General features: G+C 38.3%; 1 protein-coding gene across 1 annotated transcript; it reads left to right on the forward strand.

The window, feature by feature from the left end:
- Positions 1-5,162: 5,162 nt before the first annotated feature.
- On the forward strand, positions 5,163-35,857 carry LOC121368388 (protein yippee-like 2). The gene is made up of 5 exons (XM_041493085.1): positions 5,163-5,307; positions 21,288-21,669; positions 24,384-24,427; positions 25,537-25,645; positions 28,348-35,857. Exons 2-5 carry the CDS (start codon positions 21,565-21,567, stop codon positions 28,435-28,437), a joined length of 348 nt encoding a protein of 115 aa, XP_041349019.1. The 5' UTR covers positions 5,163-5,307; positions 21,288-21,564; the 3' UTR covers positions 28,438-35,857.
- Positions 35,858-72,089: the final 36,232 nt, after the last annotated feature.

Here is a 72,089-nt window from a genome sequence, read left to right on the forward strand (position 1 = left end):
GGAGCCGGCCAAGGCCGGCTCTTGTGCCTACGACAGGCGTGCGCTACAACAGCTTGTTCTGAATGTGCACGTAAAACCCTATGACCTGACCTGACCTGACCATGTTAGGGCCAAATCAAACGTTTTCTCGGGGTGTACACCTACATGTATTACTCATTAATAGTAGGTGACGACATGCCTTGGTGTATAATAACAATTAGTACATATGTTAAAGAAGGAAGGAAATATTTTATTTAACGACGCACTCAACACATTTTTATTTACGGTTATATGGCGTCAGACATATGGTTAAGGACCACACAGATATTGAGAGAGGAAACCCGCTGTCGCCACTTCACGAGGTACTCTTTTCGATTAGCAGCAAGGGATCTTTTATATGCACCATCCCACAGACAGGATAACACATACCACGGTCTTTGATATACCAGTCGTGGTGCAATGGCTGATATGTTAAAGATGCACTAATGATAAGTACAAATACAGCTACAGTTTTAATAAACTCGTCACTTCGAGATTTAGCTCAGTTGATAGAGTGCTCGCTTGAGGTGCTTGCATCGCAGTATCGAACCACCTCGGTGGATCCATTCAGCGGATTGAGGTTTTTATTCGTTCCAACCAGTGCATCACAACTGGTCAAAGACTGCGGTATGTACTTCCCTGTCTGTAGGAAAGTGTATATAAAAGATCCCTTGCTGCATTAAGAACAATGTTGTGGGTTTCCTCTGATGACCACGAGTCAGAATTACCAAATGTTTGACATCCAGTAACCGATGATTAAGTAATCAATGCGCTTTAGCGGTGTCGTTAAACAAAACAAACTACTGACCGAACTTTTAATTTTTTTTTATCGCTATCAACTGTCTGTTGTCTTTGAAACAACGCAGAGATCTGCCGCCATATTTTAAATATATTTTGAATTACAAAACTGTGGAATATCACCCCACGCTTGAATGGAGAATAACACATCTTTATGTGACCTAGATTGGTGTGTATATAACTAAAGAATATCTAAGAATAGCATTCTACAATAGAAATAAACCGGCCTCGGTGGTGTCTTGGTTAGGCCATCGGACTACAGGCTGGTAGGTACAGAGTTCGCAGCCCGGTACTGGCTCCAACTCGGAGCGGTTGCTAAGTGGGTAGATGTAAGACCACTACACTTTCTTTTCTCTCACTAACCATTAACAACTAACTCACTGTCCTGGACAGACAGCCTAGATACCTGAGGTGTGTGTGCCCAGGACAGCGTGCTTGAACCTAAATTGGATATAAGCATGAAAATAAACTGAAATGAATGATAGAAAGAAATATAATATAAATGATCTGTTCCATAAAATGGTTAAAATAATAGTTTAAATATTCTTGAGAATACCTCTTTAACTAGCTTTCAGCTAATCCCTTTAGTTGAGTAACCTTTTATTGTGAGTGGGAAAATTATTAAACTGCCATTAATAATGGCTCGATAAACTATATACATAACAGTTATATCATTTGCTCATGAAAGTCAACTTATTAACGTGTGTGTGTGTGCGTGTGTGTGTTTGTGTGTGTGTCGGGGTGGGTGGTGGGTGGATACTGAATACTACGCAACACAGATTCACGTGTTGTCATTGATATGATGTATCACTAAAGTCCTATTTGTACTACAGTGACATGTGGCTATTTCAAGCCATATTTGGAAAGGACAGTCACACCCAATATCTGTTTGCTTCTTCTTTTTTTAACTTTTTTTTGTTTTGTTTTTACTCTGTGTGTGTGTTTGTGTGTGTGTGTGTGTGTGTGTGTGTGTGTGTGTGTGGTTGTTTGGTTTTCTTTGGTTTTCTTTTTATGGGGTGGTATTTTTGTGTGCTTTTTTTTTGGGGGGTGAGGGGGGTAGATGGTGGTGCTGCAGTTTACAAACGTACCACTAATGTTAAACAAACATTAATTTCCATTCATTTCATTCGTCTCGGGACGAGATTTAGCCCACTGGGTAGAGTGCTTGCCTCAGGTGCGTGGGTCGTAGAATCGAACCTCCACGGCAACCCACTGGGTTTTTTCCCCCGTCCCAACCAGTGCCCTACGACTACCGTGATATGTTCTGTCCTGTCTGTGGTTAAGTGGGTATACAAGATATATTGTTGCTTATGGGAAAACGAAGAGCACGTATCAGAACTGTCAAATGTTTCAATTCCATCACCGAACAGCCGATGCTTACAAATATCAATGTGCTCTAGTGGTGTCGTTAAACAGAACAAACATTACATTCATTCGCATGCTGGTTCGAGAGGTCTATCGTATGGAGCCTCATGCGTGGCCTACAAAACAGGTTCTTTCAATCTGTTTGACCCACATATACAGGTCTTTGTGCGAGCTTTGGGTATACGCCAACAGGTCAGACTACATCTACCTTCCCCCCCCCCTCCCACCCCACTCCGTTTTCCGTCCCCCCCTTCAGGAATAATAACAGTAAAAAGCTGTTAGACGGCAAACTGATTCATGTCCGTTCAGATCAAACGACGAAACGGTTATTTGAAAAATATCACGGAACGGCACTGTAAAAGAACAACTAGGCTACAAAGGCCTACTGAAAGCAGAAAGTCGAACCACACTCTCACTCAGGGGCAATTGACAAGGGGGTGGGGCAGGAGGTTAATTGGCTGGTGGGGTGGGTGACTTGGCGAACAATACCCTACTACCTGTATCGTCCTTTTTCTCTCTCTCTCTCTGTCTGTCAGTCTGTCTGTTTCTCTCCCACCCCGTCTATCTCTCTCCGTCTCCGTCTATCTCTCCCCGTCTCTCTCTCTCTCTCTCTCTCTCTCTCTCTCTCTCTCTCTCTCTCTCTCTCTCTCTCTCTCTCTCTCTCTCTCTCTCTCTCTCTCTCCCTCCCTCCCCTCTCAGTCATGGGCGTACATAGGATTTTGAAAAGGGGGGTTCCAATACATAGGATTTTGAAAAGGGGGGTTCCAAAATAGATTGCAGAGATATTGGGCATATATTTCTATGTTGAGTAAATATAATAATGTCAGATATCAATGTCAGATATATTAAATTATTTTTTTAAAAAGCGATTTCAGGGGGGGGGGGGGGTCGGTCGAACCCATCGACCCCCCCCCCCCCATGTACGCCTATGTCAGTGTCTCTGTCTGTCTCTGTCTCTGAGTCTCTCTCTCTTCATTTTACTTCGTAACTATTTTTCGTACATGTACAAAATTATTTTTTTGTAAAATCCAGTTTTTTACTTCTACTACAAACATTAGTACAGTACATACAGACACTGGTATTCGACTGGTGTCGTTAAACATCTATTCTATTCTATTCTATTCTATTCTATTCTATTCTATTCTCAGTATTCTGGACAGTCTCTTTAAAATCCAACCCATTTTGTACTACACTCACTTCACTTATTAGGGAGTATTAACTGCAGGGCTATAGCCTACCTTGCGGAAGGGGGAGGTGTCGGACAATGGGGACGTTTTACCACTACCCACAGAAAGTATATAAAAGTACCTTTTTTGTATAAAAATGCAGTCTTTTTATTATAATCATTATCATTATTATTTTATTATTATTATTATTATTATTATTATTATTATTATTATTATTATTATTATATTTGTTTTTATCTACTGTGCACCGAATGTCTTTGTTCTACCACTCCACTTATTTTAGGCTAGGTGCGGCCCTGAATTGATGTAAACTATATAGTAGCTAGACAACAACAAATCCAAACGAAGAAATACAAAAATTTAACATTTATCACGGCCGTAGCTAGCGGGGGAAAAAATCCGGAAAGCATTATAGAAACTTAAAGATAGTTATCTTCTTGACTGTTTAAGAAGTTTTAGACTATTAACTACTCAGTTGCCCCCCCCCCCCCCCCCAACAAAAAATCCTAGCTACGGCCCTGATTTATACAGCTTTTTTTTTTTTATGAAGGTGAGTTTTAGCTGGAGTATCCGGAAGCCGCTCCTTTGAAGAATATACTGTGACAATATCGCCAATGCATTTGTTAAATTATATATATATATCCATGTATATTCCTCCTGAGGAATCATAATGCTGAAACCATGACTTGGGGATGCAGTGTGACGTTCATATACATAGCAATTAGACATTTACAGCTAATTGTTAGTTATTAGACATATTATAGTTAATTATTATATATAGGTAATAAAAATAATAAAGCATAAGCGTAAGAAAATGTCAATGACTGGAGGGGTTGGGGACGCTATATATTAATTTGATGTTTAATTTGATGCTAAAAAGTGTGACACACACACACACACACACACACAAACACACACATACATACACATATACACAAACACATATACACAAACACCCAAACACACACACACATACACACACATACATACACATATACACAAAAACACATACACACACACACACACACACACACACACACACACACATACATATATATATACTTTTCTGAGGAGTCGTTAAACACCCTTTTGTTGTTGTAATTACACCTCATTTAAAGACGGCATCAGGTGCGTGAACCGGACATTGTGCCGTGTGTGGGGGCGTGGGGGTCTAGACTGTGGCGAGCGAAGTTTCTTGAGGGTTCGAGTCATGTTTCCCTGGAAAGTACATATATTTTATAAAATCAAATCAAATATAGAAAAAAACTCGGTTTAAGCAAGGTGGTCGACCCTCCTCCCCACTCACCCCCCTCCCACAAGCGCCTTTGCCAACCAAATATATGTAACTTAAATTAAGAAAAGAGGTTATCTCAGATAATTGGATGCTTTAAATTTGTAATGTATTTTGTGCTACAGTTTGTACTCCTTGTATAACAGACGATTTGATGTGATTGGCAATGTCCTTTTATGACAAGTGGCTGCTTAATGCATGTGGGGGCTTCACCAGCTTCGACGGACATGTGGATGGGTTCGTCCAAATTAATCATGATGCACGACTCTCGACTGTCCTGCGTTTTGATCGCAAAACGGGTCACTTGACCAAAAGGTCAAAGGTAACTGGACACAGAATGAAACAACACGCTGCATGTACCCAGGTACCGTTATCATTAAACATAAAGCACGTATAAATAATACCAGCGATTAGTTTCAACCCACGTGCTTTCTGTTTGTGTTGCTCAGAGACCTTGCAGGTCACGTGATCTGACGTCACTTTATTTCCGCCAGCAGGAAAAAGATAAACATTGGACGGACAGATCGGTAACGAAAGCTACAAAGAGGAACATATTCGCTCATTTTCTAGCAAATTGACGTTGTCATTTTGATATTTTTCTGTCTTCTATATACAAGCTGAGATTCGCATTGTTAACAGTATCAAAAGGTAAGTCGGTTGTTGTGTGTTTTTGTAGAAAGCAAACCGCAAATAATGTGTCTCTGTCATCAGCTGTTCTGTCATGCTGTTAAAGCAAGTGCGTGCAGATCAAAACAAAGCACAATATTGTGAAATTAAATCGAGTATTTTGGTTATTTTCATACAATCTTTGATAATAACTAAATTATGTACCAAGAGGCAAAAAGCAGGAATAGTACAATTTAACATTTAATAACAAATTCGTTAATTTTAAGCCGAGATGTAAACAATGACCTTTGTCAGTTTGTGAAGCGCGCCAGTTTGTACGAGGACATGGTGCGTAAATTAACTGCCAGTTTCGTAAGTAAATCATAATATTATTTTGTGTATAGTTTTACTATATCGCGATAGTGAACGTGTATGATTCTTTCTGCTTTTAATAGCATTTAATTATACCCAGTGGGGTAAATGAATGAGTCTTGTCAGATGAAGTGCCAGGATGTTCGTGATCTATCGTCTGCTTTGATCGATCGACTTGGGTTTTGAAGTTTTGTTCCTTGATGTGGATATCATTGGTTACTGCGCAAATTGTAACCCACATTTACCGGAACAACAAAACCGGCATTTAATATCATATATTTTTAGTGTATGTATCATACAAAATAAATGTTTAGTTCCAGAACGACCGCCAATAGATACAGCTGAGTAGTGACGTAACCAGCCATGTTTTCTTTGTTCATTCACCGTTCTTTGTCCCTTGTCGTCTGCACGTGCACTGAGAGTTCTCCTCGCAGCTGTTTTGACGACGAGTTTTTGTTCCATGTGATTCCTTGAATCTTTAATAACTAACTGTTAACTTGGTGTGACAAATTATTAATGTTCACGCCTCTTCGTCATTATGTGTGTATTTTGTGTGGTGGTTTTGTTGTGGCCATTCAGGTTTTAGTTTTTTGGGGAGAGGGGGTTTTTGGGTTGGGGTTTCTTGTGTTTAATCTTATATTTTATTTTGAAATTGGTACTGTACTTGGTCTATGCTTACATATTATAGAGGATGACCTCAATGATGTAATGTTTAAACACATAGCCATTGGAAGTATGGCTAGGTAAACGCATTCAACACATTTTATTTATGATTATTTGGCATCGGACATATGGTTAAGAACCACACAGTTATTGAGAGAGGAAACCTGCTGTCACCACTTCATGGGCTACTCTTTTCGATTAGTAGCAAGGACTCTTTTATATGCACCATCCCACAGACAGGATAACATATACCACAGCCTTTGATATGGTGCACTGGCTGGAATGAGAAATAGCCTAATGGGCTCACCAAGAGGGATCAAACCTAGACCAACAGCACACCAAGACAAGTGCTGTACCACTGAGTTAAGTGTCGCCCCCTGTTGGTAAACAAAGCAAACTTTATTTTTATTCATTATGCATACCCCCACCCTTAGTACCTAGGATATGACAACTGACATGAGGTAGCTGAAAATTATATACGGGTCCATTTCAAGGAAATAATTGGAGGAATTTGGGTGTGTGTGTCCCAGTCCACCTGGTTTTATTATTAAATCGCCTTTCAACATGGGTGGCAGGGAGGGGGGGGGGGGGGGTATCTGTTATAATAATCTGATGTCACCCTTGATTATAAAATCTTGATACAGTTATAATTATACAAAGCATGTTTGGTTTTGGGTGTTGGGGCTGCGGAACATAGCCCAGTGGTAAAGTGCTCACTTAATATGCAGTCTGGGATTGATCCCCATTGGTGGATCCATTGGAACTATTTCTCATTCCATGTTTTGATATGTGCTGTCCTGTCTGTGGGATGGTTCAAATTTGGATAGTTATAATTATAAAAAGCTTGTTTAACTTTGGGTGTTGGGGTTGCGAGATGCAGCCCAGTGGTAAAGTGCTCACTTGATGCACAGTCGCTTTAGGATCGATCTCCACTTGTGGACACATTGGACTATTTGTTATTCCATGCTGTGGTTTGTGCTGTCCTGTTTGGGAGGGTGCATATAATTTTAAGATCTCTTGCTACTAATGGGAAAATGTGGGTTTCCTAAGACTATATGTAAAAATTATCAGATGTTTGACTGTTAGTCGATGATTAATAAATCATGCTCTAGTGGTGTTAAACAAAACCAAACTTTGGGCGATGAGTGTAGATTGTAAACTAATATGGAAAAGTATTGAATAGGCGTTAGTGTTGTTTCCATCCATAATTAATTTGCTGACATGGAAAATGTTAACTAATTATTTCAGAAATCTAGATCTGTCTGTAGATCATTTGATTCAGCATACATTAATTAACCTGTGTTAAGTGGATGCCAGCCACCTGTTTTTAAACTCCCACAATATACACACACACACACACACATGTAGGCCTTTTTAACACATGGTTTACTTAGACATATACACAACATCCAGTTAAAATACTAGCTTGGCTTTTTTGTTGGGTTTTTTGTTGTTGTTGTTTTTAAACTGGTACATGTAGATCAGACTGGTATGTACTGTCCTGTCAATGGGAAAGTAAATATAAACGATCCTTTGCTGCTAATCAGATAAAAATGTATGGTGTTTCCTTTGAAGACTGTTAGAATTACTGAATGTGTGACATCTAATAATTAATGATTAATTAATTGATAAATATTATCGACTGTAGTGCTATTAAACAAAAACTTTTAAACTTTAAAAATAAATGTTGATGTTTTCTAAAAGAGACAACTGGTGAAGTCATACATGTACCTGTGTATTATGTGTTGAAACAGCGGAGGTACATTGTTTTCACTTTAAAGTCCATAGCACTAGTTGTTACAGTATTCCAGTGATGTGGGTTTTAAGACAGCCTGTTTACAGTTAAGCATGCATCAAAAGGTCATCATACTTGTTAACCTCTCACCACTTTTATTTTTATCTCCTCACGGTGTGTACTTTTCTTTCAAGCTGGCAAAGGCTGTGTCGTGAGTTTCTTGAAGGGTTCCAGTCAGGCTTGTTCTTCCCCCAATGTGGACCGTGGACTAGGATGTGAATCCCTTGTAAAATATCAACACAGACCAGACTACGAAGTTTGTTTACAATCAGTCTGCCTATAATGTCACATGACTGTGTGCAGATCAGCCTGCTTGAGATAGCCCAGATGTGAAATTGTCACCCCACTTTTGACTGCAGGGTTAAAGTGAATAAGGCATGCCATGTTATATATACCAGTAGTCTTAATACATCTGCCCTCAAACTGAATTTAATTCAGTTTTATGGCAGATACATGGGACTAAATGTTGTATTATGAAAGTAGGGAATATTACTTTCCCAGTCTGTTTTTATTACCTACCAGTAAATGCTGTTGATCTTTTCCTACTCCAACCATTGCTACATGTACCTGGACATGTATTTGTCCTTGTTTATTTATTTATTCATTTTTGTTTGTTACCACTAAGCATACTTGTATTATAAGTACTGTATACACACTGCTTTGTGATTGAGGCTCCACAGGGTGTGTAAATACAATATGTATACATGTGGGGTTGTGTCCACAGTGGTCAGAGCTGGACCAGTGTTGTTGATGCCAGTCACTACCATACTTCTATTTAGTTATAATAATAATCAAGGGCAGATCTAAAGGAGGGAACACACGTTCACCCCCAATACAAATTTTAAGTGGCCCATTTTGAAGAATTTGTTTACAATATTCATTGAAAGAAAGAAGTGTTTTATTTAACGACGCACTCAACACATTTTATTTACGGTTATATGGCGTCAGATATGTGGTTAAGGACCATACAGATTCTTTTAGAGGAAACCCGCTGTCGCCACATAGGCTACTCTTTTACGACAGGCAGCAAGGGATCTTTTATTTGCACTTCCCACAGGCAGGATAGCACAAACCATGGCCTTTGTTGAACCAGTTATGGATCACTGGTCGGTGCAAGTGGTTTACACCTACCCATTGAGCCTTGCGGAGCACTCACTCAGGGTTTGGAGTCGGTATCTGGGTTAAAAATAAGATGCCTCGACTGGGATCCGAACCCAGTACCTACCAGCCTGTAGACCGATGGCCTGCCACGATGTCACCGAGGTCGGTCAATATATTCATTGAAGTGCCCTTTTTTCAGGGAGTTGGTTCATGTACCTTTTTGTACTTGGTCCCTTCCTTGCAATATTTCTTGGGTCCACCCTTGATAATAAAGGTGTTATGACTTTCACACAGGTTACTGTAGTGAATTTAAAGAAATGGCTTTTTTCCAGAATCATGTACATTTATATACTGCAAACTGCCATGGTACATGCATAGCACTGTCTGATATTCATTATCCAATGCATGTATGTTGTTAAACAATCTTCTTTTTTTCTTCTTCTTCTTCTTTTTTAAATTGTTAAATATGTTCTACATGCCAAGACAGGTTTATCAGGAGTCTGCATGTAACTGTACCCAGCACTGTACAATGTATAACATTTTCCATGCCCAATTTGTTCTAGTTCAGGGGGAAAAAAAGTAAAGTAAAACATTAAATAAATTTATAAACCTTTTCTGTACCTTTAATATATTGTGGCACTGTCAAAATTAAATTTCAGATTCCAAAACAGAAAATGTTTCATTCATAACAAAAATTTTACTACATATAGGGAACCTTAACATAACACATGATGCTTTCCGCTACCAGCTGCATGAGCTGGGTTTGGTATTGATTTTTATATCTCCCCATATTCAAGGAAAGCACTGGGTAAATCCCAGCCCGTTTTGTCAATGGTTCTTAGAACGTATCCCTGTTTGTTGGCACGTACATACTCCATGATCCAATGTGAATCGGAACTTAACTAAAGTGCTGGGGAATCTATATTTACCATGCATGTGCACACGGAAGACTGGGCACATTTTGTTAGTATTACTGACTGATGTGTATTAATACATAAAACATTAAAGTTTGTTTTGTTTAAGGACACCACTAGAGCATATTGATTTATTGATAATCATCTCTTTGATGTCAAACATTTGGTAACTTTGACATAGTCTATGAGAGGAAACCTGCAACATTTTTCCAGTGTTGTATAGCAAGGGATCTTTTATATGCACCATCCCACAGACAGGATAGCACAATCTTTATAAACATGTACCAGTCAGGATGCACTGACTGGAATAAGAAATAGCCCAAATGGGCTTGCATGACAGGGATCGATCCTAAACCGATCTGCATCATCCATGTGTATTATCACTGGGCTCACTTGACACGGATCGATCCTAGACCAACCTGCATCATCCATGTGTATTATCACTGGGCTCACGTGACAGGGATCGATCCTAGACCGACCTGCATCAGGCAAGTGCTTTACCACTGGGCTACGTCCTGCTCCATTATTATATATAAATGTAAATATACAAGTATACATGCAGATGTCTCGTGTTGTAATTATAGAAGGGGGAATGAATGTTTTATAAAACTGGACATACTGTATAAATTGGACTTGCTAAATATTTAAGCTGTCAGTATAAGCAAGAAAAGGTCAGATTATAAAGCTATATGTTATAGGTGTTTTGTGATAAGTGGATTTTTTTTTTTTTTTTTTTTTTTATTGTATTAAATAAAGTACAGTTAAATATTTAGAAAAACAAAAGGGGGCAGGAGAGGATTATTTGCTAGTAGATTGTGAATACCCCATCCCTATTACTATACTACTCAAAAGAATTTAAGTGTCAAAAATTTATAACCAAATAAGTTTCAGAGTGTATTTGATGATGTAAACTACACCACATTTTTTATTTATTGTTCCATATTTACAAAAACCCACAAATAAACGTCACTGTATACAAGAAAGTCACATGACATGCTGTCAAAGTTGAAGGTTGTCAAACATGGATTTTACACATTAAAACATTCGTTTTATAGTGTGTGAATCCACCCCTGGCATGAATACACTCGACACTTCGTTGCCTCATGCTGTTGATCAGACGTCTGAAGAACTCTTGGGGAATGGCCTGCCACTCTGCCATAAGAATTTGACCTAGATCATGAAGGTTGGCCGGAGGGGCATGGTTATCCCGAACTCTCCTGCCTAATTCGTCCCAGGCGTTCTCTATTGGGGCCAAGTCAGGCGAATATGCTGGCCAATCCATCCTGGCGATACCTTGTTGTCTGAGAAAGTCCGTTACCACCCTGGCACGGTGGGGTCTGGCATTGTCATCCTGCAGAACTGCCCCGCCGCCAATCTGCTGAAGGCTTGGGAGAACCAACGGCCGGATAATCTCATTCAGATAGCGGATTCCATTCAGATTGCCATCCACCACATAGAGGGGGGTCCTGTGGTGGATAGAGATGCCGCCCCACACCATGACGCTGCCACCACCGAACCGGTGACGTTGTCTAACGTTAACGTCAGCGAAGCACTCCCCAGGACGTCTGTAGACACAAACCCGACCGTTGTTGATCTGAAGACTAAACCTGGACTCATCAGTGAACATCACTCGACCCCACTGAACACGTTGCCACCGCAGATGAAGCGTGCACCAGTGACGTTTGGCCGTTCTGTGACGTGGTAGGAGTGGTGGTCGAACAGCCTGGCGACGGCAGCGTAGATTATTGGCTCTCAGACGATTGCGTATGGTTTGATCAGACACTCGAGTTCCAGTCGCAGTCCGCAGATTGTCACGTAATCGGCGTGCAGTGGTTGTGCGTTGACGTAGAGCCATATTGGTGATGTAGCGGTCCTCTCTATTTGTAGTGCTTCGGGGTCTTCCCGAACGTGGACGATTTCTAACAGAATTTGTTGCTTGGTACCGTTGCCACAGTCGGCCAACGACACTCTGACTGACACCAAGTCTCAGAGCAACATTTCTTTGCGTATTGCCATCCTGAAGCCAAGTAATAGCCCTTCCTCGATCTTCGATAGTCAGTTGACGTCGTACCATTGTCGAATTTGGAGTGTGCACCGTACACGAACGCAAGCTCCAATTATACGGAAATTCAGCATTGGGAACATGGAATACACGTGCAAAGCGTGCAAATGAAGCGCTTTGTGAAAAAGCAAGTTATGGGCACTTAGCAGACCTTTCGCTTTCGCCCTAATTTACGTGCAAATGTAAGCATGTTTTCGCCATTAGAACTAGTCGACAGTGTCAATGACAGTGGATTTTAATTCATTTATGGGTTGCTTAGACCCACTTTCGTCAACATGGAACAATACCATGCGTGACATTATGGTGTAGCTAATATAATTGACATTCAGAAAATAATGTCGAAAATATCGTCTGACCCTTAAATTCTTTTGAGTAGTATATATATATATATATATATATATATATATATATACTAAATAGTGCAGAGAACATGTGGAGGGTTAGACTTACTAGCTTTGTGTATAGGTACAGCCATTCAGTTTTACAAAAACAGGGACCTTAGTATAGGTAAACGCATACATGTATATATGTCTAGCTTTAAAAAAAAACAAAATTCTGTTAGTTCTGTTCATGAGAAAACTAAAAAAACTGAACTATCATCATGTAAAGAGCTGTACACCAGAACAAGGAAATGTCATTGTGACATTTCTTCACCACAGTGTTACATTTATGTACAATGTTAATGTAACTGTCATGCCATATAGGTTTATTTACAATGTTAATGTAACTGTTGTCATGCCATATAGAGGACTTGTATTTGGAATTTAATTGTCATTGTCAGATGAATTTCACCAGTAGACAGTGACTGCACTTTTACGTGATCCAGGATATGGCAGGTAATTTATCAAAGGCTGCTGGTCATAATGTCTGGTCCTAGCCACAAAAAAACCTTTGCAGCCAGTGAGAATAAAGAGTGCAGCCAAGATGGGGTTTTTGTTTCACCCTTTAGAAATACTGTGTCACAGTAACATGTGTTACCGGTAGATACTAAAAGGCTGATGATTAATGGTGTTGGGGTCTTGTCAAATCACATTATTTTCCTTTCCTTTTATTTACCGGTGTGTGTGTGTGTATGTATATGTATATATGTATATATATATATATATATATATATATATATATATATATATATATATATATATATATATATATACACGCACGCACGCACACACACACACACACACTTCTGGGATGCTCTGACTACATTAAATGAGACAGCAGGCCATACTTTTTATGGTGAATTATTTTTAATGCTCATGAGTTAGCAAGCTGATGACATTTTGATTTACCAGATGTCATTGTTGAATCACTGGAAGTGGAGTTTGTGTATAACCGTGTGTGAGGTTTTTTGTATCTTGTTAACACATGTAGTGTTGATTTAGTTAATAACAAGTAGTAATTATTATATATATATTCATACATATATGGCTTAAGAAATTGCATCATGGGATGCTGTTCAGAAAATAGGTTAATGTCACAGAGGAAACTTTCCACTGCATGGGCCGTTGACACAACATGTATTAAATAGACAAGTTTTTACTGGTTTATATATGGGCTTTACCACAGACAGGACATGACATATACATGTATAAACTATATACACACAGAGAATTTAATTAAAGGGACATTCCTGAGTTTGCTGCATTGTAAGATGTTTCCGACTAATAAAATATTTCTACGATTAAACTTGCATATTAAATATATTTTCTTGTTTAGAATATCAGTGTCTGTATATTCAATGTGTTTCTGATCATCTTAATATTTGTAAGAAGACCAAACTGGATTTTGTCTTCAAATAATTTTGTACATACAGAAAAAAATATATTTTAGGAAATAAAATGAAATTTAACCTAGTACAAATATTAGAACAATCAGAAACACATTTAATATAAAGCCACTAATATTTTATGCAGGAAAATATATTTCATATGTAATAGCAATCGTTAAAAAAGTCTCTGTTAGTTGATAACATCTTAAAAATTGCAGCACTCAGGAATGTCCCTTTTTAAGTGCACACACAGATTTTTTTTTTTTTTTGTGTTTTTTGTTGTTGACCAAATAGCTGTCTGACAAAATGTTCTTATTCTCATTCAGTCTATATTATTTCAGAAAAATTAATGCTAAATCTGTATAAAAAAAAAAATGAGTCCATTGACTAACAAAAACATCAGAATGTGTGGCAAATGTTGGGTCAAGTGTATTATTATGATACCTGATGCAACAGAAAGTATGTCTGATTATTAAGTCAGTCTATCGGGCTATCTGAATGATAGTTTCAAGTTTGTTTTATACAGCATTACTAATTATATTATCTTTTAGGCTGATGGACAAATTGGGCTTTCTGCCAAACAATTATTTGAGGGTACGTACTAAAATCTAAATAAAACAGACCGTAAGTGCTCACATAAAGTGGTTATGAGTTTGAAATGTTTTGAAACTGGCCGCATTGTTTTCATATGCTTTGACCAGTGTTAAACAGCAGTTCTCTTACTGAAATCTATCTAAAAATTATAAAACTATATCCATTAATTTTCAAGATTTTAGGGTACATAATTTTACCCTCCATACCTCCAGAAACACTACTGCTAATTGAAAGTTTTGTAGACCATGCAGTTAGTTTTTTTGACTGAAACTGGTCTGGTGAACTAGTCGGATGTTCTTTCGTTTATCCAACCCTGTAAAGTGTGAGGAAGGAGACAATACACTTAAAAAACCCAAATGTGATTAGACAAATGAGAAACACTATTGTTAACCATCCATGACAATTCTACAAATGGCATACTTCAGTGTTTCCATATCTGTCAGGTTTTAACTCTGGAATGTATATACATGTAGTGTATATTTGGACATAAGCAGAGAAACATACATCATGGTACAGACTGCCACAACCTCGAGCCAAATTCTATATCCACGGGTAATCAATATATGAACTCCATACAGCTCAGTGAGCATGCTGTAAATAAACAATAAATCTGTGGATGAAACAATAAAGGAATTAAAGCACAACCAGCAAATTATCTCTTAATGAATTTCAGTTGATCTTCATTATTCTTTTCCTCTTCCTTCTCTGTATGCATGCAGGATTAAGACCAGCAATGCAAAACAATGTTGACTTGAGCTGTAATCTATATGACTACAAATCCAAGGGTTCATCTTGGGGCGTATGGTTACCTAATAAGTAATCACTGTCTAAGCTGGCAAATTAAAAATCTTGACCTGAGATGTCTAGTGAGGATCTGTGGTTCACGTCTAATTAAGTACAGTGTACTTGGATTGACATACAGACTGGTGGTTGAAGGTCAGGCAATTGGGAAGGCAGCTAGGATTCATGAGTTGAAGCCTGACTTGCCAGAATGCATTGATTTGTGAACTTCCGTTGGGCTGTATACATGTCTATTGATCATACATGATAGTTAACTATGCATGAGGTGAACCTATGCTAGTCGCATGCTTTGCTATGCTCAACAGTGACAGCGGCAGAAAGACATGGATGCTGAATGTCATTCCAGAACAGATCTTGCACTGGCTGTTGGTAATAATTTAACACACACCGAGTCCATCTAGGTTAACTGTATTGTACTTATGCTAACTACATGTAGCTGCATCAGTAGCTGCATCACACTTTACATAAACAAGTACTGGCTGTCAAACTTGTGTTAAGTCGCCCACCACCAAAGGGAGTATAAAAAGGTGACAATTTAAAACAGGTTGTATTAGAAGATTTGGTAGAATGAAAATTCTGTATTGTACTTATGCTAACCGTATCGCACAAACAAAAAAAGTAAAGTTTGTTTTATTTAACGACGCTACTAGAGCACATTGATTTTTTATCTTATCGGCTATTAAATTGGACGTCAAACATATGGTCATTCTGACACTGTTTTTTTTTTAGAGGAAACGCACTGTCGCCACATAGGCTTCTCTTTTATGACAGGTAGCAAGGGATCTTTTATTTGCGCTTCCCACAGACAGGATAGCACAAACCATATGGCCCTTGTTGAACCAGTTATGGATCACTGGTCGGTGCAAGTGGTTTACCATTGAGTCTTGCGGAGGACTCGCTCGGGGTTTGGAGTTGGTATCTGGATTAAAAATCCCATGCCTCAACTGGGATTCGAACCTAGTACCTACCAGCCTGTAGACCAATGGTCAAACCACAATGCCACCGAGGCCGGTTTTACATAAACAAGTACTGTCAAACCTGTGTTAAGCAGCCACCAAAGGGAGTTTCAAAAGGTGGCAGCTTAAGACAGGTTATATTAGATGATTTGGGAGAATAAAAATGTGGCCTCAAGACACAAGTGGTTGCTTAATACAGGTGGCCAATGGAGCAGGTTTGATTGTAGGAGTCATTGTCAATAATTTTCTGAATGGTTTAAACACATGTGGTTGTAACAGAATGCGCCAAAGAAGTTAAAAGCTGTTTGCATGCTAACTGTTAAATCCTTGTGCTTGTTCACGAGGTATTTTAAAATGTGTTGTAGTGTTATGAAACAAAATTAATAATCTTTCCTTTTAATAGATATTCAGGGCTTAATTACATGGGGATTTTTTTTTTAGTTTAGCCAATTTTTATATATGTTGAGTATTTCCTTCAAAATTGTTCAAAAGTGGCTAATTTAAAGAAAATATTTATTAGTCAAATTTACTCAATTTTGTAACCACTTTGTATAAAAATTAGCAAATGGCTACATGAAATTCGACAATGGACAGAGTTAGCCCTTGATATGATTTATTATGTCAATGTGTTCATTACATGTGTGTTATATGTGTACTGTACATGTCTGTTATATACATGTATGTATTGTATATGTGTGTTATATAAGTACTGTACATGTCTGTTATATACTGTACATATGTGTTATATATGTACTGTACATGCCTGTTATATATATATATATATATATATATATATGTATGTACTGTACATGTGTGTTATATATATACTGTACATGTCTGTTATATATATACTGTACATGTCTGTTATATATGTACTGTACTTGTCTGTTATATATACATACTGTACTTGTCTGTTATATATATATATACAGTCGAACCTGTCTATGGCGGCCACTCGTGGGACATGACAAAAGTGGCCGCCATAGAGAGGTGGCCGCCGTATGCAGGTCATATATAAGTCCGAATTTTTAAAAACAATTATTTTGTTGCAATAGAACTATTAAGGAGCCATATACATGTGCAAAAACGTAATTAAAAACAAGACAAAAAATTATCATCTATATGAAATTTTATTAAGTGAAAAAGAGAATATTTAACAAACAACAGAATAATGGAGCACTGTTCTGCGCATTAAAGTCACTGATTATCCTTTATCCGAAATGTTCAGCAATTTTTCTAGCACTCAATTTGTCTTTCTCTGATTTTTTAATGACCTCTACTCTCTGTTCCAACGTTAACGCGATCGGCTTACTGGGTTTAGGTGACATTTTGAAAATAAATATCAGAAATAAACTGCAGCAGTATTTAATTCCTTCTAGAGTTGACACGTTTAACTCCAGTTGGTTTAGGCTATATACCCTCTTATCAACTGCGTTTAATGACCACCGCCGATGACTAGTACATCGCACCGTTAATCCAGATTAAAAACACTTGTTAATTAACGAACACAGCTAAGCGACCGACGATCTTTAAAGGACCGCTGTTTATCAAGCCAATTGGTTATATCAACAAAAACATCTTACGTTTTTTTATACGATTGACGACATTTCTTTATAACTTGCACTAAACAACAATTGTGGCCGCGATAGCAGGTTCATTTTCGCTTTTTTATGACAAAAGTGTGGCCGCTGGCCGCGTTGAGCAGGTGGTTGCCATATAGAGGTAAAATATATAGTAAAATTCATTGGGGGGACCTCAGGGTGGCCGCCATGGACAGGTGGCCGCCATATGGAGGTGGCCGCGAAGGCAGGTTTGACTGTGTATATATATATATATATATGTACTGTACATGTATGTTATATATGTACTGTACATGTGTATTATATATGTACTGTACATGCATGTAGATCCAAAGACCAAAGCAAAAATTGTTTCTTGTACTTAAAAAAGTATAATAATTAATTAAAGTCTTCAAATTAATTATATGCAAAATGTGATTAAAGTCTTACTGGTGCACAGGTGATTGATTGCTGTTTGTCACACACTCAGTACTGTACAGGTCAAAATGTTAGTGTGATCAGTCATCACATCTGACAGGTGAATAAATAGGTTCACTCAGTATGTGGTTGGGATAATAAGCTGAAGCAGCATTTTTCATTAAATCTTGTATAAACCAATACAATGTATTTGAAGGTCTCAGAGTTCCAGTTTCCTGGTTTTTCATGGGGCTAATTTATTGATCTGAAAATACTTATATATTAATTAAGAGGCCTCTCTTGACAGCATATATTAAAAAATCCCTTACTGGTATGTGGCAACAACAGGCTTTGTTTGATACTCTAGCACTGGCATAGGAAACAAGGGGGCATGTGCCCCCCACTTTTCTTGATCCAGTAGCAGCAGCGATGGTTTATATATATTTATATTTATATATGTGTGCCCCCCACCCACACACACACCACACACACACACTTTTTGGCTTTCCTACGCCACTGCTCTAGACAAGTGTTGCAATAACCATATGTTAGTCTAGACACAAAAAAGCCTAAGTTTTAAATGTGCTTGAGGTGTTAAAAGTTAGTTTATTTTGTTTGACAACATCAGTAAATCACATTTATTTATTAATCATCGGCTACTGGATGTCTAACATTGGTCATTCTCAATTAGTAGCAATTTGGGGATCTTTTATATGTATTTTCCTACAGACAGGACAGCACATATCATGGCCTTTGATGTACCAGCCATGATGCACTGGTTGAGGCGTTAAAAAACCCTCAATCAGAGAGTGGGTCCACTGAGGTGATTTGATCCTATAACACAAGCACCTTAAGTGAGCACTCTACCAACTGAGCTAGATTCCACCCGAGCAAATGTGTCATTAAATATTCCTTTCCTTTGATTCTAATATAGACATATAGATACAGTATTCAGAATGTGCAAAGTTTCTGTTTCTATATCCAAATATTTTAATGTGAACACTTAATGGTCAAACTACTTCAGTTGTCAGCTTATCTAAACCATAAAACAGTTCCTTGAATGTGTACATGCTAAGCTGTTTACAGTAGGTGGTTTCACTTGCTAAACCAGTAGAAACCGATTAATACATACCGGTATATATATACATAATACACTTACACAGAGACACAGGTTTTCTTTGTTAACATTTCAACTCCAGGGATTATATCGGCCACCTTTTTTTCTGGTGGGTTTTCGACTTAATTTACTCCTTAAATTTCCCATATGTACAGCAATGTATCAATAGTTGTACACTATTTCTAGATATCCTAATTGCCAGGTACCATTAGAACAGGTAACAACATTTGGGTCCCAGGGGTTCAGAGGTTTAGTGTATTTCACATGCCTTAATAAACATATAATTATGTTGTGTACAAGACCTGAATGCCACTGTAATATTTTCCAATGGCTGGGTTAGCATGTGTGTCACTAGACTATATATGACGTACTGTGAGACTTCCTGGTGCGGTGATGCATAATTTAGTAGTTTAGTAGGTATTTGCCTGAATACGTATTTATCTGAGTACATGCGATAGGTCGCAGGATTGATCCCATTCCCTCGACTCCAGATTTTCGATTTTAACTCACAAGAAACATTTCAGTGTATGTCAACTGGTTTGATATTCCAGTCCTCTGAGAGTTAAAAAACTGTGACCCATTTATCGGTTACGCAGAAATCAGGTCAGGTCAGGTCAGAGAGTTTAATGTGCACATTCAGAGCAAGCTGTTGTAGCGCACACCTATCCTGGGCGCAGGTGTCAGCCTTAGCCAGTTCCTCTGTCCAGGACAAGAAAGGGTTGGGGTGGGTGAAGGGGGGACCGCCTGCACTGTCAGGTGCAAGGGAGCACCTGCAGTCCGACCGTGATCGGTAACAGGCGGAGGGATGATTTGTGATGCAGAAATAAATCCATTTCCTTTTTGTGTAACCCATTATATCCAAGTAAATGGTGTTCCAAATTTTGCGCAAACAAAAAATTGTTTAAGCAAAAATTAGATTTGCGTGAGCAATGCTCGCAATTTTCAGAGGCCTGTACTTAAATATTCTTAAAGTGGTAACTTGAGTACATACAAGCAGGTTTAACAGGTTTGACTGCATGTACATGCATACAGACACAAACTACATGTATACAGGGGCCGCCGGGGCATAGCGCTCGCTTGATGCACGGTCGATTTGAGATCAATTCCCGTCGGTGGGCCCATTGGGTTATTTCTCGTTCCAGCCAGTACACCACGACTGGTATATTAAAGGCTGTGGTATGTGTTATCCTGTCTGTGGGATGGTGCATATCAAAGATCCCTTGCTACTAATGGAAAAATGTAGCGGATTTCCTCTCTTAAGACTGTCAGAATTACCAAATGTTTGACATCCAATAGCCGATGATTAGTAAATCAATGTGCTCTAATGATGTCTTTAAATCATGGTGCACTGGCTGCAACGAGAAATAGAGCTGTGACAGAGGCAGTGTGTCATATACTGATATCGGAATCGTTTTTAATAATGGTAATGTAGTATTAATTTAACTTTGAATGAATGAATGTTTGACACCCCAGCACAAAGAACTATATACCTGTATGCACTGACATGTTTTTACTGAATTGGACCTTACATTTACATTCATTAACATTAAATGCAAAATTGAGACAGATTTTGTGTTCTACTTGTAGGATTATGTGACAGACAGATTTTATTTGTTCTACTTGTAGGATTATGTGACAGACAGATTTTATTTGTTCTACTTGTAGGATTATGTGACAGACAGATTTGTTTTTTTTTACTTGTAGGATTATGTGACAGATTTGTTTTGTTCTACTTGTAGGATTATTTTGACAGATGTCCAGATTTTATTTGTTCTACTTATAGGATTATGTTGACATGTCCAGATTTTATTTGTTCTACTTGTAGGATTATGTTGATACACAGATCTGTTTTGTTCTATTTGTAGGATTATGTTGACACAGATTTGTTTTGTTCTACTTGTAGGATTATGTTGACAGACAGGTTGTGTCTTATCCCGGGATGGTGTTCTGATGTTGCAGTGTGCTGACTGTTCCTCTGGAGAAGACAGACCGGACACTGGCTGGACAGGATCTTCAGCATCAACACCAATACAGCTTGTTCTGCAACCACTAGCACCCTCCTCTCTCTGTCTCTGGCTGGACACAAGTGCAACGTCATTCCACTGAAAAAAGCTTGGGGGTTTAGCTTTTTTTTAACGCCTGCCTCGACCTATCAAGTTTGATGTCTGATAGCAGTAACGATGGTGAAAACATTTCAGGCGTATTTGCCGCCCAAATGTCACCGCACATATAGCTGTGTGCACTGCAGGGCACATCTCGCAAACCATGACGAATTGATATCTAAGGTGAGTTAATTTTAAGCAATACATACAATACATGTAATACGTAAAGTTTTAAAGAAGCTTGCTTTGAGCAGGAGAAATATTTTAAAGAGTAATAAGTTTAAACCATAATTTTGTTATTAAAATGTATGTATAAATTATAGTTGTACAGATTCAGTTATCATGTGGTTTAGAAGTTGTTTGAAAAATGGAACGGTCAACATATTTAGAACGTATGCATTGAAATACTGTGATATATGGTCTTTAAGCATGACAGAATTTTTTTTAAAATTCTATTGTAATAATGAAAAGTGGTATTTTTTTTACGATTTAAATAAAATTCATTGATTGTCCTTTAAATCAGGTTCATTGAATCAATAGAAAGTTTAAAGTTTGTTTGTTTAATGACACCACTAGAATTCATTGATTTATTAATCATCGGCTATTGGATGTCAAACATTCCGTAATTTTGACATAGTCATAGAGAGGAAATCTGCTGCATTTTTCCATTAGTGGCAAGGGATCTTTTATGTGAACCATCCCATAGACAGGATAGCACATACCATGGCCTTAGATAACCAGTCGTGATGCACTGGCTGGAACAAGAAATGGGGCCCACTGACTTGAATCAGTAGATGCATGATCTGCAGTAAAATGATTAATTTCACAACTGTTATATCATACACCAACATTGCCTCGGTAATGTGAATTCAAGCAATCTCTAGTGTGAGCCTTATTTTACTAGAATGAGATTCACATCAGTTACTCCTATGAAGTGCCCGCATTATATGTACAATACACCATGTAAGATTGAATGGAATCACTTGCAGAAGTCTATGTACATGTAGTTTCATTTTCCAGTTTAATCCATTTTCCATATCGTGGGTAATTAAATCTCAGGTATATGTTAACCAGTCCTGGGGAAAGTGTGTATAGAAGATCCCTGCTGCTTAATTGAGAAAGAAATGTGGACTCCCATCTCTCACACTTTAGACCATATGTTGCATGTTGTATGTTATAATGCTTTCATGTCAGTGGTGATTAGCAAAGATCTTTCTGCCAAGTGGTTTAACATACATTCGCTTTCCTTTTCATCTTAGCATTAATATATATCAGTGTTAAACTAACTTAAAGCTAAAATATCTTCAATACAGATCATAATAATTATATTTCTTAATGTGACATGCCATTCTTCTTTAGCTCCTTAGCTAAAGTTCCAGCTCATAAAAAATGTATTATTCACTATTTCATCACTCAAAACGAACAACATTTTCCTGAGAGTTGATAGTGAAAATATAGATGTACTGTGTTGTGTTTGTAATGTGCATTACTAAATGGTGTTATAAGAAAGGGAAGCTAGTTTGCAGGTTTAATATATACATGTATGTGATATTTTGTTTTATCCCATAACTTACCCATGATATCCATGTCATAAATTAACCCATGTGATAATTTAGTGTATTAACCTGGTTAATAATGCTATGCAAATTTGCAAGGTCTCTAGGTAATGTATTGCTGTAGATGGGTCATTTGCTTACAAGCCAACATTAAGACCTGTATATACCTGCATGAGCGTAATGTTTTCAAAGATTTAGTTAAAATGCGTGATGTCAAACTAATCTGTGCTAATCATGATGACATCATATTACTGATGGTGGCGACTTTAGTTCTGTGATTTACTAAAAATTTAATTGAAATGTTATTTTAGAAGTGTTATAGGATAAATAGTATTCGATACTCGTGTTTAATATGTAAAATATCAACCTCATCTAGTTAATCGGTATTTGTCTCAGCAGAGCCTCGACAAATATCGTTAACATAGACTCGGTTGATATTTTCCATATTAAAAAATACTTGTGACGAATCCTCTATACATAACCTGTGTCCAGAAGCAATATTATTTCATATCTAATCACCGGCCTTGGTGGCGTCGTGGTTAGGCCATCGGTCTACAGGCTGGTAGGTACTGGGTTCGGATCCCAGTCGAGGCATGGGATTTTTAATCCATATACCGACTCCAAATCCTGAGTGAGTGCTCTGCAAGGCTCAATGGTTAGGTGTAAACCACTTGCACCAACCAGTGATCCATAACTGGTTCAACAAAGGCCATGGTTTGTGCTATCCTGCCTGTGGGAAGTGCAAATAAAAGATCCCTTTCTGCTAATCGGAAAGAGTAGCCCATGTAGTGGCGACAGCGGGTTTCCTCCCAGAATCTGTGTGGTCCTTAACCATATGTCCGACGCCATATAACCGTAAATAAAAATGTGTTGAATGCGTCGTTAAATAAAACATTTCTTTCTTTCATATCTAATCATAAAGGTATTTCTGATGAGTACCTGTAGTGATTGCAGGATAAAGTGGAACAGTAATCATATTGGTTTAATCAGATACGCTATATGTGTTAATGATAAATGCTTACTGTAAACCAGAAACAAAATGTGTACATATAAATTAAGTTCACTTTGTTCTCACCCATCCTCAAGTTGTAAATTTTACACACACTTTACTTTAATTGCAGATACTAACAGTTGTTTGCGAAATTTATACATCACAAACATGCACTAAGACCTAGTGCATATTCACAAAAAAAGTATGTCTTAATGTTAATTTACAGTATATGAAACTGAATACCAGTGCTTCAAGGCTCATTAATCTTTACACAATGTATTGAAATTATATTTTTTTGTTAATGCCTGTTTTTATTTTTTTATTTTTTTATTTATTTTTTTGTCTTACAGTCTTTCCAAGGCAGTCAAGGACGCGCCTATTTGTTCAATTCTGTGTGAGTATATTATTTTGTTTTGTCAGTTGATAGCTGTCTGCCTAAAGGTACATACACAAGCTAACTACAAATTATGGCAAGCGATGCATGACATGATGCAGTGTCCATATTGCACACTGCCGATGACAAATGTGGTTTCGGTTTTTGCTCAGCACCTCTGCAGCTAATCACTAAACCAGACTGATAACATTACTAGTAATAACTGACGGGGCAGGCAGCCACTTTTAGATCAAAATGTAGGTCAAGCTAAGTTTGTTTACATGCATTCACATGTTTACCACAACAGCTCCGAGCTTTCTGTTGTATATATAAATAGCTTCATATGATGCACATGTATATGTATAGATAACAGTAGACAAGCGAAAAGAGGCTGGAAATGGCAACACTGTGTTGCCTTTGAATGCCCTTGAGGTGGTGAGAGGCAAACATTCTAATGTAAATTACTTTTTAGAATGTTTACAATGATTCCAGCCAAATGTGTATATGTTGTAATGTTAAGTAGTCGTCAGCTCAAAGATGGCCTTCCTCATAAAGCAGTGCATTTGTCCTCGATTTGTTTATTAACACTTTTTTATTTTAGTATCATACCATTTCATAATTAAATTGATACTGATTAATGTTATCATCCATGCATATAGGACATTCAGTATTCATAATGGCTTTTTTACTCTCTACGATTTTGCATGCTATTATTTCCTTAAATAGAAAATTGAGTTAAAAAATGAAAATGTGTGTAAATAAAACAAAAGTGAAAAATAATATGTTGAAATGGGTGAATAAAATAATTATTTATTTAAATAACAGTTCGCAGGCAGCTTAAAATTTATTATTTATTCAAAGTTGCTGATTTTTTAAAGCCATGTGGTGAAATTTATACATGGTTATATTACCTGATGTTCCAGTCTGATTATACAGCAGGGTCTTTTGGGGTTTTTTTTTTTTTGGGGGGGGGGTTCTTTGGAGGTGGGGGGGTTGTTGTTTGGCGGGGTTTTTTTAGGGGTGTGAGGGGATGGTTGGCTTATTTTTGTATAATATAACTGTTATGCAAAATTCATTGTAAACAGTATTGTCATTGATTAACTAACATATTTTGGTGTTTCTGTTGCCAGTGTGAATGTTGGATGTGGTCCTGCAGAGGAGCGGGTGTTGCTAACTGGACTTCATGCCGTGGCAGACATCTTCTGTGAGTGTTGCAAGACAACACTGGGATGGAAATATGTAAGTACAGTGGTATCCATCAGTACTGATGACAGTAAAAAAAAATTTTTTTTTAATGTTCTGGGAATATGAGGAAATATCTGAACTTTTGGTCTTGTTTGCACGTTTTGATGCATTAAACCAAACAGAAAGCCCTTTTGAAAAAATCTCAGTTTACCCGGGCTTTATAGATCTCACTAATTTGTGCACAGCAGAGACTGTTGTCTTTTTCTCAGCACAGGAAGGTTGTTTTAGTTGAATACTGTCATTAACAGCTGCTGGAGAGTTGTCAATATTCACAAATGCATTTCAAGTTATTTTAATGCATTTAAAATTAACATTTCAGTGGTTTTGAGGTGAAATATTTTCAGGTCAGCATGTTTGTGCCTAATTTGGGCTTTATTATTTTGGGCATATGTGTTTAGACTTTGATGCAGTCTAGTCTACCGGCCTCGGTGGCGTTGTGGCAGGCCATCGGTCTACAGGCTGGTAGGTACTGGGTTCGGATCCCAGTCGAGGCATGGGATTTTTAATCCAGATACCGACTCCAAACCCTGAGTGAGTGCTCCGCAAGGCTCAATGGGTAGGTGTAAACCACTTGCACCGACCAGTGATCCACAACTGGTACAACAAAGGCCATGGTTTGTGCTATCCTGCCTGTGGGAAGCGCAAATAAAAGATCCCTTGCTGCCTGTCGTAAAGAAAAGTAGCCTATGTGGCGACAGCGGGTTTCCTCTAAAAACAGTGTCAGAATGACCATATGTTTGACGTCCAATAGCCGATGATAAGATTAAAAATCAATGTGCTCTAGTGGCGTCGTTAAATAAAACAAACTTTACTTTTGATGCAGTCTGAAGCTCTGGTTACTTTTGTCATATCAAGGCAGCAGCGTACTGAAAAGCTCATGCACTAACTATCATATGAAAGCAGTTTGATTAATGTACACAGCATTAATGTAGTTGTTGTAGAGACAAACCAGTGTTGTAAAACTGCTGTTTTTATTAGTTGGTACAAATTGTGTGTTTTCCCATCAAGAACAGTTGTACTTTTCTCTTTGACCTTGTCTCGTCCGCTAAGTTGAGGTGAAATATATGATCATTTTATCACAGGGCGATATCATTTTCAGTTTGACAGGTACCCTTGCAAGTACAGGTATATATGCATCGACTGTTGAAGGCTTGTCACACACAGCCATCAGACCCAGGCCTGACCTATGGCCACCAGGTCACAGCTGATTTTATTAGCTTTGTTTTTTCCCATGTCAGTTACTTTTCTGTTATGTTGGTATAAAATTTGAAACCTGTATGCATTCACTGATGATAGCTTGTCACATGTCATGGTGAGTTTAGTGATTTAAACTTGTAGATCAAGGTCAGTTTTAAGCTCATTGTTACTAACTTTAATTGTACAGGTTTTAGGTTTTCAATTCAAGTTCATAGATATCATGTACAAAATGTATGATGTGGGGGACACATAATATGTGTGTATATACATGTGTGTGTGTGTGTGTGTATATATATAGATAGATATATATATTGGAGGTTATTTTGTTAAAATATTTGTATAACCTCACAACAATACTATTATATGTTCAAAATATATTATTGTTGTGATATTTTATTACTGTAGCTCTACACACTGTATTTAATTTTAACCATTTTCATATTTTCTACTAATATATTGTATGTCAAAATTTCAATCTTTTATTAATTCATATACTAGTAGTAGTGCTTTTGTTTGATCCCAGCCAGTTCACCACGACTTGTATACCAAAGACTGTGGTATGTGCTATCCTGTCTGGGGGATGGTGCATATAAAAGATCCCTTGCTACTAATAAAAAAAGCACGTTTCCTCTCTGAGACTTTATGTCAAAATTTACCAAATGTTTGACATCCACTAGCCGATGATTAATAAATCAGTGTGCTCTAGTGGAGTTGTTAAACAAACAAACTAACTTTTTTTGATAGCCAATAATGTCTGGGAGGAGAGGAAGGGGGTGTTGGGATTTCTATAAGCGTTCATTACATTTGTTTATACAGCCTTTGTTTGTTTTATTTTTTCCTTTTAACCTGCTTTTCAATATATGGTAGAAAAATTTAATGAACTTAGTGATTAAATTAAGACTGATCCCATCCTCAGGGCTCACATTTAATGGCAGCCATGTGGTAAATTGCCGCAGTGCCCTAGTCATATGCCCCAATGCCCTAAAAATTATTTTGCATGTTACTAATTGGCTATTCATACTCGAACACGATCAGTCTAAGTCAAATGGCCTTGCCCTGTAATTTGCCAAATTAGAGGTCTGCTTGTGAAACTAATATACAGCTAATTAGATTATGTACAGTAAAGCAGATATTAATACATGTACACATAAGGCTGGCTCTGTGTGCATTTTTTGTCCTCTACCGGTCCAAGCAGAGGGGACTATAGGTTTAATCTCCATTCTTCTGTTTGTCTGTCGATGTCCCATATATAGTTTTCCAGATATTTTTTCCGCAATGCTTCAAGATACCGAGCTGAAATTTGTTTTATAGCGTTATCATGTACTGTTGCAGATCAAGTTTGACTTTCATGGTGATTTACTCATTTCTCACAGAGAACCTTGGGCCCAGTTGGATCGAAACATGTATTGCTTTAACAGTACTCTCAGAATGCTTGTTATATTTATTCAGATCGTGCTTTTTACTTATTTATGTTTTTTCTTTTCTTCTCTTTTTTCTAGGAACATGCTTTTGAGTCTAGTCAGAAATACAAGGAAGGAAAATACATCATAGAACTCGCTCATATGATAAAAGACAACGGATGGGAATGAAATTTGTGGCAGGTTTTCTGATGCCTCTTGCCTGCTCTGTGACAATTCCACTACTTCTTCTAGTTCCATAATAATGCCAGATTGAATCCAACAGTGCCTGACAACCCCAGCATGTTTGACGTGTTTGGAAACTTGACGTATGATCAGTACTGAATCGCTGATGGTTGGAAGGTTAACTATTCTATATTTCCATGATTCTTGATATAGTCTGACTATATCATGTTCACTTCATTGCATTTTGGGGTTTTGGGGGGGGGGGGGTGTTTTGGAGGTACGAAGTTAAGTATTTATATAATTGCCAAAAAAAGTAATAAGGTGGGTGGATTCAAAACTTTGAGGCATCAAAATCTCAACAATATTGTGTCAGTCAGAACTGACTTTGTGGTAATTAAAACATGACTGTACCAACAACAATAGGAAGATCAGGATTTCAAAGTTTCAGCAAGCAAATGGATTTATGCTTCTATAATGACTTCTTAGGCAGGCAATTGCAAAACAAAAAAAATTGATATGACTGTCTCAAAGCTGCCAATTTGATGCTGGATCTGAGCAAGCATTGTTTATAATGAAGCATCGTAATTTAATGAGACTTTTTACACCCTAGAACAGTATGGATTTTGACTTCAATTTTGAGATTTTCGTTTGAACAATGCAGGAGGGAAAGAAAATATGCAAAGTTAGGACTGCATAGACTGGTGGTGTTTCAGGTGCTGAGCTCTCTGTGATGCTAACAGAGCAGCTCATAAAGAATGATTTACCATGCAGAAAAAACATCACATAAGTGCAACCAGTGTGTGCTTACAAATTGTGAAACCTATTTCTTCTGTGTTATTTATTAACATTGTCAAAAACAGAATTAAAAGTTCAAGGAAAATGTGGATCCACTGGTGTGATATTTTAACAAAAACTAACAAGGCAGCCGATTTTCCAGCCACACTGATCTGAACACACAAACATATGCAGGTAGTGATTGTTAGTATCGTTTGATGATTTTGAAATCTTAGTTCAGGACTGCAGTGCAAAACAAATGATCCCATCCTTTGATAATGAACTACAAATAAGAGGTGAGGTACTTTGCAGAACAGTTTGTATGAAAAAGATGTCTGCAATGAGCTGTTGACGCATCTTTGTGTTAAGATATTCTACAACATACATGTATGTTTGACATTTCTGACTGCAAAAGGTGAAACAAATATGACAGTTAGTTTTCTTGTCACAAGCTTCATTTGAAGACAAAAAATGACTCCAAAACTATATGATATGATATATCATCATCTGTTGCCCACAAAGCTGTGTACAAACTTATATCAGGGTGCAATACAGTTGTCTTTCAGGCATGAAATCCTGATGTTGAAATGCTGTCCGATAGGCATACAGGATAAACCATATTCCAATGTCCGGTGTGGAATACATCTAAATGTAGTTCCAGCAACAACCACCATCTCTGTTTCTCATACAACATGAATGATTAATGACTTCAGATGACTTGATTGAAGTTCAATGATTTTGATGACCATCATTGTTGACGAGCTCCTTAATAAACCCCAAAAGGTCTTGATTTTGAAGAGTCCATACAAAATGAATCACATTTTCTTTCTTTTTTTCAAGAGCCTACTAGCCAAGGAATTTGAGAATATCATCTTTCGAAGACCTTTCATGATGGTAAGGAGATGTGTAAATGGTTTCATTAGTGTTTAAAGGACAGAAAAGAATTATGTTGCCTTTGGGGACCTTGGTAAAAAGATCATCAGGCTATCTCTTGGGAGACTTGCTTGCCAACAAGGATTTCTAGAACTGAAATCACTGTAGGATGGTCTCTGAAGGGTTTCTAGAATCTACTAACCCACTAAGTCCTACTATTGGCTTTTACGCTTGGACCAGCAAGTTTTACTTTTTATTCTAATGCTATTGATATATGGGTGTGAACATTACAACATCAACAACCCAGTGGCTAGGTAATAATTTGTATGAAATTTGGGAATTCCTCACAGTAAGATAATGAGGGATTGTTTTTGTCTTTCTAATTTTTGTCTTCAGTTTTGTGGAAGATGGAATTTTTCTATAGTGCTACAATACTCTTGACTTATAGACCATATTGACTTAAAATAGCTTTTTCTCTTTTTTTTTTTTTTTCTCTCACACTCTTTGTTTTTAATTGACTCTCCAGACCTTATGTGATAAACAATTTGTTAAAGACAGTCATTGAAATCTGTGTCACCAGACATGTAATACAGAACTGGAAGATCTTGATTCGTTGAGGTATCAAGACTGAAGATGTTCCACTGAACCCTGAGGTCTCGGCAACACGACTACAGTCTGCTCCATTATTATCTTGTGAGCTACAAGGTCCAAAAATGTGGAACACAGAATTTCGGCACAGTGCTATTTTTTATAGACATGTGATGTGCAGACACTTCAATATTACATCACTGCATCCAGAAGACAGATGCCTGGTCAGGTTCCATTTCTCAGCTGTGATTTTCATCCCATACTCTTCACATCGGCAATATAGCGATGGTTTCACAAGTTTATGTTAACAGACAAATGTTAAGAAGATCTTGAGTTGACTTCCATAGAGTATTGTGTGTTGTACATGTATATCATCAAGTGTAAATAATGTGTTGGTCAATATAATATTTTGATCTGTTGCATCAAGTGTATGTATTTTTATCATCTCTTTTTGTTTTAACTTTAGTACTAAGTCATAATTAATAACTATTTTCACCCCTAAAATAATATGATACATAAATGATGTATGGATTACTGCTTTTAAGCCATCAGAATATCATATTTATCCTTCTAACTTTAAAATTAAAAATTAAATAAATTCTAAGATGGCTTTTAGAACTAAACTGTGGGTCTTCAAAATGATCCTGTGTCTTCAAAATAATGATGTGACCCAATCTTAATGCTATTAGAAACTAAAAATCCGGATCTATACTTATTGAAAGATTTTGTTAGCTTAGTAAGATTTGATAATTTGCTCCACTGTGATTACAGTAGTTTACCATTTTAAAAATCGCCCCTCATGTGCAGGTGGCGAATTTAGAATGATTCCATGCTTCTGAGACTCCCAAATTTTGGGTCTGAAGTATAAGATTATATAAGACAGAAACTCAAAATATCTATATTAAATCATGTTTATAATTCTGGCGAAATCCTAAAACAAAAATCCCTAAATTCAATGTCTGGTGTATTTGTAGTGTTATCTTTAGGGGTCAAATAGTAATCTTTAAAGAGACAAAAGCTAATACACATTTATTTTAGGTGGTGTGTTTTTAAAACATGTTAACCATACTCCTTTTTTTTTCTCTCCGTTTTTTTTTTCTTTCGGTTCTACTCTTTATTAAAGTATCTGTGATTATGGTTTGATTTTTGTGATAACATATCAGTTTTTAGAAACAATTGTGTTAAATGTTTTTCATTACATATTTCATATTTTCTCAGATAATGAATGAATCCCTTTCTTCTACAGTATAGCTTTCTATACATATCTTCATTCTCTGGGTGTTTTTTCTTTATGTGTTCTCCTATTATTTTTGATCTGACAAATATAGAAAAACAAACAGTCCAATTGCTTCCTAAGACTCCTCAGTGGTTATTTCACCTTTTTGCCATCTGTTTTGTTTTTTGGGGTTTTTTGGTATCCGATAAAACCTAACTTTATTTTGAAAACATTATAAGAATTTTTTTATTTGGAGATCATGTAGCAGAATAACTAATGTAAATTCTTGGAATTGTTTTTGGGTATGGACAATTCATGCATGGCATTGTTCTATAATTTACTTAAATGTATTTGCTATCTTTTAATAAAAAATAAGCCTTAATTTTATTATATTTTTTGGCAAACAAAAATTGCAAATTGGCTACAGATTTTTAAAATTAAATTCACTAAGTGACTAATAATTTTGTTGGTCCATCTTCAACCCTCTACTGATTTGACTAATGGATTTTAATTTCTGAAGGCCAACCTATCTTTTTATGTCCCTGCAATTAAAGATTCATTTGATGTGTTTGCCAAAATCAATTAACTCTTTAAAAATAATTTGTTACATTACTTCAGCTTTTTAAACTTTATATTCAAGAAATTTATATTATTTCAATTTTTTATATATTCATTAAAGATCAAACACAAAGTAAAGCACCCTTGAATGCTTTATCAGCAAGTCCATACTGCACTACTTTTAACTTAGATTAATTAAAAGGCAGCTTCTGCAACCTTGCATCGGTGGCCTTTGTAGTGTAGTAATAACTAATATCCTTGACCCTTATTTTTATTTTTCATATTAATATCTTGTAAGGAAAATTGTTTCAGAAGTTTATCTTTGGTTGTACCTGATCAGTAATTTGTTTTAAAATCAGTCGTTAAAATACACATGTAGATGCTAGTGCCCAACATTTTTGTTATTTCACAAATGCATATATCCTCAATTTTTTGTTTTTATACAACCAAATGAACATAATTAAATTTCAATTTTTATTAAGTTATTTTTATTTTGCATACAATTAGAGTTGCTAAAAATCTGTAAACCTAACATTGTGACACTAAAGTATTTGAAAAACGTTTGTGTTCCTCCTGCATATATTAAACTTCTGTGATTAATTTTTTTCCGTCAAGTTTTTAAAATGCTTTAGGGTGACCCAGTCACTGTCAAGAGAAAGTATATCTAGATTGGCAATTTTGATTCAAATGGCCATGTATTGTCAGTGAGGTACCAAAACACTATTCCTTGAAAAATCATCTGTAGAAATTGTTCAGTGTAATTGAAATTGTTCTCAAATATATGACAGATTCCTATTATTAACATTACAGATTTTAATTATGGTGATCTTGGTTGCTAATTAACAAATTCACGTCAGCATCTGTCCATCCATCCACTGTGTTTTGAAGCACTGTGTTAAAACTATATTTCTGCAAAGCATGTCAGTTAGCTTCTTCTTTTTTTCTTTTTTTTCTCTGATTGTGTATATGTAGCCATCATTTGCATTTTATCACAGACATTCTCATCACTTCATTTTTGTGCGACATTGGATGTGACTGATTGCTTCATGTAGTAATATACATGTACTCTGTGTTTGAATGTTGTGTGTGTCACAATATTATGTTTAATTTTTTACTTTGTTAAAAAAAAAAATCATTCCTAATTTTGTTTAGTTAATGAAGAACATTACAAGATTTGCTTTTGATTATTATGTGGAATTTATTTTTTCACTTTAATGGTAATTGGTTGAAGCCAAAATGATGTGGGTTTACGGTATAGGGGTGTACTGGAGTTTTTCCCGCATTACATCTTATTTTGTAAAATGTTGACAGTTTACAGTGTGGACAAGGACACCCCTAAACGCTGCTTATGCATTCATGCATCTGTATATAATGTGTTTTGTTGGTTACAGGCTAGTTTTGGGTGTATGTATTTTGATGTTAGCTGCATGTTTTGGGATTACAGTATTTAACATAGAACATTATATTTTATACAGTTGTTTTGTAATCACCGATATTCTAATTGATACATGTAGTTGTTGGATGTTTTTTGGCTGAATTATAAACTTTAATTATGTACTTTAAATAGTTTACCCCACAGAAAAAGAAATCATTTGTGCAACATTGCCTCATACCAAATACAATATATATTTATATATATATAGTTTTGAGTAGAGCACAGTTTTGACTTGTAGCATAGAAAAGGATAAAACATATCACTATTGTAATTTTAAAATAGGTTTTTGAAGTGTGGCTTCATTGGTTTATTGGCATAGACAAACCATAAATTGTGTTACACACTGAAAGTCATGCTTCATATAAATGTTTTAAAAGAACATCATTTATTTTAACCTTTTCTAAATGTAAATGCATAGAAATGCTATATTTTTAATGCATATTTAGTAGCTAGTGATTGTTTTGCATGGTGCAATTAAGTTGTACACATTTAAGATGTATGTTTTGTATTTTACAGGCTGTGTTACCTAAATCATGTAGTGCTGTGTTATTTAAGTTAATTTAATTTATTGCTTTGCAAGATTTTTTGATTGGCTGCATTATACATCAAAACATGGCATTGCTGGTCCTTTATTGAAGAAAAATGATCAAAACGTGCACAAAAATAAAGGAGAAATTGTTTTTAATTCATTTAACTAGGCAGGTTTAATTTAATGTGACAGCATTCAAACTGAATTAATTAATTGATTTGAATTAAAATATTCTTTGAACTGTCAGTCAAGATGTTTTTTTTAAATAAAATTTAAAATATGACATGACATTTTTGAGAATGGAACATATCAGGCTAAATTTATCATAACTTTGTTTCAGTTTTAGTCAGGTTTTGATGTGTAATGTACAATATCCTTTTCATATAATCGGAGTAGAAACGATTTTCGTATATATTAATGATCAAAACGTTTTTTAATGTGCAATTGTGGCTTTACATTCCATCATATATAATCTATTTTATTCATGGGATAACATCCAACTCATTAGGACTTGACATGAACCATCATATTAGGGATCAGGCAGGAAAACTGGTTTAAGATGGCATTGACGGCTATTTGTCGCTGCATGCATTATAAAGTTCTTATACTGATCCTGGTCGGGCTGCTGGTGCTCTCTTGCACTTGCCAGTGCGGTCGGTCCCTCCTCTCACCCACCCCAATGTCTTTCCTGTTCTGGACAGAGGAGCCGGCATGGGCCGACACCTGCGCCCATGACAGGCGTGCGCTACAACAGCTTGCTCTGACTGCACGTTAAGCCTTATGACTTGAACTGACCTGAGTTTTATCACCAGAAATAACATATGGACAATTGGTCATTGGAGTCTGTGATCGAAAACAAAAATCTTCTGAAAGACTAGAACACCGGAGCGCATATTGATGCTTCTGTATTCTCGATTAGGTACTGGGGTAATCAGTCTAACTCCTCTGACCCTAGGCAAAGGCAGTAGTGGCGACGAGGGATGTCTGACTGGCTGCCCCAGGGTATGCCGCAATTTGGCTTTTACACAATGTACAACAGCCATCGAAATGTCTGTCTCCATTCAAATGCATCATTTGTTATGAGACCAGTCGTCGTTCATTTCGGTTCAGATCTCAATACTCACACATCAGTTTGGGCTACCAGTGATTCGAGTTGAAATGTTAATACGCATTTAGTCGTCGTCTCTCTCTCTCTCTTCCCCCCCCCCCCCCCCCCAATATAGTTAGATGTGTTTCGCGTTTTGATCATTGATGTATATGGTCCGTTTCCTACATGCTTGATCAATTTTATCTGTGATGCCAAATGTTGCTTTGGGTTGCATTGGAAGTTTTCCATTTAAAAGCTAGACTCCCATAGTATTCTTGTTTTAATGGTTTTATTACTAAAATCGATGTATTTGGTGTGGAGATATATTGCATACTAAAATGTGATTGCACACTATACATATGTAAATGATATTTGCTTCTTTCTTTTCCATCGTCAGAATATTACTTTAAATCATAAACATTACTACCATCTCCGCATCAACATACTTAAAAGATTGCATGTACTCAAATGACGTATGCTAATATCAACCAGTACACTGCTCTATATGCATCAGGTAACACTCGATAATTCCTGCCCTGCGTGCGTTGGCAAGCCCGTAGGAACCGAATGGCATGCATCCCGTTACCCTCACCCACCCACCCCCACCCCCAATTTGAGCACAAAAATGTACGGGGTTTTTTGCATATATATATATATATATATATATATATATATATATATATATATATATATATATATATATATATATATAATGATATTAAAATCTTTTAAAATTGTCCCCCCCCCCCCCCCCCCCACACACACACACACTTCCTTCCACCAGAGATTGTGCCCCAACTCCAGATTTCGTTCCTACGAGCATGACAGGTCGAGGTAACACCCAGTAGTCACTTGGCAGACTAAGTTGAGTAAGCAGTTTCTTTTACAAAATCTTAATGGGTAATTAATCTGTGCTGTTTTGGAACGGTTCCATTATAAATAGCGAGTATTCCTCGAGGTCATTTCAGATAAGTCACGTAAGGGTTTAACAACTGTTATCACTGAATTAAATTAAGAGTAACCTAGGTGTCTACGTTCTTGCCTTTTAGTCGTATATTCGTCGTTTTAGTGTTCCTTTTTTTCACCCTTCTTATTATATAAATGAGTGAATGTTTTCATATTGAACAGTTGTGATGCCAAGCGTTATGTAATGCCATTATTTTATTTAGATGTATTTAAATGTCAGAATTGTAACAGCTAGTTTGATGGACACGTTTTCGTTGAGACAAAGCTTATAGTGGGTGATGTTGTTGTTTTTCATTGGTTTTGGGAATTTTCAGTGTGTGTATATTTGTAGAACTGGTTGCAGACTAAACACTGAGGCTAACGTTTGAGTGTTGTCAATATTTTGAATGGATTGTGACTGTTTGCCCTCATTTAGACTTTACTGGTGTGGGTGGGTGGGGGGGGGGGCTCGCATTAAATTAACAGATTTTTATTTCTGGGGTTGAAGTGTCCCTTACTAAGACAGTATTGTAATTTTCAACCAATGGAACGCTTAGCCTTCATTGGTATGTGTTTATTCAGTCTTGCAAACAATCGTATTGGTTCCCTCTTTTTATTTTTACTAAAAGGCCGATCATAAAATGTAATAACAATGAACACATTTATATTCATGGGTATTTTGGCGGCCTATGTGTGTCTTACGCCGTAAAGATTGGAAATGTCTCTGTGCGTGTCTCTCTCTCTCTCTCTCTCTCTCTCTCTCTCTCTCTCTCTCTCTCTCTCTCTCTCTCTCTCTCTCTCTCTCTCTCTCTCTCTCTCTCTCTGTGTCGGTATCTGTAACTCCTTCCTCAATTATGTCCCGTGTCTACGTTATACTTACACACAATGTAACAGACATTTAATGACCAAGTAGTACCAATAAACATCCACACCAATCATGCTTATGTCACCATCGCCTGGATTCCCTTTAATAATCTTAGAATGATTGATTTTATGAGCCTGCCGTTAAATTACTTGCGTGCTTTCTCCGACTACATGTCACCCAGTCGCGGGCAATGGCTACATTGCTCATTGTAATGTTCGTGACATTTTGATTCCCATCAGTAAAATAAGATTTTTTTTTTGATTTTTTTTTTGCAATCCAAAATAAATACATGCAGAAGATTTGCAAACTAATTAGTCCCATGCGTTTGCTGTGTATGTCTGTGGTTGTGTGTGCGTGTGCGTGTGTATGTGTGTGTGTGTGTGTTGATATGGTGTGCGTGGTTGATGAATATTGATCATACTATTCGCTGTGAATATCCATAACTCACGATGTTCTGCCATGTCATGTATTCACTTATTCGTCCAGTTTTTAATATTTTGTCATCCAGCATTTCTCATGTAATCATTAATTTATACCTGACGTACGCTTCGGCTGCAGTACAATAAAACTGAATGTCATTGTTTTCTCCTTCGTTTGCTGTTATTTTGTTTTTTTGGTGTGGTAGTTCTACTCAATATATAATGTTAACTGAATGGGTTTGAATCTTTGTAGTCAAATCTCAGATGATTATTGTGATATTAGGTGGCAAACACTGTAAATGACGCTTGAAAGGAGCTTGTCTCAAACAATGCCCCACGGCTGGTATATCAAAGGCCGTGGTAGGTGATGCCCTGTATGTGGCAAAGTGCATTTTATAAAAAGATCTCTTGCTGCTAATGGAAAAATGTAGGTTTTCTCTGAAAACATCGAGTCAAAATTACCAAATGTTTGACGTGTTATAGCCGATGATTAATAAATCGGTGTTGTCAAGTGGTGTTAAATGAAAACATTAATATGAAAGGAGAAAATACTGAAGTTTTCATATTCGATATTTGTTTGTCTGCATTGCTTTTGGGAGAGGATATCACGTACCATGGTTCTTGGTCTTCGTTGATTTATGAATAAGTCAATAATAATTATGCAATATAGTTTATTTTCGTTTTATATCTAGTTACAGCGCGGGTATTATGGGTATGTTGCCTAGCTGATTACCTTTTATAAATAATGTCCGCTATTTCGGGTTTAAACGTACAGTTTCTTGCTGAGTATTAACTTCTGAACATGCATGTCCAGTGTCTTCATCTTGTGGTTGTCCTAATGTCTAAAGACCGCTAAAATTTGGCATGAGTCGGCATTTTAGCTTCTTTTTTTCTTCTTTTTTGGGGGGGTGGGGGGAGGGGCTTTGATATGCGTTGTCTCTTCCCCACCCCATCTCGTACGCTTATGCTGACGTGTCAAACATTCCTTTCCGTTAGCTGTTGGAATGAATGAATGGATGGATGGATGGATGTAGTGTTTGGAATCGATTGGATCATCGCTTATAATTGGTTTGCAGGAACCGATCAACTTTTGATTACAAAATTGGTTGGAATAATGTGAATAAAAAAGAAAGTTTTGAAAGAAAGAAAGAAATGTTTTATTTAACGACGCACTCAACACATTTTATTTACGGTTTTATGGCGTCAGACATATGGTTAAGGACCACACAGATCTTGAGAGGAAACCCGCTGTCGCCAATACATGGGCTACTCTTTCCGATTAGCAGCAAGGGATCTTTTATTTGCGCTTCCCACAGGCAGGATAGCACAAACCATGGCCTTTGTTGAATCAGTTATGGATCACTGGTCGGTGCAAGTGGTTTACACCTACCCATTGAGCCTTTTGAGCACTCACTCAGGGTTTGGAGTCGGTATCTGGATTAAAAATCCCATGCCTCGACTGGGATCCGAACCCAGTACCTACCAGCCTGTAGACCGATGGCCTAACCACGACGCCACCGAGGCCGGTAAGAAAGTTTTGAATTAAAAGTAACATGCAACCATTGTGTTCACCGGGGATAGACCCCACAAATCGCTAATTTTATCTTAATAACTACATGTATTTGATATATTTCTTGAACACAACATTTACCAGCCAACATATTGTAAGCCATTATGTAAGCCTGGGGAACTATTACAGTTAACGTTTTCCGTGCGGGAAATCGATTAGTGATTTTTGTGATCGACCATCAAATCGATCAATTTTCGTTTGTATTCGGTCAGTGGGACATCACTAATTCTCAGCATGAAAAAAAGATATCGGTTACTGGGTGTCAAACAAAGGTATACGACGATCAATTTCAGTACAAAAATTACTAAATTATCAAAACACTAAACAGCTGTGAAGATTCGCATTGTAAAAGAGCCAATGTCGTACGTCAACAACATACCAAAAATAAAACCTTCAAAAAGGTACAAATAAATGCTATGGTCAAACCATGGCAACCAGTGTACATAGAACTGTGTTCAACAAACTAATAATGCGCCGAACTATCAACACAAAACAATAGCTGAAAGCATCATAAGAGATTTCTGCTTATAGAACTCAAAAAAAAGAAGAAAAAAAAAAAAAAAAAAGATAACAGATAAGAATGCAATGTGGTAATGTATTCGTTATTCTCGGGAAAACTTTTGAGAATGTTGCCACCCATGCACGATGATGAGGAATATTCAGCGCACGCAGCAGGCGTCGCTGTTGGAATTTCTTTATAATATTCCATTCCAGTTGGCTTGTACACTTCACCAATTCATTCTTTGATTGCCGACCTCGTGCGAAACTGAAATTTCTTTTTATTATTAGGTAAACAAACTAGCGTTGAAAGAACGCACACTAAAATTTCAAATGAACTGTTTGTTTTATTTAACGACGCCACTAGAGCACATTGATTTGTTATGTTATCATCGGCTATTGGACGTCAAACATATGGTCATTCTGACACTGTTTTTAGAGGAAAGCCGCTGTCGCCACATAGGCTACTCTTTTTACGACAGGCAGCAAGGGAGCTTTTATTTGCGCTTCCCACAGGCAGGATAGCACAAACCATGGCCTTTGTTGAACCAGTTATGGATCACTGGTCGGTGTAAGTGGTTTACACCTACCCATTGAGCCTTGCGGAGCACTCACTCAGGGTTTGGAGTCGGTATCTGGATTTAAAATCCCATACCTTGACTGGGATCCGAACCCAGTACCTACCAGCCTGTAGACCGATGGCCTAACCACGACGCCACCGAGGCCGGTCTGCTGAATTGACTGAGAAATGACGATTAGGTTTGAAAAGGAAGGAAGGAAATGTTTTATTGAACGACGCACTCAACACATTTCATTTACGGTTATATGGTTAAGGAAGGAAATGGTTTATTTAACGACGCACTCAACACATTTTATTTACGGTCATGGCGTCGGAGTTATATGGTTAAGGACCACACAGATATTGAGAGAGGAAACCCGCTTTCGCCACTTCATGGGCTACTCTTTTTGATTAGCAGCAAGGGATCTTTTATATGCACCACCCCACAGACAGGATAGCACATACCACGGCCTTTGTTACATTAGTTGTGGAGCACTGGCAGGACCGAGACCGACCGCACATCAAGCGAACGCTTTATCACTGGGCTACGTCCCGCCCCTAGGTTTAAACAGAAGGAGGACTGGGCGAGTCGACTACTTGCCAACAAGAGTCGGCGGTGAAGTATAAATCTAGCTTAGCCGGTCCAAGTCGCAGACCCTAGTTTATAGTGTAGTAGAGTTGTGACATATAGTGGTAAAATAGTGCAAACTGTGATACTAACATGCATGTAGTTAGGCCACCATGTGTAGAGTAAAACTTGATATAGGACCAACCTGGCAGTGACCCCTCTATTAGCCACGTGACGTCACAATTCAAAATGGCCGCCAATTAATTATTTCTTACTCTTTTTGTATCACATTTAAAAGTGCAAGCTATAAAATATTACCTTCAGTGACAATATAATTACTGTTTATGTGTTGCTGTTATATATTAATCATTATTTTTGAAAATATATGAATATACTGTTCAAAAAAAGAAATGCTTCACAAATATCCTGCATTAGTTCAGTGGCCAAGGGACACATATGAATGAAACTTGGCCACTGTATCATTGTGGGGTCAATTTAAAATCAGGACATAAAAAAAAATTAATATCTTCCCTGGTGGCCGCTATTTTGAATTTCAAAATGGCCGCCATGAACTACGATTTATATTGAAATCTTATTCTAAGGCGCATAAAAAAAACTCATTATATCAACACCTATACTCATGTTTCAAGGAACAATGGATCTAATCTAAATGGTGCATATAAAAAGAGTAATATATGTGTTCACCATATTCACCAAAAAGTATGTATATACTGAACAACAAAATAATCGCATCTAATTACAAATTCCTTGTAATATAATCCTCACCGTGTTAATGATCATATGATACTAATTAAATCAAACTCTTTTTTTTATTCTGATAAAGTACCGGGAAATCACAACAACAAAAAAGTTCTTCTATTTCACACCACGACCTAAAAAAATACAATTCATTATCACTTTCATCACAAAAAAATGGGGATGATCATTTAAACATTTGGACGTATTTCTTGTGTGTACGGAGAGCCAATGAGAATAGCTGGAATGTTTCCATTGACTAATCGGGGCGGGACGTTGCCCAGTGGTAAAGCGTTCGCTTGATCGCGGTTGGTCTGGGACCCCCATCAGTGGGCCCATTGGGCTATTTCTCGCTCCAGCCAGTGCACCACGACTGGTATATCAAAGGCAGTGGTATGCGTTATCCTGTCTGTGGGATGATGCATATAAAAGATCCCTTGCTGCTAATCGAAAAGAGTAGCCCATGAAGTGGCGACAGCGGGTTTCCTCTCTCAATATTTGTGTGGTCCTTAACCATATGTCCGACGCCATATAACCGTAAATAAAATGAGTTGAGTGCGTCGTTAAATAAAACATTTCCATTGACTAATCATACACAAACATCAATACAGTTATCATTAAAGGGACACACCGTAGTTACGGCTAGTTGTTAACCATTACGGCGTTGTTTTTCGCTATTAAACCCATTTTTTCACAAATAAAATTGCACTTTACTTACATTTTATTATTTAGAATACACATTTCCATTCACCTGAAGTGCTTTTTGGTAATCCTGATTTTGTAAAACCACGAAATGCATTTTTTACATTTCTTAACAAGACGCGTGCACTCGAGAAAAAACCGTTAAGCAAGCGAGGTCCAATCTATTTTTAGAGGGAATCTTCCTGTGTAAACGTCACAGACGTTGGTATACCACGTGACCGTTATCATTTTGGTTCGGTTTGTTTTCTCGTGCACGGTTCGCGCAATCAACATCCGATTTGTTGTCGTGTGCTTGTTGTTTATTTGTGAGATATTTCTTCACAGTTCGTGAACATTTTCAGTAACAATAAAGTTCAGACAAGTAAGTGTCTCAATACAAAACGTTACAAACCCTTAAAACCAATAATTTTGCTAAGTTTTACGATATCTGGAGAGGGAATACAACCAGGACAGAACAGTTGGAACATGTCCAGGAGAGGTGAAAGGAACGCACCCCAAGTCTGTGGAAATTTGTCGTGACGTAGGCATTGTTATGCTTCGAGCGACATCTACTGGTGACATCAGAATACTAACTTTCAAAATTATTTCAAGCAATTGGGACATGGTGATTCCCATGGTATTTATCGATATAAAACCTGCTTTTTCACTCCATTTGATAAAAACGTGATCTAAGTGTGTTACAGGTTTGTAGATTAACCAAATTATAATTTATTTTCGCTGGATGGAACTAGGGTGTGCGGCTTTAAGTCAAGAAACGTGGATGAGTATATGAACATGGGGTATATTATCCACCCTCACCAAAATACGAATGTCTTTTGTATTGTGAGATTATGAGTGTAACGTGTTTTCTTCTGCAAACTTTAAGCGAGGCAGCTGTGATTGGATGAAGCACGCATAGTCGTACGGTCTCCCGTTTTTTTGTAGGCAGGCAGGCTGGGTTTTGCCCGAAATTAAACAAAAATGCCCGAATCTGGATAACAACAATTATTTATATTAGCAGCTATATAGGGTTGCAAACGAATCACTACGCATTTTTATATAGATTACAACTAATTTTGAGGGTAGAGTAATGGAAATATATGGTAAAACAGGTCTCAGGTTAGCATATTTTTTCCGAAAATTTATATCATGTTTGCCCGAATTTGAGGTTTTGCGCCAGCACTAGGTGGACAGTTCCCCCCTCCAAACACCCACATACACACACCCACATACACACACACACGCACACACACACACACACACACACACACACACACACCCTGTCCCATACGCTTACGTAAGCACGTGGAAATGGACACTAAGTTTGGTTCATTTACAAAACTTGTAACAGATTTGAATTCAGTAAAGTAAGAGCGTGACATTAAAACGGGGATTTCGTGCTGGGGTGTCGTTAAGCATTCATTCATTCATCAAAACTTCAGTAAAGTAAGAGCGTGACATTAAAACGGGGATTTCGTGCTGGGGTGTCGTTAAGCATTCATTCATTCATCAAAACTGGGAAATACCCTTCAAAAGTAAAATAGAGAACATCTCCATAATCGTTACTTCTTAGAAGTACGTGCCTTTTTAGAATTACACAAATGCATTCTCGGCACACCAGGATTACTAGAAACACTTTGGATGTATGGAAATTGATAATCTAAACAATAAAATGCAAGTAATATCTGATTTCAATTCTTAAAGACGACTGTAACAGTTTTAAAAATTATGTCTTAGTGTTTAAAAACTAGGATCTGTCACTTTAATAACGGAAGATTAACCACATAGATAATGTCGTGACATAATTATCACTTTAATTACCTCGCCAGTGGATGATGACTCAATAAGTCGCCCTTCATTTTGTCAATCGGATGTGGCTGCATCTTTTATTTAAACGACTAATCAACAAATTGTATTCGCTTGGCAAAATTGGTTCTGTACAATATTTCATTTCCCGGGCCCGAATCCGAATGTAATTTCAAAAGCTTTAACTCATTAATACGATGCATTTAATGTTCCAAAAGTGGCTACTGAAATTATATGTTTCATTGGGCATGCAATTTTGTGTTTAGCGTGGATTTGCCCGAACGCCGGTTTTCATCCCAGTGGTAAAGTCGTTATCGATAGGTTGTGTTGACATGCAACTGTCCTGGGCGTCGTGAACCAGCCATTCATTAATATAAATGTTCATGTCGGGCTGCTGGGGTACAGTAATTCACCACCGAGTTGACAGATTTCATTTATAACATCCACCAAGGGTAACTTACAGGGTTTTTTTTTTTGGGGGGGGGGTGTTTACACAATTTTTAAAGTCACACTTTCACACATTATACTGATATATATATATATATATATATATATATATATATATATATATATATATACACACATGTATATATATATATAGCTTGTGAAAATATTCATTGCTGTTCACGTAATACATGTACTTTGTTGAAGCATAATTATTTGGTCACACACACACACACACACACACACACACACACACACACACACACACACACACACACACACCTCCTTCCCTTCTCCACCACCATCAATACTTATAGAAATCATAACTATATCCATACGATAATACTGAAAAGTTCGATAATTATACAATAACACGCACTATTGTAGTTATGTATTATTTTTTCTTCTTCTTTTTTGTAAATTTTGGGTGCTTTTTTTGGTGTGTTGTTGGTTGGGGGTTTTTTTTTTTTGGGGGGGGGGGGGTTTTTCTTTCTTCTTCTTCTTCTTCTTCTTAAAAGGACTGTCCGTAGTTTGCTGGTACTGTAAACATCCTTTTTGATGACTAAAATTAAATATATATTTTCTTGTTTACAAATTGGACACAGATACCGATATCCTACACAAGAAAATGTATTTAGAAGGTTGGTCTGTTTAACGATACCACTAGAGCACATTGATTTATTAATTTATTAATCATCGGCTATTGGATTTGGTAATTTCGACATGTAGTCTTAGAGGAAACCCGTCGCTACATTTTGTTTCATTAGCAGCAAGGGATATTTTATATGCACCATCCTACAGACAGGATAGCACATACCACGGCCTTTGATATACCAGTCGCGGTGCACTGGCTGGAACGAAAAATAGCCTAATGGGACCCACCGACGGGGATCGATCTCAAACCGACAGCGCATCCAGCGAGCTCTTTACCACTGGGCTACGTCCCGCCCCAAAATGTAAAATTAATATGTAATTTTAGACGCCAAAAAGTCTCTGTTAGTCGGAATCATAATACAATACAGAGTATTATTTATGAAAATTTAAATTTGGTTCAGCAAATAAAAGCAGAGGTTGAACTAGATTATATCTTGTTTTTGTCCCCAAAAGTAAAATATGATTTCTATGGCAAGGATTTTTGTCTAATATTAGAAGAACACTAGTTAATATTAAATATTTAAAAGACAATATATGTATATTTATACATTATTTACCAGCTTTTGCTGTGGGCTTATTTTGACCATTTCAATGAGTCTGAGAGTGCTGAAGGTGCCTGCATCCATTTCCTTACTATTCGTATTACCGGTGAGATATTGAAAATAGGCGGCAATTCTTAAAATGCTGTGGGGCAATTACAATCTAATTAAAATTAGCTCTACTATTACATGTGGATCTAATACCAGCCAGTTGGAGCTCATGTCCACCAATCAAAACCTTACTTGCAGAATCCTGCCAGTGATTTAAAAATAATTTGAAAACATTCCGAATTATTCTGAGGGTATACGACATGTTTCATGTGAATTACGAATGCCTTATTTAGACCAGTAGAACTAATTTTAATTGGATTGCTAACAACACTGCGTAGTCCCCAATGTCCAGGTAACATTTCGTCTGTAAATAATAATTTAAATACTAACGTTATTTGGGAGCATACAAATTCTAAAAATATCAGGCGAGTCTATTTTAGTGGCCGCAGTACAGCGAACCATACCAATACGTACGGGGTGGATTATCAGTCTTCAATTTTACATTAAAAATTATTTATTTATTTATAAAAAAAAAACTAACTAAATCAGTTTTCAGTTTTACATTACAAATTATTTATTTTATAAAATAAAACATGTTTTAAGGCATTCGTAATTCACACGAAACATGTCGTATACCCTCAGGATAATTCAGAATGTTTTCAAATTATTTTTAAATCACTGGCAGGATTCTGCAAGTAAGGTTTTGATTGGTGGACATGACCTCCAACTGGCTGGTGTTAGATCCACATGTAATAGTGGAGCTAATTTTAATTAGATTGGGGCAATTACTGAATAAAATAATAAAAAATAATTACTGAACATAATTCCTCCTTACTTTTCCTTACTCGTGAACCCTAATAGTGCCCGTTACGTAACTCTCGGGAAGTATTAACTGAATGTCGTCGCGTGTTCTGGAGGGCGTGCGAAAGAAAGAAATGTTTTATTTAACGACGCACTCAACACATTTTATTTACGGTTATATGGCGTCAGACATATGGTTAAGGACCACACAGATTTTGAGAGGAAACCCGCTGTCGCCACTACATGGGCTACTCTTCCGATTGGCAGCAAGGGATCTTTTATTTGCGCTTCCCACAGGCAGGATAGCACAAACCATGGCCTTTGTTGAACCAGTCATGGATCACTGGTCGGTGCAAGTGGTTTACACCTACCCATTGAGCCTTTTTGAGCACTCACTCAGGGTTTGGAGTCGGTATCTGGATTAAAAATCCCATGCTTCGACTGGGATCCGAACCCAGTACCTACCAGCCTGTAGACCGATGGCCTGCCACGACGCCACCGAGGCCGGTCTCTCGCATTAATTCATACCAATCAAATTTGTACGCACATTCTAATTTATCGTATTGCATGTTGTTGTTGGGGGGGGGGGGGGGGGGGGGGGTGGGTTTTTTGGGGGTTGGGGTGTTACGTCGTCATAATTTTTTAACATGTAATTTTGATTTGTTGTTTTTTGTGTTTTTTGTGGGGGGGGTGTTTTGGGGGGGGTTGGGTGTTACATCGTCATTATTTTTTAACATGTAATTTTGATTTGTTTTTTAATTTAATTTAATTTAAAGTATTTTATTTATTTATTTATTTATTTATTTATTTATTTATTAGGTATTGTTTTATTCAGGACAACATCAGTTTATACAATCAATGGTGTACTCGTCAATCCTTTAAAAAACAAAAAAACATAAATAAATAAAAATAATAACAATAATAAAAATAAAAACCACTTGGTCTTTTTTATGTTCTGCTCAATAATATTCTATAGACCCATTATGACAATTCCAGTCTGAAATCGAGACGACAGGATAGATCTATTTTCGGCGGTTCTTTCTATAGCTCATGTCACGCTGTTATTTGTTTTGGTAACCATGCCTCTCAGAAGTGCCATTTCCCCATAGCCAACCGTTCCCTGTATGTGGTACAAACCGGGTGGCAATCGATCGGTACACGGAGTTATGTTATCGATAGCTGGAGTTGTGTCATTGCACGGTGAACAAGCGGCGTATTACACAAACGTGATCGGTCGTTTCTAATTTTACATTAATTATATACCTGTTTACCTGTCGTCTACGTGCCGCATGCATCCATTTTAACATGATTTTCTTGCTTGTATCCAATTGAGATACAAACACGCTGGCATGGGCACACATATTAGCTATGAGGCGGATCGGGGGGTGGGGTGGGCTTGTCAGGGGTCAGAGGCCCCCCTAAATTTTGCGATAGTTATAATTTTATTATATATTAATGAAGGAGGGCGATCACCCTCAAACCCCCCCCCCCTCCCCCCCCCAAAGTTCCCTTGGCATTCCGCGTCACTGTCCAGGAAAGTATGTTAGTGCTTAATTGTTAATGGTTAGTGAGGGAGAAGTCATTGTAGTGGCTTACAATTTCCCTTTTGAGCTGTTAAAAATGCACTCTAGATGAGAGCCGGTACCGGGATGCGAACCCACAAAAAAAATTAAGCAACTTAAGGATTTTTGTTCCATAAATAGTCTTTCCAAGTTCTGTATATATATATATATATATACCAAAAACGGGTCACATATGCCTTTGCCAAAACACCTCTAAATATCAGGATCATAAATTGAACAAGATCTAGCGTCTGTCTTACTGCATTTGCAATATTTATGCTTACGTCGCATGATCGAACACCTCTGTGGATCCATTCAGATGATTGGGTTTTTCTCTTTACAACCAGTGAACCACAACTGGACAAAGGAAAGTTTGTAACGGGTTTCCTCTGTTGACTACGAGTCGGAATTATCAAATGTTTGACATCCAATAAACAAAACTTCTCTTTTTTTTTTTTTTTCTGTTTTGCAATATTAAAAAATATATCTTGTCGAAAATATACTGCTCCGTTGTTGTTGTTTTTGTTGTTGTTGGGGGGGGTTTCTTTTCTTTTTATTTCGGGGTGAGGGGTTTGGGAGTATGTTTCCATATGAGTTTTAACATTATTTATTCATTATGGAGTCACACGCCAGTTTATTGGTCCCCTTTTGACGTAAGTGGACTGTGTAGGTTATATTATAGACAAGAGGTTAGCGGGTTCGTATCATGGTTAAAACCCAGTATCAACGCATGGCATTTGATATACATGTACCAGTCGTGGAGCACTGATTGGAACGGGACGTTATGCAATGGGTCACTGGGGGAGGAGGAAGATTCTGCTATAGATCAACACACCTATTGACTTGGCGCTGAGGGTACAGAAGGGGAAAGGGAATTTGCCTGGAGCGTTGATTCTGGGGGAGGCTAGGGGAAGCAGTCGCCAAATTGACTACTGTATCAGTAAATGTTGCAATGGGTCACTGGGGAGGGGACTATTCAACAGATCAGCACACCCATTGACTTGGCGATGGGGGTACAGAAGGCGAGAGGGGATTGTCCTGTGTGTGTTGATTTTAGGGGAGGGGAAGCAGCCGTCAATTTTAACTAGTGTATCAGTAAATTATGCAGCGGGTCCATTAGAGGGAAGGGGGATCATGCGATTGACAAACACGCATTGACTTGGCTATGGGGGTACAGAAGGGGAGAGGGGATTTGCCCGTGAGCGTCGATTCTGGGGAGGCGAAGCCAATTTTAACTACTGTCTCAGTAAATTATGCAATGGGTCCATTGGAGGGAGGGGGAAGGGTCATGCGATGGGCAAACACCAATTGACTTGGTGACGAGGGTACAGAAAGGGAGAGGAATTTGCTTGTGATTCTAGGGAAGGGGAATTTTGCTTGTGATTCTGAGGATGGGGGAAAAGGCCACCAATTTTAACTACTGTCTCAGTTTATTTGTTCGACTAGTAGTTGTCCTTGAGAAAAATTATCCTTGACAGTGTGATGAGAAACGGTGTCATGGTACAGGTTTGCCATATAAGATTACATCCGACACACTACGAAGGTTGAGTTAGGATCTAGTTTTGTTGTTTTCTTTGGGAGAGAGGTAGTGTGGGGGTTGCGTCCACTTGATGCAAGGGGCGCAACGTCGCCCAGTGGTAAAAGTAAAGTAAAGTTTGTTTTATTTAACGACGCCACTGGAGCACATTGATTTTTTTATCTTATCATCGGCTATTGGACGTCAAACATATGGTCATTCTGACACTGGGTTTTTTAGAGGAAACCCGCTGTCGCCACATAGGCTACTCTTTTACGACAGGCAGCAAGGGATCTTTTATTTGCGCTTCCCACGGGCAGGATAGCACAAACCATGGCCTTTGTTGAACCAGTTATGGATCACTGGTCGGTGCAAGTGGTTTACACCTACCCACTGATCCTTGCGGAGCACTCACTCGGGGTTTGGAGTCGGTATCTGGATTAAAAATCCCATGCCTCGACTGGTATCCGAACCCAGTACCTACCAGCCTGTAGACCGATGGCCTAACCACGACGCCACCGAGGCCGGTCCCAGTGGCAATGCGCTCGCTTGGTGTGCCCGGTTGGTGGCCCCATTGAGCTATTTCTCGTTTCCAGCTAGTGCACTGCGACTGGTATATCAAAGGCCGTGGTATGTGCTATCCTGTCTGAGGGATATAGCATATACAAGATCCCTTGCTACTAATGGACAAATGTAGTGGGTTTCCTCTCTAAGAGACTATACCGTGAAAATTAACACTAAGTTTAGTTAATCTACAAACATGTAACATATTTGGATAAAGTGAGTGAAACACGAGTCTGTGACTTTGAAATGGTAAAATACCCTCTAAAAATAGACTAAAACTCTTCTCCATAACTATTACTTGTCAGACGCACAGGCGTTTTTAAAAATATGAGAAATGCATTGTGATATTGAAAACACCAGGATGACCAAAAACACTTCGAACGTACGGAAATGGATAATCTAAACAATAAAATTTAAGTATAGTATGATTTCAGTTACCAAAAAACGGCTCTAATAAATAAATAAAAATATGCCTTTGTATTTAAAAACTAGGGTATGTTCCTTTAACGTAAATGGATGTGACAGGACAATGTCATATTTCGTCAAATTGTTAGTAGGTGCCAGTGACGTAACTCGGCTTTCGAAAGGTGTACGCAATTCCGTGTGTTAGAGGGCGAAATGTGTTGACAGACAGTGTAGCAGGTTTCTTCTCACTTATCAAAGGCCGTGGCATAGGCCGTGATATTTTAAAATGTGCTGAGGTGTCGTTAAAGAAATATTCCTTCCTTTCTTTATTCCATTCCAAAGTATACTAAAAGACAAAAGTTATTGTGACATGGATTGTTTGGAGTAATAAATTTGTGAATGGATTTATGGATGTAAACCAGAGAAATTGTGCATGAAACAGCTCGAGGAAATGTAACCAAGCAGTTGTTGCAGCGATTGCATGCTTTGTGCAAGAAACATGGAATATTCGGGAGAAATCCTGTCCTGTGTTCACCATAAAAGGCCAGACATTCAGTCGCAAATCAATGCCACTCTGTGCAGCCTTCAGAAGTCCAGAAGTCAGAAAAACACCATTAGTGAACTGTTTGCTGCAATTTCGTCATGCCACGCCTTAGTGAAAATGACAGATGGCGAGTCATAGGGATGCTTGAATCTGGGACCTCGCAGTGTGACGTCGCACGTCAATTCAACGTCCACAGAAACCCCATATGGCATTTATGGCAACGATATCAACAAAACAACCAGGTCAGGGATGAAATGGAGCGACGCTTGCGACGTCTTCCAAATCCTCCAACAACACTGCAGGAACTCCGGCTGATCCTTCCTCAGATCTGGAATGGCATCCCCAGGAACTTTCTCCAGCGTTTAGTGGCCTCAATGAGACGACGGTGCCAGACCTGTATCAATGCTCAAAGTGGACACACTCGCTACTTTGTGAACTTCGCTCTGGACCCCCTCTAGTGATGTGGCTCATTTGCATATGGCAGGTGCGCCCTTTTCATGAACTGTTGGTCTATACCTTCTGACATTTCTCTTTCCATGTTATAACGTTTCATACACGGCAGTAAAAACGTATCATCTATTATCTTTGTCTTTTGTGTGTCACAATATCTTTTGCCTTTTAGTATACTAAAACAGTGTAGGTTTTCCTTGCGTTGTCTCACCGGAATGTTAAATGAATAACAGAAGTCACAAGTATGCTTGTATTTCCTTTCCAACATGAAACATTGTTAACAACGTGGTAATAGAGGTACCATATTTCCTCTAATAACCCTCCGGGCGTTTATTCATTTTAAAATGGTCGCAGAGCCGGTGCTTATTGAAGACCCGGCCTTTATTTTTTGACACAAAGTTTAGAAATTAAAGCCAAAAGCTACAAACTTACAATTTTATCTATTTTTAAAGTTTAATTTCGATAAAACAAAGAACAAATTAAGATTATTTGTCTGTGTAAAGTGCCTGAATTATGACATAGAGTAATCAGTTTTCGGCTGTCTTACCCGGCGTTTATTGGAGGCCCGACGCGTATTAGAGAACCGGCATCTATTTTGTTGCATAGTGTTACAGACCCGGCACTTATTGGAGAAAGAAATTAATGATAAATTTAAAAGACCATAGCTATTTGTATCAACATACACCACATCACTCGAGTTAAATATGCTTTATTATTATATCACAGATATCCCTATTTTAATAAATCGAAATATACTAGTACATGACATTGTATAACAAATTATATAATGAACTTCAATTACTCTACTATGCCGAAAATTAATGGCTTATTGCATATATGTATTTTTGTTATATCCACTCGTTGTATTTCAGTATTAATGTATTTATATAATTTAACTATTCATATATTATATTATTTACCATTTAATGTTCTCCTGTAAACCCTGTCCTGTCATGTCACCTATTATATTATGTAATTATTGATGTTTCCCCATATGCCGTTGCCTAACGGCCTGGGTATAATAAAGTTCTGTTCTGTTCTGTTCTGAGGCCGGCGCTTATTTGAGGTACGGTGCTTATTAGAGGAAATACGGTAGTATAAGTCTCAGCTCTTGGGTGTTTAAGGAAGGAAGGAAGGAAATGTTTTATTTAACGACGCACTCAACACATTTTATTTACGGTTATATGGCGTTGGACATATGGTTAACGACCACACATATATTGAGGGAGGAAACCCGCTGTCGCCACTTCATGAGCTACTCTTTTCGATTAGCAGCAAGGGATCTTTTATATGCACCATCTCATAGACAGGATAGCACATACCACGGCATTTCATGTACCAGTCGTGATGCACTGGCTGGAACAAGAAATAGCCCATTGGGATCACCGATGGGGATCGATCCCAAACCGACCGCGCATCAAGCGAGCACTTTACCACTGGGCTACGTTTCTCCCTCTTGTGTGACTAATAACACACGGGTCTCCCCATAAAATTGGCATTACGACCGAGAACCTTAAGACTGGGTCTATCTTTCATGTATAGAAAACGAATATTTATAAGATACATATCTTTTTTGACACGTAATTGCCATGGTTTATTGAAGTTTGTTTTGTTTAACGACACCACTAGAACACATTGTTTTATTAATCATCGGCTATTGGATATCAAACATTTGGTAATTTTGACATGTAGTCTTAGAGAGGAAACCCGCTACATTTTTCCATTAGTAGCAAGGGATCTTTTATATGCACCACCCCACGGCTTTTGATATACCAGTCGTGGTGCACTGGTTGGAACGAGAAACAGCTCAACGGGGGTCGATCCTAGACCGACCGCGCATCAAGCGAGCGCTTTAATACTGGGATGGGATGGGAACTCTATTTACGTGCCCATATCCACAGAGGTTCAGGCACGCCCACCTCGGATTTAGCCTCTGACTTCGCCAGTGACCAATTCCGGGGCTACGCCATGGTTTATAGTCCTTAGCTGTTAAGTTGGGGGAAACAATAAAATCCATTGTGTCCTTGATTGCTGTAATTTAGTTTCACACTAATTGGTCTGATTGCTATTCCCTAATTAACGGAAGTTCTTGCATGAATGAATGACAGAATAACAATTGATTGAATCGTACATGCATAGCTAAATATATAAATTGCATTTGGATATGCACGTAGTTGGAAATATTGCACTATAACAGTATGTTAATACCTTAATTTCGATATCGCGTAATTTTTCTTCTTCTTCTTCTTCTTCTTCTTCTTCTTCTTTTATTATTATTATTATTATTATATTTATTATTTATTATTATTATTATTATTATTATTATTATATTACTGGAAATATTTTTCTCTTTCCTTATTAGTCCGATACATCTGCCGTCAACAGAATATTATGTCAATTCCCAGTTCCATTTGACGTCAGTTGTATTTGACTATTTCCTTATATATACAACGATGGGACGAATGCTGGACAGGCTATTAGGCCTACTGGTGACCGGTCTGTTGTGTTGACCATGGCTTATTTTGAAAAGAACAGACAGTAAATCACTGCTGACATTTTAGAACATTGCAAGGGCGGGGATCAGCTCAGACGTTGAGTGCTCGTCTGAGGTACGCAGGTCGAAGCATCGATCGAACGTTCTCGGCGGACCCACTTGCATGTCAAAGGCCGTGGTATGCACTGTCTTGTCTGTGGATTAAGTTTGTTTTGTTTAACGACACCACTAGATCACATTAATTAATTAATCATCGTCTATTGGATTTCAAACATTTGGTAACTCTGACACCCGCGCAGCAATGGATCTTTAATATACACTTTCCCCACAAACAGGAAAGCACATATGACGGCCTTTGACCAGTTGTGACCGGCCTCGGTGGTGTCGTGGCAGGCTATCGGTCTACAGGCTGGTAGGTACTGGGTTCGGATCCCAGTCGAGGCATGGGATTTTATTTACGGTTATATGGCGTCAGACATATGGTTAAGGACCACACACATTTTGAGAGGAAACCCGCTGTCGCCACTACATGGGCTATTCTTTCCGATTAGCAGCAAGGGATCTTTTATTTGCGCTTCCCACAGGCAGGATAGCACAAACCATGGCCTTTGTTGAACCAGATATGGATCACTGGTCGGTGCAAGTGGTTTACACCTACCCATTGAGCCTTGCGGAGCACTCACTCGGGGTTTGGAGTCGATATCTGGATTAAAAATCTCATGCCTCGACTGGGATCCGAACCCAGTACCTACCAGCTTGTAGACCGATGGCCTAACCACGACGACACCGAGGCCGGTATTTGCTCGCTGGGAGCACAGACCATCGACTAAGGAACGCCACTGTTGTCTGTTTGTGGCCATCTTCTCCGTCTCTCTCCTGGTGTTGGGACGGGACTTAGCCCAGTGGTAAGACGCTCGCTCGATGTGCAGTCGGCGTGGGATCGATCCCCGTCGGTGGGCCCATTGGGCTATTTCTCGTTCCAGCCAGTGCACCACGACTGGTATACCAAAGGCCGTGGTATGTACTACCCTGTCTGTGGGATGATGCATATAAAAGATCCCTTGCTGCTAATCGAAAAAGAGTAGCCCATGAAGTGGCGACAGCGGATTTCCTCTCTCAATATCTGTGTGGTCCTTAACCATATGTCTGACGCCATATAACCGTAAATAAAATGTGTTGAGTGCGTCATTAAATAAAACATTTCTTTCTTTTTTTTCTTTCTTTCTCTCCTGGTGTAACCCATCTCCTTTGTTTCCTTTTTCGGTGTCTCTTTGTCAGGTGTTCCGTGGCCTGCCTCTTCGTCTCTTCCCCGGAGGGGTTCCAGTGACATGTTTGACGATGATTCATTAATCAGTGTACTATAGTCGTGCCGTTAAACAAAGACTTTACTATCGGTGCTCACTACCTATTGAGGGCGGGATGTAGCTCAGTGGTACAGCGCCCGCTTGATGCGTGGTCGGTCTGGGATCGATCCCCGTCGGTGGGCCCATTGGGTTATTTCTCGTTCCAGCCAGTGCACCACGACTGGTATATCAAAAGCCGTGGTATGTACTACCCTGTCTGTGGGATGGTGCATATAAAAGATCCCTTGCTGCTAATCGAAAAGAGTAGCCCATGAAGTGGCGACAGCGGGTTTCCTTATCTCAGTCTCTGTGTGGTCCTTAACCATAATATGTCTGACGCCATATAACCGTAAAATAAAGTGTGTTGGGTGCGTTGTTAAATAAAACATTTCCTTCCTTCCTTCACTACCTTTGATGATCGTTGGTAAGTCATTGGAAGCGAGTGTGGTTATTGCACGGATCTGGACTTGAATTTGGTGTGAAATCACGCTAACAGGTGATGCATCTGTAGAAATCCATCTCACCAATATAAGTGTGTGTGTGTGTGGGGGGGGGGGGGGGGGGGGGGGTTAGTTGGACTTTTAAGTAAACCCCTGTTCAAAAGAAATTTTGCTCCCCGACTCCAGTAACCCCCCTGTACATGGCCCCTGAAAATTCGCCACCAAAATTTCCCCCCTCATTCTTATTTTTGTAATTTTGAACTTCTATAATATGATAATATTGGCTTATGATGCGTTCTTATATAGGTTTTCGATGGTGCTGAGTCCAAATATGGGCTTAGAAATAATCTTCGAAAATCCAATATGGCTGAAATCCAATATGGCGGCCATAATCGACCATTTTCTGATATGAATGATCAATATAATATAATAATATGGTTGTCATATGTCGTTTTATATGTTTTCGAGGGTACTGAATCAGAATATGTGGTGGGAAATACTGTAGGACCATCCAATATGGCGGAAATCCAAAATGGCGATACACTCAATGAATCAATTTGTGACTATGATCAATAAAATGAACGCAAACTCCTGAATTATGTTATCATTATCATACAATACATTCTGTAGCTGTAATTACTTTGTACCATTTTATCATAATAACCGAATCTTGGGATCTACGCATCCACTGAGATCAGTGCTTGATTAAAATCCTCGAGTGTAACAGTAGTAACGTTACCTAGGTAAATTTTTAAGTTCATTGCATAGGTCTTTGAAGGTAAGTTTTTATACTCTTTTTTTTAATCTGAAAATGTCACTGGTTTTTGGGACAGATAGTGCCTTATCCCTTGCAAAAGCGAACCTCTACATAGAGGCGATTGTTTTTCGCAGTTTCATTCGTGGTTAGATCGCTCTTGTAAGTTTGTACTTGTTCACATGATGTGAATGGTCCTCCCAAAGCTTTCAACGCATCTAGGTCTCTATTCCTTCTCCAATCGACAGCCACATTCGCAATCTCTTTGTTTTCTAGTCCTTGTTTCATTAAGTCCTCTTGTTTTTTGCTCCAGGCTTCCATAATTTCAGGGATTTTTCCTCCGCACTGTACAAGTTTAGTGTATTTAGTATAGTATCCTGACGGCTGGGTTTCTATCAAATCAGCTGACTTACATTTCACTTGAACTGACGATGCACATGCCAGTTGTTTAGCACCTCTTCTCTGAAGTTCATAATTTATGAAGCCGACACTGCGCTCAGCTGTTAGATTGTGTATGGGTGCTTTCTCCAGCTTTTCACTGTACTACCCTGTCCATGCGTTCGAGGGCATATTCTGATGCTTCATTATGACCTACACCAAATCCAAACATATCTCCTTTCTGATGCTTGAACCCTTGAGCCAGCTTCGGCAGAATCATTGAGAGAACGTTTTTCACTTCTTCTCTCATTCCATTGATGGTTGATTCTAAAGCTTTACAGATGTCGTCATCGTATCGTGTCTGATTGAAACGTTCTAGAGATATAAATGTGAATGCTGGTGAATTCACATTCATGAGGTCAGATGGATCTGCACTGATCATATCATCATATAGTTGTTTGAAGGCAGGTATCAGTTTCGCGTATGTCGTGCTACTGGAAGTGGTTTGCGAGAGGAATGGTTCTACTAGATGTAGTCCCACTAGTGCTCCTGCACAGTATAAAACTTTTAAAAAGTCAAGATCTATAAAGCATCTGACTATGCAGGCAAGCTGGTTCGTGACGAGTTCGAATTTTTCTAGAAATGATGTTACATCATCCATGAATAAACAAATTCCATTAGAATAAGTTTATGCTAGGAAATACTGTGGTTCGGATGTATCATAGCATCGGCCATATTGGATTTTCGCCATATTGGATGCTTCTACAGTATTTCCGACCACATTTTCTGATTCAGCACCCTAGAAAACCTATAAAACGACGTATGACAACCATATTATTATATTATATTGATAATTCATACCAGAAAATGGTCGATTTTGACCGCCATGTTGGATTTCCGCCATATTGGATTTTCGAAGATTACTTCTGAGCCCATATTTGGACTCAGCACCATCGAAAACCTATATAAGGACGCATCATAAGCCAATATTATCATATTATAGAAGCTCAAAATTAAGAAAATAAGAAAATGGGGGGAAATTTTGGTGGCGAATGTACAGGGGGGTTACTGGGGCCGGGGAGCAAAATTTCATTTTTTAAATTTTTTGGTACTAGATTCTCCATATTTTGAGCTGGGGTTTATGTGGAAAGGCGCAAAAATTGAAAATAACAACCACCCCCCCCCCCCCCCCCCCCCCCCAATATAAGCCACAACTATGACTGAAGGAGAGAGGAACATCCCAGTAATGCTTTGTTACATTCGTGTCCGTTAAACACCAGTCATTTCAACTTATTTTCGTGCTTCTATCCCATTAAGGTTCAAGCACGCTGTCCTGGGCACACACCTCAGCTATCTGGGCTGTCTGTCCAGGACAGTAGGTTAATTGTTAGTTGCTAGTTGTTAGTGAGAGAGAAGAGGGTGTGGCGGCCTTGCAACTACCCATTGAGTCATTAAAACTCGCTCTGGGTGGGAGACGGTACCGGGCTTCGAACCCTGTACCTATCAGCCGTATGTCCGATGGTTTAACCACGACACCACTGAGGCCGGTGTGGGGTGTTGAAGATTCTCTGAAGGTTGCATAGTACCAAAGAAGAGAGTTCCGTGTCAAAGTTCGACGTGCACCGTCAAATATTTACAGAGTGCAAATAATATTATCTCGCCTTCATGTAAAATTCTTTAATCTCATTGGTTGTTTGCCGTTGGACAAATCCCTTATAGAGGGTACCGCGATATGTGCTAAAAATAGCAATATTACCCATACCTCTGTGCGGCCGGCCATGGTGGAAGGCAAACAATAGAGTTTTATTGTTGTATACAAATACGAGCTTCGCAGTTTAAGATTTATAAAAGTCCTTTTAAATAAAAAGATGTTTACTGTTAGTAGACACTGCATTATTTTGATAACATGCAGGATTATTTTGATACACTGGATAAGACGGCAAAGAGCAGATATGGAAACAACTGGGTATATTGGGAAGCAGGATTCGTACACTACAAAATCGCCGGTGGAAAATGGCTTCAGGACCCCCATTTCTATCCATCATTTATGTATGCAGATCTGATAAATTACCTGATTTTTAGCCAAGCCCTTTTTATACGCTGAAGGACTTCCAGAATTATAAAAGTTTGGATGCATATGACCGTTTTGTGTGTGGTTGAGTGAGGAATGTTGGTGTTTACATTCATGATTCAGTCCATGTGATACGTGCAAGGGTGATGCATTCACAACGGCTTAATAACACATCGCTTTATTCGTGGATTATTTTCGATAAAGCTGGTAAAGTTCTTTGTGCCCATTGTAATTGTAAAGCAGGACTTGGCGAATCATTTTCTTATGTGGCATCCACGTTATTTTATATAGAAGCCAGTGTAAGGTTAAGGGAAAGCAGCACTGTGAAACAGGAACCAGCCTACTGAATGTTGCCTTCATCACGAACTTCTGTTGACTATGCACCACTTAAAAACATTAACTTCACTACATCAAGAACTTTAAAAAAAAACCCAGCTGGTGAGCAAGAAAAAAGTATCAACTGCTGTCCAGTCATTTGACACACGTTTTAAAGGGACATTCCTGAGTTTGCTGCTATTTTAAAGATGTTATACACTAACAGAGACATTTTGACGATTGTAATTACATATCAAATATATTTTTCTGCATAAAATATTAGTGGCTGTATATTAAACGTGTTTCTGATCGTTCTAAAATTTGTACTAGGTTAAAATTCATTTTATTTCCTAAAATATTGTTTTTTCCTACTTACGAAATTATTTAAAGACAAAATCCAGTTTGGGCTTCTTAGAAATATTAAGACTACCAGAAACACATTGAATATACAGACACTGATAATCTAAACAATTTTTTTTATTTAATATATAAGTGTAATCGTAGAAATATTTTATTAGACGGAAACATCTTGCAATGCAGCAAACTTAGGAATGTCCCTTTAATGTGGAAAATGAAAAATCCTGAGAGTACTTTGCTCAAAGACTGTGTACCAGAACTGCCGACTGATCCATCATTTCTGGTGCTAAACTTGATAAATCAGATGAAGATCCAGCACTATATTGTATTTGTGATGATTCAATGATCGCATGCGATTCAGGAGACGGTCCTCACAAGCCATTTGAATGGTTTAATTTTTCTTGTATGAAATTAAAGTGAGCACCCACTGGAAAGTGGTATTGTATTGGCTATAGGAAGGGAGTGGCAGTGAAGAAAGTGAAATGTTTTAATAAAATTAAAATAAAATAAATTTTCAAATACAAACTACTGTACACATTTACAGGTATTAGTATTTAGTGGTAAACTGCTTGTCTGGTGTGGGATCGATCGGGCTATTCCGTGTTCCAGCCAGTGCACCACGGCTGGTATATCAAAGGATGTGGTATGTGCTACCCTGACTCTGGGATGGTGCATATAAAATATTCCTTGCCAGTGATAGAAATAAGCACAATGTTTCACTAGTCCACAGGACAAGTACATTTAGAAATATACTTGTCCACCAATATTGTCACCTGTCCAAATAACTGGTTTGTTTTATTTTTGGTGGGCAGCACACATACAAAATATTCAAAGTACATGGGACCAATTTTTCTTACACCATTACCTATTGTTCGAAATGAAGATGCATTGAACAATACACAGAGGTGCACCTAATTACGGTCGTGGTGTTATTGTATAAATGCGCGATTAGCAACAGCTGTGGGGGGTTTTGTGTTTTTTTAATATTTTTATTTATATTCTGATTTAAAAAAAAAAGGTTTTTTTGTGTTTTTTTATTAATATCTGTTTCAGACAATTTCGTATTACAAACATTTGAAGTTAAAAACTCGTTTATCGATGGAACTATTTTTCGTCACTGGCAAGTGGTTTCGTTCGCGTCCGCGTGGTACGGCTCCGTTAAAGCCGCACGCCCTAGTTCCATCCAGCGAAAATAAATTATAATTTGGTTAATCTACAAACCTGTAACACACTTAGATCACGTTTTTATCAAATGGAGTGAAAAAGCAGGTTTTATATCGATAAATACCATGGGAATCCCCATGTCCCAATTGCTTGAAATAATTTTGAAAGTTAGTATTCTGATGTCACCGGTAGATGTCGCTCGAAGCACAACAATGTCTACGTCACGACAAATTTCACAGAGTGCGCATAGACTTGGGGTGCATTCCTTTCACCTCTCCTGGACATGTTCCAACTGTTCTGTCCTGGTTGTATCCCCTCTCCAGATATCGTAAGAATTATTGGTTTTAAGGGTTTGTAACGTTTTGTATTGAGATACTTACTTGTCTGAACTTTATTGTTACTGAAAATGTTTGCGAACTGTGAAGAAAAATCTCACAAATGAACAACAAGCAAACGACAACAAATCGGATGTTGATTGCGCGAACCGTGCACGAGAAAACAAACCGAACCAAAATGATAACGGTCACGTGGTATACCAACGTCTGTGACGTTTACACAGGAAGATTTCCTCTAAAAATAGATTGGACCTCGCTTGCTTAACGTTTTTTTCTTGAGTGCACGCGGATTTTTAAGAAATACAAAAAATGCATTTCGTGGTTTTACAAACATCAGGATTACCAGGATTACCAAAAAGCACTTCAGGTGAATGGAAATGTGTATTCTAAATAATAAAATGTAAGTAAAGTGCAATTTTATTTGTGAAAAAATGGGTTTAATAGCGAAAAACAACTCGCCGTAACTAGGGCGTGTCCCTTTAATAAATTGTTAACAATTATTGTCTGGCGTTATTTTGATTAGGGGCCTATTTGGCTATATGGTTTAACATGTCGGCAAGATAAATTCGTTGTAGAAGTATCTCTCGGGGTATATGCCTTTTTATGTACCCTCTGTGTGCTCTTTTACACACAGAGGGTACATAAAAAGCCATATACCCCTCGTGATGCTTCTACAACATATATTATCGATTGACAATAAATAAATACACTTTTATTTGTTATGCAGTATATACCAGAGGTTGAAACTAATGCGGGGTACCCCTAAAAATGGAACTGCAATTTTCAGCAAAAATGACTGTTGCTATTAAAAACATTAATTAAATGTCTTAAATGATACGTGACACACACACACACACACACACACACACACACACACACACACACACACGCCATTTTCTTGTAGGTAGATTAGATGTGATGTGCCACACTTTCTATTGCTGTACTTCCTGGGTGTGTTTAAACGCTGTTTATTAGTAAACGTTAACATTATCGGCAATAGGAATTGATTTGGTCTATTAGTACCTAAAAGCGTTCGCGAATAATAAACGACTGGTACCATCGTCTTCTATCATATCATATTCATCCAACTTTAGGCGCAAAAATCAGTCTACAGATCGCGATGGCACGCCATCCTTGAACAAATGCATCATCTATTTTCAAAACGTATCCACCTTTTCAAACAGTGACTTGTAAGCTATAGCGTCAGACTACCAATTGCCAGCACAGTTGGACAACTTTCTGCTCTCACGACTTCTATGACTGTCTATTTTTCTAGTCTGAGCGCTCTTACAACTCGATTCTCGTCGTATAACCCATTATCTGAGCGTACCTGTCGTAAGTCGGGAGTTGGGGAAATTAAAACTCAATCGTCGAGTTGGCCAACTTTCTGTTGGCAGTTGGTAGTCTTACATTAGCATTACGGATATGTGTGTAATAGCATTTTATTTCACACACATCCATAAAAAGGAACTTTAAACGTCTTTTCCAATTACTCAGTTGCGGTGTTTTGTTCGTTTCATAGACTGGTTATATTTTGGTGTCCGGGTTATCACCACCGAGCAGCCAATCAGATGTCTTTAAATCGAACTCAGACATGTGCGATATCAGTTTGTGATACACAAAATCTCACTTGGTATTTTCTCCAGGTGGTGTGTAATAAAATAAATATTACCAAGTAAGATTCTGTGTACTTGTACATCGATCTAGACTTCGCATACAATTTGTATTTGATATGTGGCAGATATATTCATTAAAAAAAACCCCAGCGTATATTAATATACGACCACCTTATCTTCTTGATCTATACGACAGCCGCCCCTGCACGTGCTGTAACCTCACCGTGGTGCAGGGGTGTAACATTCTCTTTGAGAATGGCCAATACAGCACAAATTGAAGTTTAGAGTAAAATTCGGTGTCCGTAAAATTCTGTGATATTTGTATTTGTATTTTTGCACAGTTCTTTACACTGTTTTTGTTTAAACCTTGAATTTTTATATTGATGTTGATCATCACTTTATTTATTTGCATTACCATAGTTTGACACCCAATAGCCGATGTATTTTTCGTGCTGGGGTGTCGTTAAACATTCATTCATTCATTCATTCTATACGACAGCCGAGCATTTATACTAAATCAATAATAATTGATTGATCGATCGATTTTTTGTGTGTCCAACACCATATACCGATGTCGCTAATCAACTCGCATTGTTACTGAAACCGACTGGTAGTCAGTCGTGCGTATACCATTTTGCAGGAAACAATTTGTCTACGGGGGGGGGGGGGGGGGGGGGGGGGGGGGTGGGGGGGGGGGGGGGGGGGGGGGATCTGAAAAGCGGTACAGTTATGTAGATCACGGTCCAGGTATATCAGATCAGATAATGGTTTTCCGGTAATCGGATGCCTGAATAAATGCTATGTTATTAAGCGTGATATGTAATCTGGCGTCTGCAGGAGATAATCTGATTAGTATAATGAATGAATGTTTAACGACACCCCAGCACGAAAAATACATCGGCTATTGGGTGTCAAACTATGGTAATGCAAACAAATAAGGTGATGATCAACATCAATATAAAAATTCAAGATTTAAACAAAAACACAGTGTAAAGAACTGTGCAAAAATACAAATATCACAGATAGATACTGACTTTTACTCAAAATTTCAATTTGTGCTGTATTGGCCATTCTCAAAGAGAATGTTACACCCCTGCACCAACGTGAGGTTACAGCACACGCAGGGGTAATCTAATTAGTATGGCGGATTAACTACGAATCTTTCATCGGCTAACTGCGCTGTATAGAGCTGGGTGAGGCTTGGTGGAAGAGAGATTGTTTTAAAGTGTGATAAGTCGCAGGATCGAGTCTCCAGGGTGGAGTTAATAGGTTGCACGTATTTCACATCCCATAAACCCTACGTCGAGTATTCTCTATTCCTGTCTTATTTATATTTTGTCAGGGGACTTTTTGCCCGAATTAAACAAAAACGCCCGAATCTAGATATCAACATTTATTTTATATTAGCACCACTACCAAACGGCTATATACGGTTGCAAAGAGATCACTTCGCATTTTTACATGGATTACAACTAATTTTGAGAGAGGGTAGAATGATGGAAATACTTGGTAAAAAGGTCTCAGGTTAGCGCAGTTTGCCCGAATATCTCTATCTTTTAGTCCTAAATTTGTGATTTTGCTCCAGGGCCCGTGTTTATAAAAAATGTTTAGAGTCCAGACTCGATCTCTAATGACGTCACATTCATGTCATTTGTATGGTGTTGGCATTAGTGTCTCAGACTCTATTAGAGACTAGAGTCTAGACTCTAAAAGTTTTATAAGATCCAGGCCAGGACTAGGGGGACAGTTCCAACCCTCAATGCCCCTTGTCTCGTGCGCTTATAACTTGAGCTACACAAACCCCTGCAATTGACCATGGCAGTCGGCAATGCTATGGAGTTTTAAATTCACCACGGCACTTCTTTTTCCTTTCTTTTTTACCATGGATTATAGTCGATTTAGTAGTAGTAGTAGTAGTAGTAGTATAGTAGTATCTAACTGCAGAGCTAGATCTATGAGACATGGAGGGGGCTGTATGCCTCGAAATATACTAGGTCGTCGGGTCGATTCTCCACAGTGAAGCCATTAAAAAGTTATTTGTTACTTGTATTTCACGACAATCCGTGTAGTATTCCTTGGCTGGGATGGGCTATATAGACAGATGTGAAAATATTTTAACTATTTCTGTGACATCGTGGTTTTCAGAGGCAAATACAAGGGGGACAAGAGGATCCGTCCTCACCCCCTAAATATATTCAAGTTCCTCTTTCGTCTCTCTCTCTCTCTCTCTCTCTCTCTCTCTCTCTCTCTCTCTCTCTCTCTCTCTCTCTCTCTCTCTCTCTCTCTCTCTCTCTCTCTCTCTTATTCCTTTTTATTTTGATTTTTATTGTGTTGCCCTTTTTACGAGTTCGATCACGTACCCTTTTCACATTAGCCTGCCCCTTCTCCCACCCACCCCCAACCCCCAAACCCCCAAAAATATTTCTCGGATCTGGCCCTAGCTGGTATCGGCCTGAAGATAGTTGGTACATTCAGAAAAAGAAAAAAAGACATGTTTTATTTAACGACGCACTCAACACATTTTATTTACGGTTATATGGCGTCAGACATATGGTTAAGGACCACACAGATATTGAGAGAGGAAATCCGCTGGCGCCACTTCATGAGCTACTCTTTCCGATTAGCAGCAAGGGATCTTTTATATGCACCATTCCACAGACAGGGTAGTACATACCACGGCCTTTGATATACCAGTCGTGGTGCACTGGCTGGAACGAGAAATAGCCCAATGGTCCCACCGACGGGGATAGATCCCACACCGACCGCACATCGAGCGAACGCTTGGTACATTCAGAGTACACTTGTACTCACATGGTTGGAGACTGTCAAAGGAAAGGATTGTTGGTTTTACGACACTAGGTATTAAACATACGGTCATGGTGACTCATGGTCTAGACACTAAGACAAGATACCTGCTGCTACATTCTCCATCTAACAGATGAGGGAAGGTTTTGTATGAGCATTTAGGCCTACAGGCAGGACATCAGGGGCGGATCCAGGAAATATATTAGGGGGAGGAGGGCTGATGGAAAACAAGGGAACATGGACCAACTCGTGAATGGGGCAACATGATGAACTTTTCTTCTTTGTTTTTTAAAGCCAGAAACAAGTGCGACTTGAATATATTTAGGGTCCACTAAATTCCATACCACTAAGCTGTGCATATCCCTCTAATCTATTTATCACTCAAGTGCATATCACTAAGCTACACTGCACTAAACTATACATCACTAAGTTGCATTCCAGTACGCTGCATCCGACTAAGCGCAACTCATTAAGCTACATACCTCTAAGTTGTACTCTACTAGGCTATATAGCACTAAGCTACGTCCCACTAAGCTGTATATCATTAAACTATATACCATTGAGCTGCATTTCACTAGGCTACATCTCACTAAGCTGTATTATACTGGGCTACATCTCACTTAGCTGTATTCTACTGGGCTACATCTCACTAAGTTAAATACCATTAAACTACATACCACTAAGCTGTACACCATTAAATTACATACCACTAAGCTGTACACCATTAAACTACATACCACTAAGCTGTACACCATTAAACTACATACCACTAAGCTGTACACCATTAAACTACGTACCACTAAACGGTACACCATTAAACTGCATACCACTAAACGGTACACCATTAAACTACATACCACTAAGATACGTCCCACTAATCTGCATTATACTAGATTGCATAACACTAAGCTACATCCCACTAAGCTGTATATTATTAAACTACATACCACTAAGCTACTTGCTACTAGGCTACATAGCACTAGGCTACATCCCACTAAGCTGTATACTATTAAACTACATACCACTAAGCTATTTTACTAGGCTACATAGCACTAAGCTTCACCCCGCTAAGCTGTATAATATTAAACTGCATACCACTAAGCTACTTTATACTAGGCTATATAGCACTAAGCTACACCCCACTAAGCTGTATACCATTAAACTACATATCACTAAGCTACTTTCTACTAGGTTGCATAGCACTAAGCTACATCCCACTAAGCTGTATACCATTAAACAACATACCACTAAGATACTTTCTACTAGGCTACATAGCACTAAGCTGTATACCATTAAACTACATACCACTAAGATACTTTCTACTAGGTTGCATAGCACTAAGCTACATCCCACTAAGCTGTATACCATTAAACTACATACCTACATAGCACTAGCTACGTCCGACTAAGCTGTATAGTTGTGACTGCACTGGGCTACATCATATCAAGCTAACTAGCTGCATACCATTCAAACCAAAATTAATGTTTGTTTCGATTAACGAAACCACTGGAGTAGCCTGCATTCATTAATTCATCCATCATCCGCTGTTGGATATCACATATTTGGTAATTCTGACACATATTGTCTTAAGGGGAAACCAGTTAAATTTTCTCGTATTTTGGTGGTTTATTATCGGCATGTTCAACAGTGCTGGCCATAAAATACAGTACATTAAGCATGTATTTTATTCTTGACGCTCGGGAAACTGGTTTATAACGCAGACCGCAAATGAAGGCTAATTAAATAAACACGACGGTAATGAATGTCTGTACTTTCAAAAGATTCATTCTGCTATCGTGACTTGACCTCGTCTGGGCTTCGGCCACCGCGCGCAATGGGCTGTCTTTTAACTTCCCAGGTTCCATTTGGGAATTTGCGGTTTGTTGTGTTCGTCAATTTATGAAACGCGCACCGGATATCAAAATATGAAGCACTTAGCTTACGTCATTTGTCATGGAGCAGACGACAAAGCATTGGCGTGTTCAGCCAGCAATCGTTTCGCTAAGGTTCGCGAATTATTTGATTGGTTCCCAAGGTGGCCATTTGGTTTAACGTGAGGCGCCTTAAACCAGTCTAGCGGGTTTTTTGGGGGTTTTTTTTCGCTCTGTCTGGTTGAACACAAACCAGGAGGTCGAGCGCTCGCGAACATTTTAACTGGTACCGTTGTCTTTTATCACAATCACATTCATCTGACATTAGGCGCAAAAACAAAACTAGTCTAGTGAACGATAATGATCGGTCGCGCTTTTGTGCATGCTTCGTGTGTGGCTGATACTGCGGACATAAATACAACAGGCCAACTACATGGGTGGCCGTTGAATAAACTTATTTGGAGAGAAAATGCCCGAATCTGGATAACTACATTTATTGATATTAGCATTACTACCAAACAGCTGTACAGGGTTGCAAACGAATCACTATGCATTTTTACATGGATTACAACTAATTTTGAGGGTAGAATGATGGAAAAACATGGTGAAAAGGTCTCAGGTAATAGCACATTTTCCCCGAATATCTCTATCAGTTTTGCCCTAATTTGAGGTTTTGCTCCAGCACTAGAGGGCAGTTACCTCCCGAACATCCTCCCCCTCACCCCCCACCCCACCCCACCCCCTGTCTCGTACGCTTAAGTGTTGATCGACCGGCCTCGGATATAAAGCTGGTAGGCACTGGGTTCATAGCCCGTAACCGGCTCCCATCCGGAACGAGTTTTAACGACTCAGTGGGTAGGTGTAAGACCACTACACCCTTTTCGTCCAACGCCATATACAGTAATCGTAAATAAAATGTGTTGAGTGCGTCGTTAAATAAAACATTTCCTTCCTTCCCTCTTCTCTCTCACTAACCACTAACAACTAACAACTAACCTACTGTCCTGGACAGACAGCCCAGATAGCTGAGGTGTGTGACCAGGACAGCGTGCTTGAACCTTAATTGGATATAAGCACGAAAATAAGTTGAAATGAATAATGAATGAATGAATGAATGAATGTTTAACGACACCCCAGCACGAAAAATACATCGGCTATTTGGTGTCAAACTATGGTAATGCAAATAAATAAAGTGATGATCAACATCAATATAAAAATTCAAGACTTAAACAAAAACAGTGTAAAGAACTGTGCAAAAACACAAATATCACAGAATTTTACGGATACTGAATTTTACTCAAAACTTCAATTTTGTGCTGTATTGGCCATTCTCAAAGAGAATGTTAACCCCTGCACCACGGTGAGGTTACAGCACACGCAGGGGTTGAAATGAATGATGATCTACTCTAAATAGTCAAATATCTAAATTGTACATGCTTAGTTTGCGTATGTCGTATAATGTTTCTGATCAACGGAGTCCTCTTAACGACTAAAATTACATACTAAATTTGATGCTCTTATTTAGAATATCAGTGTCTGTAATAAAAAAAAACTGTATATGCAGTGTGTTTCTGGTCGTCCTAATGTCTGTAGTAACCCGAATACTACAATTACAAACATTAAGGAAATTCCATGTATCCGTATTCCATATGCATTCGAAGGAAGGAAATATTTTATTTAACGACGCATTCAACACATTTTATTTACGGTTATATGGCGTAGGATATATGGCTAAGGACCACACAGATATTGAAGAAGGAAACCCGCTGCCGCCACTTCATGGGCTACTCTTTTCGATTAGCAGCAAGGGATCTTTTATATGCACTATCCTATAGACAGGACAGCACATACCACGGCCTTTGATGTACCAGTCGTGACTGGCTAGAGCGAGAAATAGCCCAATGGGGATCGATCCCAAGCCGACAGCGCATCAAGCGAGCGCTTTACCACTGGGCTACGTCTTGTCCCCTACATATACATGTGGGTACGTGTACATAATCCGTAATGCATTTAAGAGTGGTACGCATACGTATACGCATACGCGTATGGAGACACATAAATGGAATCTATTCATTATATTTGCATAGAAAATGGCTATTACAGATTACGAATTACGTATGCGTATACCACACGAATTACGGCACTGACGTAGCCAGGATTTTATTTGGTGTGGGGGCAACCCATATGGGGGTGGGGCAACCCTCACAATGTATGTATGTATGTATGTATGATTTATAAAATTTAATACAGTTTAAAAACCAAAAAAAACAACGTTTGATTGGGGGGCCAACATTACTTATATTTTATTGTTTAGATTATCCATTTCCGTACATTCGAAGTGTGTCTGGTCATCCTGGTGTTTCTAACAACACAAAATGTATTTTTCATAATTTTAAATACGCACGTGCGTCTGAGAAGTAGCAGTTTATTGATTCGAGTTCTAGTCTATTTTTAAGGATATTCCCCGTTTGAACATTTAGTTTTGCATTTACCATAGTTTGACACCCAATAGCCGGTGTATTTTTCGTGCTGGGGTGTTATTAAACATTCATTCATTCATTCATTCCGTTTGAACATCACACTCTTTCATTTCACTCTCTTGTAACGTTATCCAAATGTGTTACATGTTTCTCCATTTTCACAGGTTGAAACTTGGGCCTGTGACTTTAATGATATTACAGATTTGTTATCATCAAAAAACCCAACCCAACCCAAGCCAACCCATCCCATCCCTCGTCATCCTAACTATTAGTATTCCAAAATGAATTTATGACGCATCCAGCTCAGGAGTTTGACAATGTGTGTTTGAGCTAATACAGAGGAACGAAACGAGCAATTCCCGGTGTAATAACGACACGAGAGAAGATGTGATTTTCTTGTCATTACAGAAACGGGCCGCCGGCCGGCCCCGGGGTTGGCCGTTTGCCACAGTGTTATAATTTGGTCCAGTGATGCAGTCCGCATGTCGCCTTGTTCTTCGCGCACCGCAGACAAAAGCGAGTGCAGATAATTGCCTGTTATTCCATGTCAGGGACAGAACTGTCAGAGGAGTTTAGCGGCTTCCAAATGATATAGCTTGCACACGTACACACCACCATTAATTACTTACATACTCCCTCCATACAGCTGATTCATTCATTCACAGTTATTTTCGTGCTCATATATTCAGTTAAAGTTCAAGCACGTTGTTCACGACACACACGCGCGCGCACGCGCGTAAGCACACACGCACACACACACGCACGCACACACACATAGTCAGTGTAGTGGTCTTACACGTACCCACTGAGTCGTTAAACTCGCTCTGAGTGGGTGCCGATACTGGGAATCGAACCCAGTACCTACCAGCCTTAAAACCATTACAAATTTTTGGTATTTTGTTTAACGACACCACTAGAGCACATTGATTTATTAATCATCGGCTATTGATGTCAAATATTTGGTAATTTTGACATATTATAGTCTTAGAGAGGAAACCCGCTAATATTTTTCCATTAGTAGCAAGGTAATTTAAACCAAATTTAATCCACTGCTAGAGTAGTTATTCCTGAATAAGATGTACAGATGTGTGATGGGATGTGAGTACTATGGGACTGAATGCCAGTAAAACCGTTAACTTCCCGATACCGTATAATGTTTACAATATACGGTGAGTCGACATTGGACCTTTAAAATGGTTACATTTGTCTATGACGTCAGCAGACATTAGCAGTAATTCAGTCATTCTCTTTCATATACTTTTATTTAGTTTAGCTTCAGTTTTCATATTTGATGACTGTTAAATTACGGAAATAATTAATATATAATCTGTGAACAAAGCTTTACGGTAAAAACAATATGGATCACTAATTTACTGTTATGTCGACCTACACAAGATTTAAAGTCACAGACCCTAGTTTCAGGCTGTAAAAACGGACACTAATTTTAGTTAAACTACAAACCTGTAACACATTTGGATAAAGTTACAACAGAGTGAAACAAGAGTCTGTGACTCTGAAACGGTGAAATACTAAAACTCGACTCCATAACCGTTACGTCTTAGACGCACGTGCGTTTTTAAAAATTAAAAAAAAACATGCATTTTGTGATATTAAAAACATCAGGATGACCACAAACACTTCGGATGTACGGAAATGGATAATATAAACAATAAAATATACGTAAAGTATGATTTCAGTTATAATAGTGGGAAATGTGCTTTAGTGTTTAAAAACTAAGGTCTGTTATTTTAATGATTTTTTGAGGATAAAAATAACACTGCATTAGTCATTCAGTTGTGAATCAAGAAAGACTAATGTCTTTGGAAATGGGTCAGTTTGTCTTGGGGACATTTTTTCGGATATCTTGTTGCATTGATTCGAAAAAAAAGATGACTCAGCGTCAGGGGTAAGTTCAGTCAACCGCTTGTGGCTAACGTCCGCTAGACTGGTTTATGCGCTTCACGTTAAACCAAATGGC

The sequence above is a fragment of the Gigantopelta aegis genome, chromosome 3 (genome assembly GCF_016097555.1).
Source record: "Gigantopelta aegis isolate Gae_Host chromosome 3, Gae_host_genome, whole genome shotgun sequence".
Lineage (NCBI taxonomy): Eukaryota > Metazoa > Mollusca > Gastropoda > Neomphalida > Peltospiridae > Gigantopelta > Gigantopelta aegis.

What these genes read in the sequence shown, in the direction of transcription:
- LOC121368388 (XM_041493085.1), top strand. Translation starts at nt 21,565, where the DNA reads ATGGTGAAAACATTTCAGGCGTATTTGCCGCCCAAATGTCACCGCACA. An exon ending in ATGACGAATTGATATCTAAG is followed by an intron (nt 21,670 to 24,383) that starts GTGAGTTAATTT and finishes TTTGTCTTACAG; the next exon opens with TCTTTCCAAGGCAGTCAAGG. An exon ending in GCCTATTTGTTCAATTCTGT is followed by an intron (nt 24,428 to 25,536) that starts GTGAGTATATTA and finishes TTCTGTTGCCAG; the next exon opens with TGTGAATGTTGGATGTGGTC.